Raw genomic sequence first — 72,089 nt, forward strand, 5'->3', positions numbered from 1 at the left:
CTCATATGATAGCTTTATTTTTTTTTTATAGCTAATGAGGAGATCTTCCGGAGGATGATGGGTTCCTGATCTGCACGTTTGTAGTTATTTGTGCGGAAAACACTACACTCGCCGCGCACAGCTACACACAACCTCTCACACACCATCGCGAGGGTGAGTGTCTGTGGGGGGGTGTGTGTGTATGTGTGACTATACAGCTTATTCACACTCAACAGTGTCAATATAATTTCACACTGTGGATGCATCGATGATGTGGATGTTTGTGTGTGTGGGGTGTGTGTGTGTGTTTGTGTGAGAGAGAGAGAGTACAGAGTGTATTCATACATTAATGATATTGGACTATGAGAAATAACTAATGAACACATTATCAGAATGTGAAGAAATATGCAGGTGCTCTGACAAAATTATGTTCACTGAATTCTCCGAACACACTTGTAAGATAAGAAAGTTTCCTAGATTGTTCACATAGTCGACTATGTGAAAACATTATTTACACTGTTAAAATGTGGACACCTCAACAGTGTGACTGTTCAGGGTGTTTACACGGTCGACTATGTGATTCACACGGCTGAAATGCTGAGAGTGATTTCACATTGTGATCACACTGTGATACATACTAGGGGACACTGTGTTCTTTCCAGTAAGGCTGGTGAGAAAGTAATTTGGTTATCTTACATCGCCACTTCTTCATATAGGCGTCCACATGAATGAGTTTAGTTAGGAATTGGAATGATTGCTGGAACCTCGTCTCATCACGATAGAAAGAGATCATTAGCGCCCCCTGTAAGACTTTGTGTGAAAGTCTCACTTCCTCTGTAATGAATAATGCGAGAAGAAAAAAATTCAAATGCCTTTACTTTCCATATCTTCTCTCTCTTCTTCTTCTTCTTCCTTCCTTTCATTGTTGTCTTTTTTCTCTTCCTTTCCTTCTCACTTCCTTTTTTCTCCCCCCCCCCCCCTCTCTCTCTCTCTCTCTCGTTTCAGTTCATGGTAAGTCTGGGTCCCGTACGTCTTACAGTTTGGATTAATCCAATCAACCTCAACTATATGAACATCCATCAAAACTTTTCATACAGGAAATTTGCGCAACGTCCTTTTGTAAACAATAAAATAGTTTAACCAAACATGCATTTCAGATATTGACGTGGGTGACTTTCAGGGTTGTGGTTGATCGCGCCAATCACAACTCTTTGTAAGAAGGGCCCCTGACCAATGGATAATGTTCTTACAATTGAGACAGTCGAAACCAACATGATCAATGAAAACACAATTTGCACACAATCTCATGTTTCGGGAATAGCATTAAATTCAAGTTTTCCAACGGTAATTTTAATTCATTTGTTGAGTTTGAAAATATAATTAGTTTAATCAAATAAAATTATATCTTATTAAGATTGTTGTATAAATAAAATGTTGTATTGAAGGGATCCCCGAGCTGCGGAGTAAATTTCACCAAGCAAAGCGTTGAAAAATTCATCAAAATCTTATTACAAATATAAAAGTCATTGACGTTTAAGTTAAACAGCATTTTGTGAAAACAGTAAGTGCACACCGTCATGAATATTCATCATAAGTGGGCTGATGATATCATGCCCACCCTCCCTCTTATTCATGAAGACATGCACATAACCATTTCACCGAAATAATGCGAAATTTTAGAATGTCATAACTTTGTTATTATTCCTCGTCCAATTTTGATATTTTTTCAATCTTTTGTTTATCTCATTTCTGATTTCATTATCACTAATACACGATCTAATGACACAGGGGCATCGTCATTTTAGATTGGTAGGGGGCGGGTCACGAAGAACACTTGTTTTACATAGAGTTATATATATAATCAAGCTTTCTTCTTTTTCAAATTTTTTCTTGAATTTCTTTTTCATTTTTTTTTATTGTTTATTAATTTTCTTTTATGTTATTTTTTTAATTGCGAACTGACAAATCAATGGCCGGGGAGCGAAATTATTTTTCCCATCGCTGTTCTAGACCAAAATATGAATATTCATGACTTGCGTCTTCGGAATAAGAGTACGCATTCGCTGAAGTCGTACGTTAGCGTTCACGTTGCCACGAATGAATCAGCACCCTCAAATTACCGGTACCCTTACATTAGTTTCATAGGCCTTATAGGCTTAGATCTATATCTAGATCCAATTCTTAAACACTTATCAAACTAACATTAATGACAAGACAAAATGCTAGGCTAGGGCTAGCTTAGGCTAGCGCATTAACTTTACCTCAAATCTGGAGCTGTCAATATATGCCTGCGGCTGACTTACATGTATGTCATGGTTAACTTCGAACTGGTTAATTCCGAACTTTACGTTTAATTAGGTTAGACCAATTAACTTTTTAAACTGGTTTAATAGGTAGTCCGTATACAGAACCAGTTATTCTAGATCTGAATAAATTTATCTTAGATCCAGTTTAGTCTCTAGATAGACTCTGATCTACGCTTTATCATCATGTAACGTATTCTAACGTCAGGCACAAATTAACGTCAGAGAGCAGAACATAGCCTAACAAAATAAACTGTCTAACGCACGCGGCTCTGCAATCGCAGAGTAAACTTTCGATCTTGATCCCCGTCTGGACTAACAATAGGTCGATCTGCATTTTCTTTACCAGTTATTAAGCTTTTAATTTCCTGTGCTCCAAATCGGTAATTGTGTTACTAGTTCTATATATTGACTAGACCTATTAAACAAAGGCGACCATGTATCATTGCCATGGTCTAACGTAAGTAAACGTAACGCTCGGAATTAACCAAAGCCGCAGGCATATAGACAGATCCAGATTAGAGATAAAGTTAATGCGCTAGCCTAGACTAGCCATAGCCTAGCATTTTTTCTTGTCATTAATGGCAGTTTGATAAGTGTTTAAGATTTAGATCTAGATATAGATCTAAGCGTATAAATAAGGCCTATGAAACTAATGTAAGGGTACCTGTAATTTGAGGGTGCTGATTCATTCGTGGCAACGTGAACGCTAACATACGACTACAGACCGAGTGAATTAATTTTGTAATGATGAAGTCCACGCGCATGCGTACTCTCATTCCAAAGACGCAAGTCATCAATATTCATATTTTGGTCCAGAACTGCGGTGGGAAAAATAATTTCGCGGCCGGGGAGGGGGCATGTGGGACATCCCCTGCCCTTCAATATTCCTGTATTGATCTTTATTATATTCATTCAGTTGAAGAATCCAGCCAGGGGCGGGGGCACGTCCGGTCAACCCCCCCCCCCCGGCTTCTCTTGAGAACCATATTTTTTTATTAAAGTTTTGGTGGAAAATTTGCATAACGCATGTGATGACTTAAATTCATTTTCTTCTCTTGTAAAAATTTTGCGTTACGTAAATGCCCATCATTGTGAAGTTAGGACCTCATTTCAATTTATTCATTTATTATTTATATTATCATTTCATTGTTTCAACATTTTTCGAGACCAAAAAAGCCCCCCCCCCCCCTTAGGAAATCATGGATCCGCCCTGTTTAAACTGCAGGTGTTTTACACATAAAAGATTTCCTTGTGCCGCAGTCGTAGTCGTTCCATTCCTGGCGGTCGACTTCGTTATTGCCTTCGTTACGAATAGCAGCGCAGTCCTCCCCTCTATCGTCGTTAGGTTCATTGTGTTGCCAATATTTGAACGCGGAATCAGTTCCATCGGTCCATTCCCAACTTTGTTCCTGAACTGTGTCATGGAACCCGATCCAATATCCCTGCATGGAAAGTATACACTGTTAAGACGCTGTTTAAAATACTGAACACTGTTTAAGCCCGTCACTCTAACGACTATTGTTTAATGTTTTGAATACGTTGTTTACAGACATTTTAAACAGTAGTTGAAATCTGAAACATCTTGTTAGCGTGACGGGCTTAAACCACAACGTGCTTAAAACTTGTACAGTAATACGTATAAATGGAATTGTGTGTATATGTGATGCATCACACCGAAATGAGAGACAACGCCAGTATGAGTTATTTGTATTTATAGTATCACGTCTCTTGGAGTTCCATACATGTCATATGTGTTGTGCACTTACGATGCTTTGTATTTTATGTTGAACGATGACTCGGTCACGATTAATCAAACTCATCCCAACCTATACTTGGATCGTCTGATGTTTCACCTTTTATGTTCTTGCGCAAGTTGGAATTCGTCAAATCCACTTTTATTAATGATCATTGTTTCCCGTTTCATTACCTTTAATATGATATATAACTCGACCCGTAAAAATAAATACAAGTGGATATATAGGCCTTTGAATGCGAGAAGAATTGGGCTCTTGGAAATCAAAATCAAGAGAAAAACGCTTTTGAAGTTTGACTTCCGTTTTGATTTTGTCACCGCTATGCTAACCGAAATGCCCTAGCAACCGCTTGCCAAAAAGGTGAAACGATTGACCAATGAATCGCTATACCTATTGCCTAATACACTGTAACAAAATATAATTTACTTTCGTATACTTATAATTAGATGACATACTTTTACAATTTTTTAAAGAGAAATTGCTTTTTTTGCTATCGATGAATTATTATCTTTTTAATAAATCATAAAGATAGTATATTGGATGATTTATTGAATCCATTTTTGTGGGTAGCTTCTGGTAATTTCGATCGACCAAAAATACATAATATCGATTTCGCTATGCCTACATTCGGTGCAAAGTGGTAGATATGGGCCTATATACCCATGTGAATGCGATGACGTTCTTTATTGTTGTCATGTGTGAAAGGTTCCTTGCCAAATATGACCAACTATTTTTGACAATTATTATTTCAATGCAAGTGTGGATCTAGAATCATAGGCCTAAGAAAATTACCTTTGTCCTCAAAATATAGCAAAAAAAAACCGTACCTGAAAAACAAAAACAAAATGTCATCGATCAGTTATACGGGGTGCGCAATCAATACATTTTACATGTTGCTTTATAAGATTATGACAATGTACTGGGTGTGCCCACACTGTTAGAAAATTTATCCTTATAATAAAAAAAGTTCCTGCAGCAGAGTCTCGAGAACACCTGTAATATTACCAGACTGTGTAATCTTACAGGAAATTGGTATTTGGTGTATGGAATCTTACAAATTTCCTTGAATAAAACACACTTTTCCCCTTTTTAAACAGACCTGTTCTGTTAAATTGCAGAAAAACTTGTTTTATGAATTTACAGAATGATTCTGTTATTGCTTTCTGCAAAATCTTCTCTTTTTTCTGTAACATCACGGGGATTTTTAACAGTGCAGACCCCCCCCCCCACCCTCGATCCTCGCCTGACTATTTTCCAGTGACGGCTGAACAGGAAAGTACTTATCCTAACAGAGCGCTAAGAGTAAGCCCAGTGACATCTTTTGGATTTTGAAGTCAAAACTATATTTCAATGTGTAAGTAATTCATTGTTGTAAGAAAAGGCATCGCTGCAACATATCGGTTATAACATGTTCTCCCTTAGCGCATTGTTAACACTATAAACGTTGGACGGTCGATGTATAAACTCTCTTTCCCAAAGCTAACATAGAGGGCCTCGTGACACTCAATCTCTAACTCAGTGCCAATCCCCTCATAGCCAGTGTGGACTAGACTATATACTCACCCTATCTCTGTCATCAGCATAACTAGAATCCTCAAAGCTTGTCCACACATTATAGATCTCCTGACTCTCAGCCATGCTGTGGATACTGACCAGATGCGCGTTGAGTACCCTACAGGCAACGTCTGCGTCGAACCAGGTCTTCTTCTCAGAGTTGTAGTAGTAGCACCAGTCATCCACCTTCAAGAATCGATCTGGACAGCACGTGGTAGTACCCTCGGACCGGTACGCCATGGCGGCGAGGAAACATAAAGCCAGCAAAAATCGCATTTTGTAGACTAGTCTTGCCGCTGTAGGGGTGAAAGATAAAAAGAATGAACAGTCGTTAATGCTACAGTAGAGATTTTTCGCTAATGCAAATACAAGGACGGATTCAGAAACACAGTAAATGTAATGAAGATGTCAGTCAATAGCAATGAACAGCCGGGAGGCCTTCTTTGTGGAAGATCATTGACGGACCAGCACAGCAGTGCTGCAAATACAAGGACGGATTCAGAAACACAGTAAATGTAATGAAGATGTCAGTCAATGAACAGCCGGGAGGCCTTCTCTGTGGAAGATCATTCTGTGCGGACCAGCACAGCAGTGCCATCCTGAGTTTTGGAGTTCGGAGCTGACGGAAAATTGCAAATATGACGAATCTGCTGTTTTGATTCACCAAATTTCGACAAAGATTTCTTGGTTGTGTGAAGAGCAATTGGCGATACATTTTCTACACTCGTGAAGATGTCGTGCTTAATGGAATCGGAAACTCCCTAGGGACACCAACCTATTCCTTTGAAAATCGACCGATAATATTCGGAATAACGCGATAGCTTTGATTGGTATGGGGGCTCGTGGCAGGATGAGTTGCAACCAAACGAAATTTTGAAAAAACACAACCAATTAAAAACAGGTATTAAAGACTTTTTTGTAATTGAATCGAGTTGAGCAATGAAACGCTTGTCTTTCTGCACACGGTACCTTGGACTCTGCTGTTTAGATGTGACTGAATAATTATTAGGGAGTTTTCGCATTCAACAACAAAGCAAATGTATTGAAAATATCCGTCAAATCACAATGAACAGCTGGCTGATCTTTGTCGAAAATTGTTGAACAGCAATTTCGTCAAAAGTTTCGTAAATTGCAATACGTCGTTTATCCAGAGTCCGGGACGAAACTGCTGTTTTGACACACCAATTTTCGACAAAGACTTCTTGGTTTTTCTTTCTCATGAATGACATTTGACAGAACATTGTGTATGTTCTTGAAAGCGTTTTGCTTAGCGGTGCAAATACTATCTATACATGTCAGTGTTGACGAGGTTGTCGATGTAAACAAAGTGGGAATATATTTGTAAAGCACATTTTCACTATTAAGTTTTTTAATTTTAGTCCGATTAATGTATTTAAACTGGACCTTGTCATTACCATGTCGCAAAATAATTCGAACACAATATTGCGATAACTATATCGCATACTGTACTACAGCTATAGAATGCGTTTCTAGTCCGTCTTTCTAACGGCAATTGAAACTTTGAAGACCCCGACAGGACGCAAAATTGAAATCGATAAAACATCATTAAATCATTTCAAACGCTCTCAAGCGTATAAGCAAATATTCTTAAGCATAATTATATGCCTACTAATCTGGGAAGTGGCGGATATGCACAAAGCTTCTATTGATAGTAGTTGTTAAGCTTTCGATTGGCTTATGATTTACCGATTTCACTTTTTGGTCGGGGTTTTGGTCTTTAAACCCAAGCCAAACAAGTCGTGAATATGTATATTTCCCAATAGCACCTTAATTGGCAACTGAATGAAAAAAAAAAATACTATGATTTGAACATTATATGACATATCGTCCTCTTTAGAAGCTAATTTCCAACTTACCAATATCCCTTGATGAGCGATTGGAATATCTTGTCAGTCTGCGATTAATCTTTTGACGAGTATAAATTTCTGGGAGTCGGGAGTGGATTAGCGTCATGTCAGTTGATTCATGGGAATCATTTCTGTCATTTCAGGTGAATAAATATTATTCAAAATTCAAATGGACTTATCTGGAATGTAATCAAGCACTTTATGATATAGCAAATAATAATATGATAATTGAAGCAGTCTTATCTTGTGCGCGTTAGACTGGGGGGCAAACGCACTCTGGGACCCGTCTAAAGCCCCTTTCACAATTGACGTACGACCATTTGCGACCTTTTGGTCGTGCGACAGGCTGCAACAGGCATCAATCGCCAGTCATCTCATAATATCGCACAGAGGCTTTCACAGTTGCAACAGCTGTCGTACAACAAAAACAACCAGTGAAACCCGTTGCACGAGTAAGTCGCTTATGATCCTATTGTGCTCGTGCGATCACATGCGAGTGTTGCACGAGGGATTGCGAGGGGAACGGTCGCACACAACGGTAGTGCAATGTTGTAAGCCGTTGCGATCGGTCTTGCAACAGTCTTATGGCCCATCATATTATTGCACCCAGTCGCAAGACAGGTCTCTGTACATGTAGGTCGCTAGCACATGTGCAAGTGTTGTACGACCTCCAGTCGAGTAAATGCGACTACTTAGTTGTGCCACCTCTCGCACCAAGTCGTGCAACGTTGAACAACACTCCCATGATGATCGCCCGACCGATGGTACGACCCCGGATACGAGCTGATGCGAGTGAATCGGTCGTATTTGATCGCATTCGGATTTTGAACATGTTCAAAGTTCAGATGTGACCAGTCACGACCACCTCGAGTTCGTGCGACCGTCTACAACGACTGCGAGTGCTCGCAAGTCACCAAGAGATCGATCGTGCAACAGCAGGAAAAAACTGTTGCAGGTGGTCGTAAACTGGTCGGATGTCAATTGTGAAAGGGGCTGTACGGTCGCATACATGCGAATGCGACGGTAGTGGAATGTTGTAAGCCGTAATTTTGATCGGTCTTGCAACAGTCTTATATTATCGCAACCAGTCGCAAGACTGGTCTCTGTAGGTATCTAGCGCATGTGCAAGTGTTGTACGACCTCCAGTCGACTAAATGCGACTATACGTAGTTGTGTCACCTCTCGCGCCAAGTCGTACAACGTTGAACAACACTCACACGATGATCGCCCGACCGATGGTACGACCTGATGCGAGTAAATCAATCGTATTTGATCGCGTTTGGATTTTGAACATGTTCAAATTCAGATGCGACCAGTCACGACCACCTCCGACCACCTCAAATTCGTGCGTTCGTCTACAACCACTGCGAGTGCTCGCAAGACACCAAGAGATCGATCGTGCAACAACAAGAAAAAACCGTTGCAGGCGGTCGTAAACAGGCCGTACGTCAATTGTGAAAGGGGCTTTAGACACTCTTATTATTACGAAATATTTTTATTGTTACGAAACCTAAATCATACTCTTTTATTATTACGTAACGTACGTCATTAATGGTCTATTACCCAAAAGCGCGCACTATACATTCATAACAGCATTTTGCGCACCTAGCAGTGGTTACCCTAGTCCCGCTGAGATCGCGCACGCTTTAATAAAAACAACTGTCATTCAAACTTGTCACAATTCACGAATCTTCCCTGAAGAAGGTAGATGTCTACCGAAAATTTGGAGAGTGAATAAAAGAACTTAATTGTTGGCACTTCAAAAACTGCATTACTCGTGAATTTGTTTCGCATTTCTGATGTCTTATATATATATATATATATATATATATATATATATATATATATATATATATATATATATATATAAGTAAAATAGAAATAGTCTGCTTTAGTCAAGCATTCAGCTTAGAGACTAGAAATTGCCGTCAAAATGTCCCATACGACTCGAATGGAATCGCCCAATCGATCTGTCAGATAGCGTTGAATCCATCTAAGCCATGCTGTATCACACAATAAATTATATTTCTTGGCAAAATGTTGAAATATTTTAATTTACATATGTCAGAACACAGAGGGAATAACGTGACACTACTGCCTTCGCCATTGTCACTAGTTTGCCTATCCAATTAACATGAATGCCATTTCTTGGCAGACTTATGAAAATTAAAAATCCCCAATACCATTTACTGAATGTATATCCGAATTTAATGCCAGTATTATATAATTTTTTGTTTCTAAACTTTATAAAATAATACGTCTTCGGTTCAGATTTTGTCTTCAAAGGTTTATTTCAGGATAATAAACAATAATTATCAGCACAGATATAGGTCTGTATAGATCTTCAAAGGAGTGTTTTGTATGTGTGCCATAATGGAATGGAATGAGACGACTGAGTCTACTTGCAAGGAATGGTTGGAAGAATGAAAAGATGAGAGAGGGGTTGAGAGAGAAAAAAATATAAAGACTATAGGCATATGTAAAAGAATGAAGGGGTTGAGAGTGAGTGAGTAAGAGAGAGAGAGAAAGAGTGAGAGAGAGAGAGGGAGAGGGGGGGGGGAGAGAAGAGAAAAGTAATGGGCGACATGATATATTATTAAGTACAAACTTTGGGGCCCCCCTCAGATTTAAAAGATATCATACATAACACACAAATCTGGATATCATGAGAAAATGTATTGATACTGAATTGGCTGTGACAGTTCTATTACATCACACAACCATCTTTCCAACTGGTTTTGACTGCACGTCTGTGGGCACCAGTCGGTTTTCATAACGTATGAAACTTTATGCCTACATTTATGCATAAAATATTGATTTATTTGAAGCAAATGTTGATTTTGACAACCTGATAGTATGTCAAAGGCTTGTATGACATTGCAACAAATAATATATGCACATTCGATTCTTGCAGAAGGTGTTTGAAGGTTTGAATTGTGGCATAAGCAGCGGGCATAAGCAATCTATGCTGCAGTGGTTTATACAGTACACCACAATTGCGCGATGAGCCCAAACTTTTGAGAGGACAAGATCTGGCGCATCACGCGAAAAAAAAAATTGCGATAGATTTTGACATAATGATATTTCACCCTTCTCTCATTCCTTTTTCAATTTTTTTTGTTGGGGGGGGGGGAGGAAGAGCCCCACATCTTTACGTCAGTGGTACACCATTATGTAAAGTCCTGGAAAGGACTGAGATAAAAGTGGATCAAGGTAGAAGAGTAATGAAGATTTGAGAAAGTGCATGGAGGTTAGAAAGTAAAGTATGAGTATAGTCTAAGAGAGGACTGTAATCCAGAAAGGATGGAAAGCTTGAGTAGTATAGGCAAGATGAGAGGCTTGAGTGGAAGACTGATTGACTCGTAGCAGTAAGAGAAGATTTAGAATATGGGCATGATGGGAGAATGCTGACTTGAGTTGGCCAGTGGAGTACGTTGTAGAGCAGGAGCAGGAGAGAAGACCCAACGTTTCAGGCAGGTTGACTGTCCGATTGACTGTCAGCAGATTGACATTATTGTTATGTCAGACAAGCCTCTGGCAAGCTTTCAGGTTATCAAAAATCATCTATTGTTTTAAATATATTCAAGTTTTAAGCATATCTTTTGTACAGTTTACAGCGTTGCATAACATTTTGAGGAAAATCACTCAATAGACGGATAGAAGCCATCCAGCCCTCTCCATTGGGACAAGGGATGCGAGCTAAATTTTACCTAATTTTTTCCGCCCTTCTGCTGTTTCATAAAGCTGTTCGTAAATTAGTAGTGACTTTAAGAACGACTGGTTTTCCTTTCTTGTGGTAAATGATATTCATTGGTGGTTATTAAGCTTGTAAGAAAAGATCACCTGTAGTTCTTAAAATCGCTTTATGAAACATCCGCCAGGTGTGTGTTTCATAAAGCTGTTCGACTTTACTATTAACAACTGATGGTCTTTTCTTGTGGTAAATTATGTATACCAAAATTTCCATTTGATGTTGATTTAGCGCTAAAGAAAGGATCACCAGTCGTCCGTAAGGTCGGTCATAACCCACAAACAGTTTTATGAAACACTTGCCTGATATAAACGGTTGTTGCAACTATTATACTTCGAATGCCTGTATTGTGTGATGGAAACAGAACTTAGCTTCAATTCCATTTTTTCTAATTTGAGAAGAGTTTTAATCAAACTTTTCACGTTTCTGCAGAACCTGTTGTAGTCACAATCATTGAAATTGCCCCATAAGGGTCATGACAAGGACCCCGTCTTACAGAGAATTACAAGTGATCATATCAACCTCAATTATATGGAAATCCATCGATGTCATAATTTTTTCAACAGACATTTTGCACAATGTCATGTGTTAATAAAGAAAAGCATACCAAATTTTCGAGAAAATTATGAATGTCTGAATATAAATCATTTCTAGAAAATATTGAACAAACATGCGTTTTCTGATGTTGACGTTGCTGGTATTCCATGGTTGTGGTTCATCGGTTCAATTTCAACTCATTGTAAAGCTCCTTTCACCATTGGTTGTGCGACTGCTACATCCGTTGCGATTGTGTGCAACATATATTGCAGGGGCCGCGGAACGGTTTTCAAAGTGGGGGGAGGGGTGGGCTGACCATGCAAAAATCACAATCATATGGTCATTTATACTTTTTTACACAGTTTTGGAAAAAAATGGGGGGGGGGGGTGGGCTGAAGTCCCCCTAGCCCCCCCCCCCCCCCCCGCTTCCGTGGCCCCTGTATTGGAATAAAAATGATCGCAAACGATCGCACGAGCAAAATTGTGAAAGCCCCTTAACTGAGACCGCGCACGCTGCACATTGCACAGAGAGATCATAATAAACAAGATAGCTGAATTAAGGAAATTAAGGCAAAGAGGAGAAAGATATGATTATCTATAGAATGTGAATGCGTTGAGCCAAGACAGATCTTTGTTGAGGCCACTTTCAAACGTGCGGCTTTTGACGATATGTCTCAGCTCAGCCCATTTCCGTTCCTCTGCCGATCTGTACCCTCCGCCGAAGATGCAGACTTTGATATCTTTGACAGAGTGATTAGGGAGGTTGAAGTGGTCGGCCACTGGAAAGTCCTTTTTGTTTTTGGTGATCAGATGTAGAATGATAAAGGTTACGAAATATTTTGTGTTGTTGTGACATAACAGTGGTTTGCGAGACAATATATATATATATATATACATTGTCAATGATAAAGTAATGGTGGGTGAAAAACTGATAACCAACGCAAAATGTTTATTATGATTTTAATGAAAGGTGAAAATGCTGTGTGTCGTATACGGGACTCAGAAATGTTCCTTACGACACGCAACATTTTTGTAACCTCTTATCACCAATTGACATTTTTTATTTAATTGTTTGTTTACTTATTTATTTATTTTATTTCCCGGCAAAGAAAAACAAGAATGTGTACAAGAGGAAGAAATTACCACCGACTAGTGCCTGAGGATGACTAAAATAAAAAATGGTTTCTGCTTTCTTTGTTGATATTTTACATGACTACCCATTTAATATTATCAGTCCAAAACAAATTGAAGTCCATCGTTTATTCAGACAGCAGATTGAAAAAATGTTGTGAAATTTACAGATTTTTCAAGCAAGGAATCGTTCAATTAATAGTAGTAACATCTTTTCCAAATCGAGATCGTCCACGCGTTCTCGCAAACCACTGTTATGTCACAACAACACAAAATATTTCGTAACCTTTATCATTCTACATCTGATTTAAGTGAAATTTTCTATGGCATGCAATTTTGAATTTTCTCAATATTTGCTCATCAACATTACCAATATCCCAATAATATGCGGTTATTTTGACCGCGTTGTTTCCTTGCAGTCATCCCGGAAGATCGCGTGAGGCAATTAGTTACTAAGACGAAATCGGAAATCGGCAAAAGTAAGGCTTCTTTTCGCTGCAGTCGTAATCATTCCAGAACTGCCTTTCCGCGTTGGACCCGTGGTTCCGAGGAGCGACGCAGTCCTCATTGCCATTGTTGTTCGGTTCGCCCGACTGCCAGAGTAGGTAGTTAACCTCCGTCCCGTCACTCCATTGATAGTAACCTTCGTATTGCAAGTCGTGTAACCCTATCCAATAGGACTAGAAGGGGTGAGAAAGAGAGTGGTATTTGTAATTCGCATCATTTATTTATTGTTTTTTAAGGATGGATAGAGCTTTTACGTTCTCTTTTGAGGCCACAGGAAACACTCTTTTTGTAGTTTCTGCATTTTATTCAACAATTAATAATCAATTAACATGTTCACATAATAGCAAACATATAATGAATACATGTTTAATGTGATTAGATATAAATGAAATTGACTAAGACTGATCATTAGATTATACATAAGCATGTGATATAGTAAGTTCAGTAAAATACAGGGGCCAGCTATTAGACTTATAATCACAAAGATGATTGAAGCAATAGCAGCCAGGAGAGGGTGCTACATGGAAACCATCATTTTGATAAAATAATGTCACAAAATTTAAAATATTGAAAATTAGAAGCTCGGTTAGGAAGAATATAAAATCATGTATGGTAAAAAAAAGTGCAAGGGCGTGCATATTGGTGAGTGCAGGTGAATGAAATTATTTATACTAATAGGAAACTTTTTCAACGAAGCTTTAAAAAAAAAAAGATGCAGACTGTTCAAAATGATGTGGCAATGCATTCCCAATATCTGCCATGGTGGCGTGTCGTCTTATAAGCGAGCAAGATCTTAGAAGTACTGGAAAGCACTCCAAATAGTGCACATAAAGTTCTACACTGTTTCTCTCTCTCTCTCTTCCTTGATCTTGTGCGTGTTGTACCTCGTCGTGTTGGTGTGGCCCCATTAATTGTTTTTTGTGTGATGGAATCATATTCCTGTAACTTCAAGGTCGTGTGTGTGGCAGCATACGATGAGCTCTATCCATTTCTTTTATATCGATGGTGAGTTTCATGAGACATGTTCATTATCATGAGAGGTTCTTCGTCGACCAATATTTGCTAGCACGGTCCACGAGTAAGAATTGGAGAAAAAAAATAACTAAACGATGAAATGCCATGCAAGCGCGGGGAAGATCACCACTTATCACTTAAACTATGTGATCCAGAGAAACCAGTTAGACCGAAGATCTGGCTCTCAAATGATTTATAAGGCCAATTTAGAAATAAAACAGCCTGGTAGAATTAAACAGCGTGGTATATAGTCACAAAGTGGCCAACAACATTATAGTCGCCATTATATACTACTCGGAATGGGTGGTGACATTTAGAAAGGGATACCCACAAAGTCGCCATCATCAGATATAAGGATTGAGTGGGAACCTTAAGAATGATATACTCACAAAGTCACCATCATCTGCTTTACCCTCGTCAAGAAGACTCTGCCACAGACCATAGATTTCGTTGCTCTCGTCAGCTCCGTGGATGCTTACGAGTTCAGCACCGAGAGCTTTACATGCCAAGTTCGCTTGATTCCAATCTTTCTTGGCGGAGTTGTAGTGGTAGCACCAGTCGCCTTTTCGCATGAAGAAATTCGGGCAGCATGACCCCTCGCATAATGGCACCAATATGGTAAGGAGAAGCAGGCTGGCGGTGAAGACTAAAGCCATCGTAAATCTTCAGTAAAAAAAAAAAAAAAACGAAAAGGAAAAAAACGAACAGTTAAGGATAAGAGAGGAAGAATAAGAAAAGATAACAAATTGTATTTGATTAGACTTAAAATATTTTGTAATCTAGCTTGCTCAAGATACTAAAACAAAATAAAACATTCAGAAGAATTCTGGCTTAGATTATGAATGAGTATAATGAACTTTGCTAAAATGTGAAAATGTATGACAAACTGTTTAGTTTTGACGTTTTGGAAATAAGGGTTTAGAGGTCAGGGTTGAGGGTTGTCATGGAACCTACCTTCTTGGAAATGTCTTTACACCAATTAAAAAACAAATATTTAAGAGTGGACGTTTCCATAGAACATCTTTAAATTCATGGTGATACTATTATCATGGTATTATTATTAGAAGTAATAGTAGTGGTAGTAGTAGTTGCAGTAGTAGTAGTAGTATTAGTAGTAGTAGTAGTAGTAGTAGTAGTAGTAGTAGTAGTAGTAGTAGTAGTAGTAGTAGTAGTAATAGTAGCAGTAGTAGTAGCAGCAGTAGTAGTAGTAGTAGTAGTAGTAGTAGTAGTAGTAGTAGTAATAATAGTAGCAGTAGTAGTAGTAGTAATAGTAGTAGTAGTAATAGTAGTAGTAGTAGTATTAGTAGTAGTAGTAGTAGTAGTATTAGTAGTAGTAGTAGTAGTAGTAGTAGACGTAGTAGTAGTAATATTATTAATGGTAATGATAATAATGATAACAACATTAATGACAGTTAAAATAGCCGAATGATTACCCCAATCGTCATTCTTATTATCAAAATCATTCCCATGACAGTATTTTCTCTAGAAATTTAAAAAATAGTGATTCGAGCTCACCTTTTAACGCTCTGATGAAGAGTAGTGCTAGTAGAAGAATGCAATTTCACAAGACAAATGAAAGAACAGTATTTTCTGATGTATCCATCACAATCAGCTTTTAAGAAAATGCTCTATTCTGCAGCTGAATCAACAAACACGCTGAAACCATTATCATTGATATGATTATTATTAATAAACGTATCAGCTTATTATCTGTTGATAACAAAACTCTGTTCTATCGGCAGTAAACTGCTTATTGCATGGTCTAAGCCAAACGCGTTTTTTATGGTTGCATCTCATAAGATTTAAGGTACTTCTTCTGCCATGTATACATATTTACTGCTCTGTTTTCTTCATTTGTCAAACCTTTCGGTCATACTAGCTTTGATCGTGTCAGGACACCCCCCCCCCCTAAAAAAAGACATAGGCAACATTAACTGTATAAGTGAAAAGGTAAAACTTTTCTTCTTTTTATTATTATCATCATTAGCATTATCATTGTTATTGTTATTATTATCATTTCTATTATTAAGTATATATGTACATATCTATCTGGTTATTTTTTAAATATAGTTTAAAACGCAATATGTTCGATTGCCATAATGAAAGAAGTACAGGTATGTACATGGTACATTTATGTGGTCTTTTTTTTTAGAAGAGAACCCTGTAATGAATACATTAAATGATATCCGCCGAGAGGGGGCGGTATTGAAAAATGACTGTCCTTGCTTGCTGATAAATTATGGCGCCCTCATGACACCATATCGCAGAATAGCCGTCCGACTTACTGAGCGCGTGAAAAAAATCACCGTTTTTTAATGTTTATTGTCTAAATTAACACAAATATGGAACGACCAACAGACCCGTGTATTTTGCTCTGCATCGTATTAAAGAAAATAAAATGCCGCATAATTCAGACAATGATTGATCGAAATGAACACTACATAGATTAATCCATAGCTAAGGGAGGTTTTTAAGATAGAACAAATGAATGTATCCTTCATGGTGAAATGTCAGGCAGATCATTGTGGAATGCGATTCGTTAGGGATAATCCCTGGGGTGTATGGTTAAATAAGCGTCATGGAATCCCTATGTAATGCTTCTATCATCTATAAACATAGTGTGATCAGGGGCCAGTGGCGTAACAGGCGGGGGGGCAGGGGGGGCAAGTTGCCCCCCCTGGCGGATTTCACCGGGAAAATAAAAGAAAAACGGGAAAAAGAAAAAAAGGAGGGAGAAAGAAAGGGAAAGGGGAAGGAAAGGGGAAGGAAAGGGGAAAAGGAAAGGAGGAAAGGGAAAAGAAAACGAAGAAAAAACTTTTTTTAATGGGAAAGGAAGGAAAGCGGGAAAATGTACGAAAGAAGAACATTTGAGAAAGAACAAATCATTGAGAAATAGGCCTATATAATGCAATAGCACGGTGGGAAATAAATTTAAAGATGGCAAAATGGCAAACAATAGCGGGAAACGAAGGTAGAATGTAATTATTCAAAAGCTAAATTGGAAAACAAAGAAAAGGGACAAGAAAAAAAAACAATAACACAACCGGGCTGCCAATGATTGAAATTAAAGAGCGGGAAGAAAGATGGACTGCATACAACATTGTGCTATAAGCTTGCTATTAAATGTTATGCAAATTAGCTACCGGGGCTTTGCCCCAGACCCCACGCAGTAGGGGGCTCTTCATCTATAACCTTCAAATGGCTCTATAACGCCCCCGTTCAATCACGTTCAATCACTGGCATACAGGAGGGGGGGGGGTCGTGGTTCCACACCCAAGAGGAAATGAAAAAAATTATAGGATACAACGTATAATTCAGATTCAGATTCAGATTCATTTATTTCACACCTCTTTAAAATACAAAAATACATAAATACAAATAAAAATCTTATACGACAGAACAGATATTGACAAGTATAAAGTATAAGTAGTCATAAACAGATAGTAAAACACAGTAAATATAAACAATGATTTCCGCTGTACGGCGGATGTGGGGGAAAGACAGAAAGCCATTGGCCTATCGAGGTCTATCCCCCTGATTACCGTACAACAGGAAAAACAAAACAAACACAATGCAAGAAAGGGGATAACAGAGGAATTAAAATCCTAACTAACGGGGGAGAGGGGGGGGGTGGCAGGCAAAGGAGGGGACACAAGTGTTAATTACTTAATATTGTATAATATTGTATTGTAATAAGTCATTATGGCGTATATACACATAAATATACTGATACAGATGTATATATAACATTTAGAATTTCACTTAATTATTCTATATTTTATGATAAATATGAATTAAAAGAAGAAAAAAAAAATAATAATAATAATAATAATAATAATAATATTTGCACAAACATGCTGTATGACATAAGAGGCAGATTAAGCTATAGTACAGTATGTAAGAGAGCATGTTTGTATTTTCTCTTGAATATGTTTAATGATTGACTATCTTTTAAATGATTTGGAAGGCTGTTCCAAATCTGGGGCCCTTGATAGCATATACTTGCTCTGGAAACATCATATTTAAGAAGTGGAATATATAGGTCTGTAGAATTTCTGCAGTTATATTTATTTACGTTATAGTTATAGAGGAAATATTCATTAATTGAGAGAGGAAGTAGATTATGTATAATAGAATACATAAAGACTGCAACGTGAAACTTATAAAGGTCATTCAAAGGGATGATTTGTAGTTTTTTGAATAATGGTTCGGAGTGAGCATAATAATTTGAGTTTGTTATAATACGGATAGACTGTTTTTGAAGTTGAAATAATCTTTGGAAAAGGTATCTATGACATTGTCCCCATACAGTTATACCATAAGAAAGATGCGAGAAAATCATCGAATAATATAAATTTACAAGGACCCTCAGTGGGAGGAGGTCCCTTACTCTGTATAATGCTCCAGTAAATCTTGATATTTTCCCTGAAATATAGCCGACATGATCTTTCCAAGTTAATTGTGAGTCTATCCATATGCCAAGAAATTTCACAGTATTTTCTCGTTTTATTTCGATGTTATTTATCATTAATTGCATATCACAGTTGATGGATCTGCCTTTCGTGTGGAATATAACATATGAAGTTTTTTTAGCATTGATTTGTAATTTGTTACATAAAAACCATTGCTCATAGATTCTCAACTCATTTTGTAAGTTATTTTTTATCAATTCAATATTATTGCCTGACAGGAAGAAACTAGTGTCATCAGCAAATTGTATCACTGATGTATTAGTACTAATATTTTGAAGGTCGTTGATGTATATTAGGAATAACACTGGCCCTAGAATTGAACCCTGAGGGATCCCGGTAGTAATAATTTTCGGTGAAGATTTAATATTTCTAATTGCAACATATTGTTTTCGGTTTGATAAATAACTTTTAAACCAGTTAAGAACTAACCCTCTAATGCCATAAAAATATAATTTGTCAAATAGAATACGATGGTCCATGCAATCGAAAGCCTTCGACAGATCAAGGAATATCCCAACTGTTATCTTCCTCTGTTCAAAAGATTTCACTAATTTGTCAACAAGCTCAATGAAAGCTAAATTTGTATCATAGCCTTGTCTGAATCCATATTGTTTTGGAGATAAAATATCAGCTTTTCTTAAATACGACATTAATTTTTCACAAGCAATTTTTTCAAATATTTTGCTAAATACACTCAATACCGAAATGGGGCGATAATTATTCAAAATATCCGTGTCACCACTTTTATAAACGGGAGTAACTCTTGCAGTTTTAAGGCTATCAGGGAAGACACCCGATTCTAACGATTTTTTTATAATAACATGCAGGGGGCGAATAATAAAATGGATAGTTGACTTTATAAGTTTAGTAGTAAAGCCGTCGTATCCGTGACTCTTCTTTAACTGTAGTTTTAATACAATCTTTAGAATATCATTTTCTGTAATATCAGTGAAAAACATTGAGTTTACATAGTTACCTTTAAGGTATTGCGTGTGGTCATGTATACAATCGGTATTTTCAGCAATTTTATTGTGTATGGTACTGCCAATAGAAGTGAAAAACATATTAAAGGATTCAGCAATTGTATGAGCATCACTGGTATAATTTCCGTCACAGTTTATGTTCTTAATATTCTGACATTTTGGCTTTCTGTTTAGTATTTCATTGATGACTTTCCAAGTGGCTCTAGGATTATTTTTCAAATGCTGGAATTTTTCATCAAAGTATTTACGTTTTGCATATCTTATTTCACTGTTAACCTTATTTCTATGTGCTTTATAATTCATATGGTTAGTAACGGTAGGATTTATAACATATTTTTTAAAAAGTAAATGCTTCTTTTTGCACATTTTTTTCAATGATTTCGAAAGCCAAGGTTTATCTCTCTTAAAGTATTGTTTCTTTTTTACTTTTATAGGGAAACTATCATCATGGAGTTTTGAATACATGTGTATAAACATTTCAAATTGCTTATTTACATCTTTTTCATTTTCTAGAAATGACCAGTTAGTGGCTTGCAGTTTGTTACAGAATAGATATACATTTGCATCAGTGTACTCTCGGGTTTCATGTTCTTGTACACAATCTAAACTATTATTAGAATTATTTCCGGGTATAATAATAAAAGGAGATAGGTGGTCACTGATATCTACAGTGAGTATACCCGACTTAATAACCTTTTCGGTTGGAATGAAAACAATGAAATGTGTTATTTGCTGAATAAAATGGAAAAATCTATCACATAATTAGAATTTAATTTCAGTAGGCAATTTTTTCCAGCTCGCTTTGCACGCTGGCGACTTTTTACAAAATTTTCCCACATTGCTATGTTTTGCCCCCTCAAAATATTTGGTTCATTATGCAACTGGGTTTAATAAATGTGTTGTGTAAAAGCTATATTCTGTATATGCCCGCGATTTGATTAAAATTGCGGAAATCTGCGAGGTTTAAATGGCTTTGATATCAAGAAGTTCCGGGGGCTCCGCCCCGGACCCCAAACGCGTATGGAAGGGTTGGGCCATGGCCCCAAAAAGTTCTACAGACAAGAACAACAAAAAAGGAGGAAAGAAAAGCAAAGGAAAATTGTAGGATATGATTTTAATTACTGAAAACAATGTCAAAAAATAGCTCAAAGTTAGATTCTCATGAAAAGTTGATTTTTTTCTCGCTCGCTTCGCTCGCTCGGGACTTATATATAAAGCAGCTTTTTAGCACATGTGCTATACTGCGCCCCTCGTTGTTTTTTTGTTTTGTTTTGTTTTTTACTCTTCACGCTACTGCCGCAAAGAATCCTGTTCACAGTGGCGTACAGACCACCGTGACAAAAAAGGAATCTAAAGAGAGAAGAATTAAATATATTATTCTTTGGATATTATGTCAAAATCTATCACAAAATTTGATTTTTGTATCAAAAAGGTGAAAAATTTTGCTCGCTCGCTTCGCTCGCTCGCAACCTTTTTTAAAGATATATTCTGGCCTTCTCAAAATAGTCGCCTCATTACACCATTACGCCTGTTCATACCATGATATGACCGGGAAATTTTTGGCTCTTGCCCCCCCTGGCCACCGACCCCTGTTACGCCGCTGTCAGGGGCGCATTTCATGAAAGACTTGTCGGACATTTTATCCGACAAAGTCCCATTTTATCGGACAGTTACCATAGTAACACTGCTTCTCAACCAATCAAAATGAGGGAAAGATGTCAGATCTGACAACTTGTCGGACGAAAATGTTGATGAAACGCCCCCCCCCCCTCCCTGATCTAAATAGTGTTTGCATTGATGAAAGCATGTTCCTATAGTTCGAGCATTATACACACGAATTAAATCCGTATGGTTTCGTGACCTAAGTTTGCATATGTATGTAAATTGTCTGCCTAATATTCCATGTTACCCGATTTACCCCTGTGCCTATGTATCCTAGGTACAGCTTCCATTATGTTCTTTAAAGTTACATTCCCTTGTCTGAAGCCACGTGAGTCAGTATCATTGCAGAAAACGCTCTTTATCCCCCTCCCGGGGGGTACCTAGTAAAAATGTATAATACGTATATGTGTCGCTGTTGAGACCCCGATTTACAGCCTAAATTTCCATTCTAGAGCATCACTATTTCAGAAAGCCATAGATATTCATATTTTTTCCAGTTTCGGAGACCCTTAATTCTTGATTTCTCGTTTCAATGCAGGGGCGGATCCAGCTTTCGCCAATAGGGGGGGGGGGGGGGGCGAACAAATATTTGACCCATTTTGTCCCCCGATCGGCCGCTCAACAAAGTTGATTTTCAAAATTGGATGTAAAATAAGAAAGTTGTTAGTTTCTAAAGCCCCCTATTTTCGACTTTGGCGCGGCACATAGGTACCATGTTACAATTTGAGTATTTACTTGTTGTTTAGTTAGCTTTTGCTTGCAAGGCCGTACGCTTCGTCAGACCTTCGTCGTAGGTGGCGCTGTTGCTGGAGCAGCACTGTTGATCAACATGATAAAGTCGTACTTTGCATCCTCTGGCAAAAGGCGCTATATAAACCCAGCTACTGCAGAACACCTGTCAGACTGGACTTGCCGATGTGACCAAAGCTTTACCACTGCATATAAAAGTATTTTGGAAAAATGGACCAGAACTCAGAGGAATTGGCCCCAGTGGCCAAGGAACTGAAGGAGAAAGAACTCCAAGAAGGCGAGATTGAGAATGAAACAGGAAGGAAAGATCGCGGGACCTGGACCAGCCAATTGGACTTTCTTCTGACCTTGATAGGAGCATCTGTGGGACTTGGAAATGTTTGGCGATTCCCTTATTTGTGTTACAAGAACGGAGGAGGTAAATATGTCTCGTAGCTGAGGCGTTCAGATGGGGGAGGGCTTAGGGAGCTCTTGCCCCCCCCCCCCCAAAAAAAAAAAAAAGAGAGAGAGAGAAACGGGTGTGTAATATAACATCATATTTTGAATATTATGTCAAAATCTATCTCAAAATTGGATTCTATTTTACCTGTCAGTTACGCTCGCTCGCAACTTTTTATTCATTTTACGCGATACGACATATTAAGCACCCTAATTTTGGGGCTCATTACGTCTCTTAAGTTGATTAATAACATTTGTCTTTCTTTGAAAACTTTAAAAGTATAATGATGACCACTACTTCATGATTTTTTATCATTTTGGTAACTTTCAGCTTTGTTTGAATAAGATCAATATCAAGCTATATTAGAATATTTTGTATTTTTTTAAATACATTTTATGAATAAATTCGATACTGTATTATCATGTTTTACCTCAAGTGTACATTTTTTTTTTGTGTGTTTGTTTTACACAATTTATACATTATAGTTTTTTACAGTATTATTACCATAATAATAGCAATTAACATCATCGTAACATTCATAATCACTATTGTCATTATTATCATCATTACTACTATTTGTACTATCGTATGCTGACTATTATTTGAGAGAAATTAAGTACTAATGTATGTATTTATATCAAAATTGAAGGTTCATAAAATTCACTCATATTATGTATATGATGTGTCACGACTAAAATTAACCTCCCCTTTAATATTAATAATAGTAATAATAATAAATAAATGAATTAATAATATAACAAATTGAATAAGATAAAAAAAAAATAAGAAATGAAATGAAATACATAAATAATGAAAATAAATAAGGACTAGGACAATCAGAAGGATTTTTATTTTGAGACTGAAGGAAATTTGGATTCGTCTTAACTTTGCAGTTTATTTTACTATACCACATATTTATTACATAATGAGGTATGCACTGATGTGTTTCATATAAAGATATGCCAGTTCTGCTGTATCAATGTATTTAACAAATTTAAAGAGTATGAATCTTGGGTTGTCATTTTTGTTTCAAGTAATCCGATTTTCCGCTTGAAAATCCTTCTCCTGCGTGTGTGTGTGTGTATTTGAGTTTTGTCAGACGTGTTCCAATCAGATATGATTAATTACGTCTGGGACCGACCTTTAACGTCACCATCCGAAAGACGTGACCGGGTAACTTCCCCACAGCTTAATTGGATTACAGGCGCACGCCACAACGCCCATTTTTTTTAAAACAAACCTGCTAATTGTGGCTGGCGTAATACGTTGGTGGTGGATTATTTCTTTGCGTGTTTGTGTGTGTATGAGGAACGATGTTTTCAGTACACTTAATATATGATTCCTGCTAAAACAGTAAACAAATTCAATGTAAACACATCAAAATAGTAAACAAAACAATGTAAACAAAACTAAATTATACGAGTTTTATCAATGCAGAATGAATTAGTGCAGAATCAAATCAAATGATATCCACAAAGGGGTATCGTCTCAGACTTGCGATAGTCTATTCAAGTCCACTAACAGCGTCGCATCGTTACTATATATTTTTTGTCCTTCTAGGAGCGTTCCTGATTCCTTATTTCATCTGTTTGATTCTCGGTGGGATTCCGCAGTTGATTCTTGAGGTCGGTCTTGGGCAATGGACCAATCAGGCTGCCGTCACTTCCTGGGACATCTGCCCGATCTTCAAAGGTAAGCCAGTGGATTTCTTAAAGGGAGAGCGAACTAGCAATAATGTATAGCACCACCTCAAGTCCTCGTATCTGGCCAGGATCCTGGCCCATAATGCAATATTCTAAGCAGTGAAGTCTTGTAAAATAGGCCTACTTGAATGACCACACTGCCTGATCTTCAAAGGTTAGTGAATGGATTACTTAAAGGGGAAGTTCACCCCGACAAAAAGTATATTGTAAAAATAGCAGAAAAAATAATAAAAAATATATTGCCAAATGTCTGAGAAAAAAAAATCCATTAAAGAATATAAACGTTATTAGAATCAAAATTATTTGATCTGTGCCATCATAATGCGAGCAGCATTCTCACATAGCGAAACCCTTGCACCGTTTATCTTTTTTTAAACAATGCTGTATACACCCATCGTACAGTAGTTGTACAAACAGTTTTTAAAAAAGTGTTTAAAATCTTGAACAACAAAGTTTAATTTATATTATTTAATTCTCTATGAAATAATTAAGCATGGTTGTTTTAAACAACTACTGTACGATTCATATAGTAAACGGCGTTGTAAAAAAAAGAATAAAAGGCATTTATTTTTGTGATGGAGCAAGATACCGTACTGTTAGAAAATTTGTACTTGAAAAAAAAAATTCCTGCAGCAGAGTCTCGAAAACACATGTAATCTAACTGCATTGTGTAATCTTACATGCGTTTGTGTAAAATTACAGAAAATTGTTTTTTTGGTGTATGTTACCTTGTAAATTTATTGTACTAAAACATATTTCCCTTTTTTTTAACAGACTTGTTCTGTAAAATTGTAGAAAATATTTCCTGTTATAACAATTTAGAGAATGATTTGGTTATTATTTTCTTTCTGTTAAAACTTTTTTTTTTCTTCTGTAAAATCTTCAGTTTTTTTCTAACAGTTTATTTTGTTTTAAAAATGGAAAAGATCTTTAAACGTTTGAAAGCGATAGGAAACACAATACGAAAGCCATATATTATCGTTTGAATGTCGAGATCGCTAATGCTATGGAAATCGCCTCATTTGGCAATGCGACCAAGATGTATGATGTCAAGCGTAAACAACTCACCCCTTTTAATACTAGAAATATACCATCAAATATCTCTATCATGGTCATTCTTATGATACAAACTCTTTGTCCATGATATATTTGTGAAACCGTTATCACGTCAATCACAACAGCACATGTCTCCCCATGAAAGGAATACTTGGGTCCCGCTTCATTAAGACTAATTGTTTATAGTTAGAATGCATACATTTCTGTATCAAGATTACTACCAGCCAATCAAATCAATTGATTTCAGTAGCTTTTAACTATCATAGAAAATGTGTTATAATACAAAGTTTTAAGAAGTGGGCCCTTGGGTCCCAATTCATAAACACTTGTTTTAATGTAGGTGCGTCGTGGTCTAGTGGTTCTGACTCTCGCCATTTAAATAGAGGGTCTTGGGTTCGAATCCTAGCCATGGTGTGTTTTCCTTCGGCAAGAAATTTATCCACACTGTGCTGCATTCGACCCAGGTGAGATAAATGGGTACCGGCAGGAAGTAATTCCTCAAAAAGCTGTGAGCACAAGAATCGGTAGACTAGCTAAGCCGGGGTAATATAGAAGCATTCTGAGCACCTAGCAAGGTGGATACCTGCAATATACAAATCGTACATATTATTTTTCTTTAATAACGAATGCATAAATTTATATAACAAAATTATTATCAGCCAATCAAATTGATTTCAGTAGTTTTAAACTATTATTACAAATTATATGGTAACAAGTTTTAGGAAATGGGTCCTTGGATCCCGTTTCAGAAACACTTGTTACAATAACAAATTGACATTTTCTACAACAAATTCACTATCAGCCAATCAGATTGGATTATTTCAGTAGCTTTTAACTGTTATTGCATCTTTGTTTATTGTAACAATTTTTATGAAATGGGTCCTTAATCTCTGCGGAAACACTTGTGATAATATGAGTAAAATACGTACAGATGCAACGGGGAGGAGCTACATGTATATTACACCACTTAACTTGGTTTTTTTATGATGAACATTGTATATTGGAGGATGTCTCTCATTCTATATATAGCAAGATCTCAACAATTAAATGCTCATAGTTGTCGCGAAACTTTGGGACTTAACATGACTTCCATTGATTTGGGATTATTTTTTTTTGTAAATGTGTTTTATTATTTCTCTATTGGTCTCAATAGCTTCATCCCCCTGAGCCGTAGACGATAATTACGTCTGATATTGATCAGAAATGTTGAACAAAATGTGGGCTTCACGGCTTTAAAAATCTACAACAAGACTTTAATCTAAGCAGGCTTTTGTGTAGGCAAAATAACAAAGGATATTAAGTTGTAAGAAATCGTAAAGATATGCAGCGGATCATATTGATCCACAAGTTCGCACAAAAGAAAATTACGAGTTGTTTTTAACCCTTTGACGGGACTTTATCCAGAACGGAATGCTGTGTAACAAAAATAACACAGAAGTCTCCGAGTAACATATTTATGCATAAATGCAGGTAGAACATACGATATTGATTTGCAAGCTCGAACCAAATATAAATTACTAGAAGTTGATAAAGTGGTATAAGACTATAGGTGTCATCCGAAACGGAATGAAAGTTTAAAGGTTTACAAACTGTAAAGAAATGAAGCAGATGATAGTAATCAGAAAAGGCAAAAGCAAAATGAGTAGAATTCTGAAACTGTATTTCAGAACTCACTTTATGGTATTTGAAGAAAAAAAAATCAAAATTCTACAACTTGTAACGAACTATAAAGAAACTGCCAGTAGTAGTGTATTAATTAAATAAGCAATTCCTTGGAACTTTTTTTGTCAGACAGATTTTCAACTGACTTACTGTCACCAGTACGTTCGCGTGGATCTGTGCATGTAGTATTATTTAAGATAAATACTAGACCTCCATGCATTGACGTTATTAGAGCATGGAGCTCCATGATAAGTGCATGGGAACCTTGCCATGCAATAACTACCAATGTAACTTTGCTTAAAGGCCCATACAAACATGATTCCATAAAGAGATACAATGCCTAGATAGTAAAGTATCCACATCATGATATATTACGATAATACACAGCACTGAAGGCTTTCGTAAGAATTAAACGAACGTTTACGGGGTACATTCGGAACACTTCTTACACACCTGACATGCCTGAGGCAAACTGGTCAATATAACTAGTTATTAGTACCAGTCATTGGCAACTTTTCCTTTGAGCTAAAAATCTGGTCACGCGATGTATTTCAACCAATCATTTGGTGATATGGATCTAAACAATACAACAAAAACTAAAAAAAAACAGTTAACAGATTATTGTCATTGAAAGAAGGCTAAACCAGGGGGGTGTTTCACACAGATTTAAGTGTGACTTAAAGTCGCACTTAAATGCCAATAATTGCGTGCGGTATGAAAGGCTTAACCGCATTGGTCAGATCGTGCCATGAAAACGCGCACTACTGCATATCAATCAATAAGATCGCGCGATGCATATCTTGTACGCGTCGGCACTTTAAGACGACCGCACACCTTACGATTGGTCTGCGACCCGATTTCAGAATAAAATGTAGTAGAATTTGATGCTAATATTGAGACTTGGAATATCTTACTGTGTAATGTTCTAAATCATCGTAAGAATTCTTATGTTCAAATCCGTGACTATGCTATCATCCTTATTAGAATAAAAGTGAATTTGATATCTTGTCGTAATGTCATAGCAATCGTACGATTGGCTACGATTTGAAACTAATTTGGCATTTACTCCAAAATAAAGACTTGCAATCTTTAAAAAAAGTTTTTATTAGTATTCTTTCAATTAATTTTAACCTCAAATAAAATGAAATGTTCCATTCACATTTTCAGAAAATGAGCAAAATGCGATTTGTTCCAAAATCAGATCGCGAACAGTCGTAAGGTGTGCGGTGGCCTTAAGTCATACGTATGTCTTTGTGAAACATCCCCCGGATCTATTTTGTCTTCTTTCTTTTTTTAGGTCTCGGCCCTGCTGGGATGTTTATCCAGTTCTTCTTCGACATCTACTACATTGTCATCATGGCGTGGGCCTGCTATTACATGTTCATGTCGTTCACATCCAAGCTACCATACTCCCACTGCGACAACGAGTGGAATACTCCTTGCTGCTTTGCAACGGGCGATATCGGCGTTGACAAGGCGAATGACACCACTGTGATGACGACGGCCGCAATGTCATACGACCCGACCGGGGCACAGTCCACCAACGTCACCGAGCATTGCAATGAAACAGTTTCATCGACTGTTGAATTCTGGGAGTAAGTTACCAACTTCCGGTTCTCTAGTCGCGACAGTCCCATGAATAAACCTGACTCCAAACCGACCGATGGTATGTCATTGGTACAAATTAATAAGATTTGTTAGTCTGACATAGCCAATGTGACTCTACACACTAAGAAATAAAGGTTCAAAATTGAACCCCAAAGGTTGATGCAAAATCAGCACCCTATGGGTTCAAAAATTGAACCCCTGATTGGGGTTCATTTTTGCACCCTGCGGGTTCAAAACTGCACCCCTAGGGGTTCAATTTGAAATTTAGGGGAGCAGTTTTGAACCCGCAGGGTGCAAAAATGAACCCCAACCAGGGGTTCAATTTTTTAACCCCAATCAGGGGTTCAATTTTGAACCTTTATTTTTTTAGTGTGTATACCCCTTCTAAACGTAGTAACTGTAAAATATTGTTTTATCATTTTTTTTTCATTCATAAAACACTTAAAGGGATGGTCCGGGCTGAAAATATTTATATCTTAAGACATAGAGTAGAATTCACTGAGCAAAATGCCAAAAAAATCATCAAAATCGGATAACAAATAATAAAGTTATTGAAGTTTAAAGTTTAGCAATATTTTGTGAAAACAGTCATCATGAATATTCATTAGGTGGGCTGCTGATGTCACATCTCCACTTTCCGTTTTCTTATGTTATTACATAAACTCATCATTTTTTCATTATTTCATACTTGTGTGAATAATATGTCTCCCTTATAATGAAATAAGTTGCAGCAATAAATATCTAACGCACTGAATCAGTTGTCAATCCAATTTTTCTAGTTCTTGGAGGAAAAAAATTTAATAAACCTAATTTCATATAACAAAATACAAAAGAACAAGTGGAGATGTGATTCATGACGACTGTTTTCACAACATATTGCTAAACTTTAAAATTCAATAACTCTGTTATTTTTTATCCGATTTTGATGAAATTTTCGGAATTTTGCTCAGTGAATTCTACTCTATTTATTAATTTATACATACCCTCAGCCCGGACCATCGCTTTAAAACACGAACCATTTTGATAAATTTGTTTTATCCTTTATCTATATAGTCGTAAGATTCTCCAGATACATTTATCAGATGGCATCCATGACCTCGGTGGCATCAACTGGCAGCTCTTACTCTGCATGTTCCTCGCCTGGTTTATATGCTATCTATGCATTTGCAAAGGTGTCAAGACATCGGGAAAGGTAAAATGGCTTTGTGTGTGCTTTGTGCGATGTTAGTGAGTTTTCGGAACGCTATGCAGACTCTTTCTGGAACAGAGATAATCTATTGTCAAAAGCCGTTCATGAAAAATTAGTCTTTGTCGAATTTCTGTGAATCAAAACAACAGTGCCGTCAGTGACTCTGGACAAACGAAATTTTTCGTTAGCTCAGAATCTTTTAGACGATCAGCTCTCCCGGTTCACCAATTTTCGACAAAGACCTCTCAGCTGTTCATTGTGATTTGACGGGCATCTTCAATGAATTTACTATGTTCTAGAATCGGTCTCCATTGTAGTTGCAAAAACTTCCTAATGACACCGATGAACCCAACACCAGAGTCCCGTTTCATAAAGACCTTTATAATAACATAATTTGCTATCAGCCAATCAGATTGAAAGATTTCAGTAGCTTTTAACGGTTATTGCATTTTTTTATTATAACAGTTTTTTTAAACGGACTGCAGGCAGACCAAATCTATTTTATATTTCTAAGGACTTTCTGTTGGTCGGTTCGAGTCGGCTTTGTTGGTGTGACTTTAACGAAAAACAGAACTCAAATTATTTCATATGATGAGGTCATTTCAGATTCCTTCAATGTTTCATTTGGAGTTCCTCAAGGATCGATCCTCGGTCCTTTGATTTTTCATTTTGTTTATTAATTATCTCCCAGGATGTTCTAAAAACTTGAATTTCATTTTTTTTTACTGATGACAACAATACCGATGACACCAACAAAATGAACTCGCCAACACTTCTCTTCATCTCCTTGTTTTCTCAAGTGCATAGAGACTTATTTGTTATGCGCTATAAAAAAGCTGACCGTTATTATTATTATTAGATCTTAAATTCAACAGACAATAGTTTATCGTTGTCACCTGGTTCGAATTATGAATTATGAAAAGAATATAGATGTTTCAATGCCAATAAACGTACAATTGAAAAATCAAATATTATTTCTTACTTCGAAACATACAAAATGATAACTCTTTGCAAAACTTGATAAATTGTATTTTACTAATGATATTAATAGGTGGTCTACTTCACAGCGCCATTCCCGTATATCCTTCTGACTATCCTGTTGGTTAGGGCTGTCACCCTACCCAATGCTCTGGAGGGCATTATATATTATCTTAAGCCAGACATCACAAGACTTAGCGACAGCCAGGTAAGGTTCCACTCCCCCCCCCCCCCTCTCTCTCTCTTCTCTGCACCTACACTCCTACATTAAGATGGTATCAGGGGCTGCGGAATGGGGGTGCGGGGGCTCCTTGTTCCAAAACCGTGTAGAGAAACGTAAAATGACCATCTGATTATGATTTCCCTTTTTGCATGATCAGCCCGCCCCCTCCCCAGACTTTCAAAACCGTTTTACGACCCATGGTATCATTGAATATAATTGTGAATTGTTTTACGGTGTTGCCACAAAGTCAAGCTAAGCTTCAACGTGGCAACGCCTGCAACCTTCTAAAATCGTCATGTTGTAGAAAATGCAACCTTGTTCATATTTATTCATGGTTAAATACTTTGTTGTACTAAGTATTTTCTTTGTTATTATGTATATGAAAGGTTGATGGAACAATACATGAGTGAATGAATGTAAATGCAATTAACGCATAGGGCTTACAAAACGTCAATGACAAATAAACGAATTCGGAGTTTCATGATAGTGTTAATGAATGAAACCACGATGGTTATTAAACAAATATATCAGGCTTTGAGAAAGAATAGTGAATATACAAACTCTGCTTTTTGGAAACATGTAAGGAATAAACTGATTGTGTTGATTTATTAACTTATTCAATGGAAAAATTCATAGCTATTCGAAATAACAAAAATATTGTCCACGAACGCAGGTGGCGATACATGACCCAGTGCATGGTTATCCACATATATTATGTTACTGTTATGTAATTTCTTATAATGTATCATTTGTATTATTTCAACTGTATTGAGTTGAATGTAGCTTGAGGTGACCAATATAATATCATTCAAATTAGAAAGAAATAATAGAAAATGCAAACTATTCAGGAATATTGATTTTTCTCTGAATCAAGTCCCAGACAACCTCGCTCAAAACGAGCTTGATTGACTGGCAGAGTTTCTTTGTAATCTGTACAGCTATTTCAAAGGATTTGGTTCGAGCTAAAGAATGTCCCATCTTGAGTAGAGGGGTAGTAAAAAAATATCCCCAGTAATTATCGATCAACACTCTTTAGCTCACCTGCATGTTATCAGAGAAGATTACTTCTTGTTGATAAAAAAACGGCGCCTATTCATCAATCATCTTGACTATTGATCTGATATTACATCGAATGGGGACGTTTTAGAAATGGAGACATCACACTCTTTAACTATAGACACACGGTTTGCAGGGCCATGTGAACGTTTAATTTTAACTTGGAGATGTAAATTTGACAAGGGGTTCATTACTAAAATCGTTATGAAGGTATTTTGGTCCCAAGAAATTCGACAAGCAAAAAAAAAAAAGGGGGGGGGTTCACTAAAAAAATTGGATGTATGTTATTATTTTCCCTAGAAATTTGACAAGCAAAAAAACTTTGAAATTTATAAATTTTGACAAGCAAAAAAAAAAGAAGTTTCACTTCCAAGTATAGGTCATTTTGCTTACAATTGTTATTTTTAATACCTTTCAGAATTCTAAGGGGTGCTGCCTCTGGAGAATAATACACACAGTACCCCCAAGGAAAATCTTGTGGGTGCTTCAGCACCCCCGCTTTCCATATATTTTTCTGATTGTGCACGTGGGGAACGCTAAAAGACTTAACCGCCCTTTCACACGGTAAATAAAATCGTAATTTGAATGATGATTCCAGTGAAAAATAAGGCTAATGACGAAACCAAACTAGATTGTGATTAGAATCACGCACGACTACAATCATCATTACAATGATGATTCAAGATTCACGAGTGAAAAGGCCCTTAGACCAGCATGTATCGTGAATGAAATGCATTGTAATGTAGAAGCAATCAAGAATATTGATTCTATAACTGCACTCATCATGCTCATAGTCTAGACCCAAACTGCCCCGTTGAAATATGTGAAACTGGGCGTTGTGGCGTGCGCCTGTAATCCAAGCTGTGGGGAAGTTACAAATTGATGCAGAGGTTCGAGGTTCGAGCCCTGGTCACGTCTTTCGGATGGTGACGTTAAAGGTCGGTCCCAGACGTAAATAATCATATCTGATTGATACACGTCTGACAAAACTCAAATACACACACACACATGTGGGGCCTATAAGCTGGCCAAGTACTGGCTCACTTGCTTTGTAATATTTTCATCCTGGCTCGTTCAATGGGGGATTTGCTCAAAGATTGGCTTTGAAAAGGGGTACTACTAACTAAGGGCCTTTTCACACGAGAATCTTGAATCACTCATTGTAATAATGATTGGAATTCGTCTTTAGAATCACCGGACCTTTCACACGAAAATTCGTACCGTAATTTGGTAAAACTTACTGGAATTCACCTCCCGAGTAGAATTTGAATTCGTGATTGTGATTAGCGTTAGTGTTTCTAGTTTGGTTTCACACGTGCTAAAAATTCGTCTTTAGCCTTATTTCTCACTGGAATCATCTTGAAATTACGATTTTTTTTTATTGTGTGAAAGGGCGCTCAAAAGAACCCCGATAACTATCGATCAATGTTCCTTGCTTCAAAATGCTTTTGATAGCCCTGGATATCAACTTATTGTCCCTCTTGTAAAGCAGAAGCGAGACATGTCTTTGGTTACCCCCACAAAATGCACAACACCAAACGTATGAAAGTAAAACAGTTATATGATAAATCAAATACAAATATGTTTTATTCCATAACTTTGTGATTTTACATGAAAAAAATATTTCGATTTCGTACAAAATCGAAATAAGATATCAACATTTGTATATTATGAAAACTCTTCCCAGGCATGAAATAAATAGGCCTACATTTTTAGGATAAATAGGCTGCTTATACAATTAAAATGTGTAATGAAACGTTTCGAGTTTAGAGTTTTTTTCTGAAATACACACATATAATATTTTATTTTTGTTACATGTAACATGCATGTAAATGACAAACGCATTGTATTTTTTTGTATTTACATGTATTTGTTTGGTATGGGATGTGACACAAATTGCTTTCATATTTTTATTGTTTGGTCGCGGTGTTCTCATTGAAAGTCTAGAATTTTCATTTGAAATCTACATAGTACATTAATATATTTTTTTTTAAGCACTTAAATGACACTCACATTCTCATTTTTATATTTACTTTGTGAGGTATAAATGGTCTCTGACATAGGCATTCTTATCATATTTTCTTTGTGACGGCGCTTTAGTGTTGAATATCTGATCTCTTTATCTGGAATTTATATACATAGAACATTGATATAATTATTATGTGAATTTAAGTAATGTAAGTAACAATGTTATTCTCATTTATTTATTATATTTACTCTGTAAGGTATGGATGGATGCTGCGACACAAATCTTCTTTTCATATTCCCTTGGACACGGAGTTCTTATTGCTCTGGGTAGCTACAACAGACACAAACATAACTTCATTAGGTAGGTAACCAGCAACCGCTGGGGCGACACGACATTTTCTCCGGCGACGATTGCACGGAGCTTTATTTCCTCTAAGATATATATGTTAAGGTTTAGGGTTGCAATAGAGTTTTATGGTAGGTTAAGGGTATAGTGTTAAATCCAGGGTTGAAGTTGGTCATTCTATCAATGTGTGGAAATTACATCGGAGAAATTGTCGCCGGAGCAAATGTCATGGCACCCTCGGTGAAGGACTGCTGGAAGGAGCACAGTGTCACACAGTGTCACACAGTGTGAGCGTCTGTCTCACAACCGGGAGGTTGGGGGGTTCAAACCCTGGCCGCGTCAGACCAAAAGACGTTAAAAGATGGGAGTTGCTGCTACCCTGTTTGGCGTTCGACGATTAAAGGGATAGAGCCTCGTCGATCTGGCGCTGCACAGCGGCTGCCGGGCCAACGATCAATTGGGCAAAGCAAATTTTCGGAGTATTTCATTTCATGTCTATTTCGAACAATAAATTATGGATTTATCATTATCATTTATCATTTATCACAGTGTGTTCACAGTGTGGACGATGTGAAAATATTATTCACACTGTAAACATTGCTCAAATTCAACAGTGTGGAGATATTTTCACACTGTGGAAACCTCGGCAGTGTGACTGCTCACAGTGTGTTCACATGGTCGACTGCGTGAAAATATTATTCCGAATGTTATCATTGCTCAAATTCAACAGTGTGGAGATATTTTCACACTGTGAACACCTCGCCAGTGTGACTGCTCACAGTGTGTTCACATGGTCGACTGCGTGAAAATATTATTCCGAATGTTAACATTGCTCAAATTCAACAGTGTGGAGATATTTTCACACTGTGGAATCCTCGACAGTGCGACTGCTCACAGTGTGTTCACATGGTCGACTGCGTGAAAATATTATTCAGAATGTTAACATTGCTCAAATTCAACAGTGTGGAGATATTTTCACATTGTGAACACCTCGGCAACGTGACTGCTCACAGTTTGTTCACATGGTCGACTGCGTGAAAATATTATTCCGAATGTTAACATTGCTCAAATTCAACAGTGTGGAAATCACACTGTGGAAACCTCGACAGTGTGACTGCTCACAGTGTGTTCACATGGTCGACTGCGTGAAAATATTATTCCGAATGTTAACATTGCTCAAATTCAACAGTGTGGAGATATTTTCACACTGTGGAAACCTCGACAGTGTGACTGCTCACAGTGTGTTCACATGGTCGACTGCGTGAAAATATTATTCCGAATGTTATCATTGCTCAAATTCAACAGTGTGGAGATATTTTCACATTGTGAACACCTCGCCAGTGTGACTGCTCACAGTGTGTTCACATGGTCGACTGCGTGAAAATATTATTCCGAATGTTAACATTGCTCAAATTCAACAGTGTGGAGATATTTTCACACTGTGGAATCCTCGACAGTGCGACTGCTCACAGTGTGTTCACATGGTCGACTGCGTGAAAATATTATTCAGAATGTTAACATTGCTCAAATTCAACAGTGTGGAGATATTTTCACATTGTGAACACCTCGGCAACGTGACTGCTTACAATTTGTTCACATGGTCGACTGCGTGAAAATATTATTCCGAATGTTAACATTGCTCAAATTCAACAGTGTGGAGATCAAACTGTGGATACCTCGACAGTGTGACTGTGAACATCGTTTCACAATGTCAATAATTTCTATATGTGATTTATCCTCATTCTGTAAAATGCTCAAATTTAACAGTGTGAAGATGAATTCACATTGTATTCCTCACTGTGAACACACTGTGACACACACTGTGGAACACACTGTGGAAGACAGTGTTCTTTCAATTACGGTTGATACCAACAGTCAATGAATTTTTCACAAACTATTTGTTATAAACTACTAAAATGCCTACTTTTGATTGGCCAAGAACAAAAAAATTATAATAGACAATGCTGCCAGTAGAGTGAAATTGCAGGGGTTTCCTCCAGCTTGCGGCCTATATCATGTACATATACAGTATATTATATTAAAAGGAACTTAAAGGCAAAATGTGATTCATTCACTTAAATGATGATTATTTAGCAGCGCTTGAAACGCTCGCTCGTAATTATATAGATTAGAGATAGAGAAACAGATTTGACAAGTTCGCAAATATTGAAATGCTTTTTTTTTTGTTCCTTTCTTCGATTAGTATTGATGAAATATTTAATCCCCATTATTCTGTGCATGCTGTCAAGCTAGTGAACTATGACATGATTTTGATAAATAATAACAATTATACTTGCTTATATAGCCTTTAAACTTACTGTATCGGAAGTCTGTGAGTGCTCTACACTAATGCAACCTAATTACCATTTGCTTACGGGGAGAGTAGCTGTTGCGCGCACAAAAACATCAAAATGTAAGCCATGTTTTTTGTTTATATTGCCGTTAACCACGTTATGATTTATCTTTTAACACTGTTTAATCTTTTTTTTTCCTTTCTTTTTTTTTTGTCTTTCAGGGACTCCTTGATATTCACTGCTGCTAATTCTGGAACCAGCCTCTATGCTGGGTTTGTCATTTTTGCAGTACTCGGATTCATGGCCGGCCAGCAGGGTGTCAATGTATCAGTGGTAGCAAAGTCAGGTCAGTGTTTCATAAAGCAGTTCGTAGGTTTAGAAAGACTTTAAGAAGGACTGGTGATCCTTTCTTGTGGTAAATGGTAGAATAAATTGGCGACGGCTTAACGCGTAAGAAAGGATCACCAGCAGTAGCGTACCTAGAATTTTCCACAGGGGGGGGGGGTGTTACACCCACAAATGTAATAATCGCCCACAAATGTAATAACGCCCACAAACAGGTTAAAAGACAAGTCTACCCCAACCATTAGTTAATTTGAATAAAAAGAGAAAAATCCAACAAGCATAACACTAACAATTTTATCAAAATCGGATGTAAAATAAGAAAGTTATGACATTTTAAAGTTTTGCTTAATTTCACAAAACAGTTATATGTACATCCTGGGCGGTATGCAAATGAGGACACTGATGACATCATCCACTCACTATTTATCTTGTATTTCATTATATGAAATATGAAATATTCTAATTTTCTCCTCATCGTCAAGTGAAACAAAGATTAATTCCTCCCTGAACATGTGGAATTTGCATTGTTTTAATACTATATGGTTCAGTCAAGTTGGTCCTTATTGTCAAATCTGTAAAAAAATGAAATATTGTATAATTTAAACAATAAAAAAACAAAACAAATAGTGAGTGATGGACATCATCGACTGTCTCATTTGCATGGCACTGAGATGTGCATATAACTGTTTTGTGAAAAATAAGCGAAACTTTAAAATGTCATAACTTTCTTATTTTACATCCGATTTTGATGAAATTTTTAACGTGTTTGCTCGTTGGATTTTTCTCTATTTATTCAAATCATCATTTTCTGGGGTAGACTTGACCTTTAAGAAAGACTTTAAGAAGGACTGGTGATCCTTTCTTGTAGTAAATGGTAGAATAAATTGGCGACGGCTTAACGCCTAAGAAAGGATCACCAGCAGTAGCGTACCTATAATTTTTCACAGGGGGGGGGGGCATAATCGTCCGCCAAAAAATTTGACAAGCAAAAAAAAAAAAAAAGGATCTTCTTCAACTTCAAAGGAGGGCACTGGTTGCTCGTCACGGATCAGTTATGACTCGTCAGGGAGGCAGGGATAGGTAGGTCCCTTGCATGGGTTGTGACTCGTCAGGGGGGCAGTCTGCCCCCACCCCCCCCCCTAGGTACGCTAGTGATCACCAGTCGTTCTTATTCACAACCAAAAAAAAATCAAGAGAAAAAGAAATAGAGAACTGTGAAATGTTATTATATTAATGCCTGAATATCAGGTCACAATTTATCACAAAATTTGATTTTTTAATAATAATATCAATTTTTTGGTGTGCTCGCTTCGTTCACGAGCAACCTTTTACAAATTTTTCCTGATAAGCCATATCTGCCCCCTCAATTATTTTGGCTCATTACGCCACTAGGATCCCATATTGATACTTACACAAAGCCATCGTTTGACTTAAAGTCAATTGAAGTCTGCTAAAGACTCAGTCGATGTGACAAGGGGTGGATCCAGGATTTTGACAATTTGACAAGCCCCCCCCCCAAAAAAAAAAAAAATAATAATAATAATAATAATAATAAATAAATTAGTATTCGTTTAAAAATGGGGGCGGCACACTTCTCTTGTAACGGTATTTTTTAATTACTAATATTAATTGTGCATCCAAAAGGGGATCCAACAGGGCATTTGACTTATAATTGCAGAGTGTAATATTTACATAGAGATATATCTTTATGAATGTCTATGACGAGGCTACACTAAACATACTTAATAGACTTAACATTTTAATATCAAAATTGGGTAATATTAACATATTTGTTTATTAAAAAACAAGTTGGAATATCATGATTGGGTCACGAATGTGACATGCAATATTGCAAATTAATGGAAGAGCTTTCGGCCATAGGTTTACGCAATATGTCTTAACTTTATGTGCTGCACTCAACCCAGGTAAGGTAAATGGGTGTTCTCTAGAATTTGTATTGCCTAGCTTAGCAGGGGTAATAACAGCACCTTGATCATTTAACAAGGTGGCTTTGTTAAAGGACAAGTCCACCCCCAACAAAAAGTTGATTTGAATAAAAGAGAAAAATCTAACAAGCATAACACTGAAAATTTCATCAAAATCGGATGTAAATAAGAAAGTTATGACATTTTAAAGTTTCGCTTAATTTCACAAAAAAGTTATGTGCACATCCTGGCTGGTATGCAAATAAGGATACTATGACGTCATCCACTCACTATTTCTTTTGTATTTTATTATCTGAAATATGAAATATTCTTATTTTCTCCTCATTGTCAAGTGATACAACGATTAATTCCTCCCTGAACATGTGGAATTAGCATTGTTTAATACTATATGGCTCAGTCAAGTTAGTCCTTATTGTCAAATCTATAAAAAATGAAATTTTGTATAATTCAAACAATAAAGAACAAAAGAAATAGTGAGTGATGGACATCATCGACTGACTCACCTAGTTGTGCCTATCACCATTTTGTGAAAATTAGCGAAACCTTAAAATGTCATAACTTTTTTTATTTTACATCGAATTTTGACGAAATTTTCAGCATTATGCTACTTTGATTTGTATCTATTTATTCAAGTCAGCATTTTCCTGGGGTGAACTTGACCTTTAAAAAACATCTACATTGACATTATTATTACCATTGTTGTTGTTATAACTGTTATTATTTTTATTGTTGTTGTTGTTGCTGCTGCTTTTGTTATTTCATAGCAATGGAGTGCAGTGAACAAATATGTATTGCAATTCGCTTGAGTTGAAACTTTATGTAGTGTACTAGACATTCCTAGTTTCTTGTGGGTTATTAATGATAATAATGAGACATCACAAAAAAAGAAAGACAGAAATAAATATATAATTGATTATATAAAAAGACTGACCTTATGGATGCCAAAAAAAAACCATTAGCACTAATTTTACAAAGAAGTTTTAACGCAGCAGTTATTTTTTTTTTGAATATTTTTCTTATTAAAATTATCACTTGTTTCAAAGAAACATTGCCCTATTAAATATATGTTTGTTAAGATTGATGAACCGACATTTTGTAACTAGAATATAATTTAGAAACTAAATAAACGCGTCGTATTTCAGTCAAACGTAAGAGATGAAGTCTGTTTTTAAAATTCTGACATAAATTCTGGCGGACCAGAATTAAAGTTTTACATGGTCCAATATTTTACTTATACACTCTATCCCTGGATTGCCACGAAGATCCATGATTTATAGATAACATCATTCTTGGTTCAAATATTACACATTACCATTCAATTCATAGCTTTGAAGTGAAAACAAATTGGAGAAAATAAAGAATATTCTTACACCGCTCGAGGAAACCTAAAAATGTTGCTTCATAAATTCAGATTACCCATGGTATTTCAACATCAGCAAACAAACTCTCTTTATGAATTAATGATCAATAATTCCACCCTCTCTCCACCTCTTCCTTCGCGCGATCTCTCTCTCTCTTTCACTCTTAGATAAGTTAAAAATTATTATTTTATTATTATCATCGTTAATATCATTATTATCATCATTTGTTATCATTATTATTGTTACTATTATTATTTATTTATATTATTATTCATTATTATCATTGCTTGTTACTATTCATCATTATTATTATTATTATTTACTATCATCATTATTATAGTTGCTGTTGCTAATATTATTATTATTATATTCATTATTATTATTATAACTGATATATTATTGTTTTTGTTATTCAATATCAATACATTCAGTGAAAAAATGTATGTATTTCAATTTGCTTGATTTGAAACTTTATTTAGTATACTAGACATGCCTAGTAACTTGTTGGTTATTTTTCATAATGAGACAACACAAAAAATAAAGACAGAAATAAGTATATAATCGATTATATAATCACCAACAGATCTAGATGCTAAAATACCTAATCACCAATTTCACAGAGTAGTTTTAAAGCATCGTTTTCTTCTTTTAATATCGTTTTTAATAGAAATATTACTTGTTTGAAAGAATATTGCCCGATTGAATATATATTTCAGTAAAGATCAATGGACCTAATTTTTTTTAACTAGAATATAATATAGAAATTAAATAAACGTATCGCATTTCGATGTAAACAGTTCAGCGGCTTTAGGTTGTATTATAAAAGCACTTTTGGCAGACCAGAAACAAAAGTTCACATGTTCCAATGTTGTACACTTATGTCCCCTCCGATCCCCTGGAATGATACGAGAATCCATGAGTTAAAGATAACATTAATCCTTGGTTCAAACACTACAAAATACCATTCAATTCATAGCTATGATGTGAACACCAACTGGAGAAAATAAGAAACATTGGTACTCCGTTCCAGGAAACCTGAAAATTGCTTCAGATCTCACCCACATTGTTTCAAAATCGCCTAAATAAACTCTGTTTACGAATAATGATTCATATTTCCACCCTCTCCCCCTCTCTTATACAAGTTAAAGATCATTATTATTATTATTTTATTATCATTATTATTAGTAGGAGTAGTATTATAATTGTTATGATTTTCATTATTATTATTATTATTATTATCTATTACATTATTATTTTTATTTATTCATGTCATTATTCATTATTACTATTACTTGATACTATTTATTATTATCGTCATTTATTATTATTAAAATAATTATTTGTTATTATTAGTATTATTATTGCTATTTTTATTGCTGCTGTTGTTGTTGCTGTTGTTATTTCATAGCAATGCATTGCAGTGAAGCTATGTATTGCAATTCGCTTGAGTTGAAGCAGTATGTAGTGTATGAGACATGCCTTGTTTCTGTGATTTATTTATCATAACAATGAGACAACACACAAAATAAAGACAGAAATATGTATATAATCGATTATGTAATTTTCGACACCCTTATAATAATAATATTGTACTTATATAGCGCATAATATTCGTGATCTCTATGCGCTTAACAAATGAATTATTTATTACATAAGAAATCAAGCGAATGGATATTAAAATACCTAAGCACTAATTTCAGAAAGTAGTTTTAAAGTATCATCTTCTTTTCTTTAAATATCTTTTTTAAACAGAAAAATCACTTGTTTTAAAGAAATATTGCCATATTAAATAAATTATTGTAAAGATTGATGGACCGACATTTTGTAACTAAAATATAGTTTAGAAACTAATACATATATAATATTTCGGTTTCGACCAGGTGATTATAAATTTTGACATAAATTTTGGCGGACCAGTTTAAAGGTTTACATTGTATAATGTTGTACTCTAACATTCTATCTATCCCTGGAATGCCACGAAGATCCATGATTTAGATATAACATCATTCTTGATTCCACTAGCGTACCTACGGGGGGGGGGGGGGGGCAGGGGGGCAGTCTGCCCCCCCTGATGAGTCCCAACCCATGCAAAGTACGTATCCCTGCCCCCCTGACGAGCTTGAAAGACCTTTTTTGCTCCACCTGACGAGCTTGAAGACCTTTTTTTTTCTGGTACGAAATCCTATATTTGTGATTGAAGACCTTTTTTTTTTTTTTTTTTTTTTTTTTTGCTTGTCAAATTTTTTGGCGGACGGTTTTGCCCCCCCCCCCCTGTGGAAAATCCTAGGTACGCCACTGCTTGATTCAAATATTACACATTACCATTCAATTAATAGCTTTGATGTGAAAACAAATTGGAAAAAATGAATATTCCTACACCGCTCGGGAAACATAAAAATTTTGCTTTATAAATTCAGATTACCCATGGTATTTCAACATCACCAAACAAACTCTCTTTACGAATTAATGATCAATAATTGCACCATCTCCCCACCTCTTCCTTCGCGCTCTCTCTCTCTCTCTCTCTCTCACTCTTAGATTAGTAAAAATTATTATTATCATCATTAAGGTCATTATTATTATTATTTCTTATCATTATTATTGTTACTATTAGTATTTATTCATATTATTATTTATTATTACTATTACTGATTACTATTCATTAATATTAGTATTTACTATTATCATTATTGTAGTTTTTGTTGCTGTTATTATTATTATTATTATCTTCATTATTATGATTACAACTGATATTATTATTGCTTTTGTTATTTAATATCAATACATTCAGTGAAAAAAAATATATGTATTTCAATTTGCTTGAGTTGAAACTTGATGTAGTGTACTAGACATGCCTAGTGACTTGTGGGTTATTCATCATAATGAGACAACACACAAAATAAAAACAGAAATAAGTATATAATCGATTATGTAATTTTAGAAATTCTTATGGATAATGAAATACCTATGCACTAATTTCACAAGGTATTTTTAAAGCATCGTCTTCTTTGTATATATATTTTTTTTTTTCATAGAAATGTTACTTGTTACATAGAAATATCACCCAAATTAATATATTTTAGTAAAAACCATTAGACCAACAAATTTTAACTAGAATATAATTTGGAAAATAAAAAGTAAACTTGCATTTCGATGAAGATTGATAATTCTTGTGTTAAAAAATTGAAATAAAATTTTGGCGGACCAGAAACAAATGTTTATTTACATGGTCCAACGTTGTACTTTGACATTTAAATCTACTACGGAGCCCCTAAGTTGACATGTCATTATATTACTTTCGTAAGTCGTTCCCTCGACTTATTAACTCGTTACCACGACTTATAACTCGTTCCCTCGACTTACTAACTCGTTCCCTCGACTTACTAACTCGTTCCCACGACTTACTAACTCGTTCCCTCGACTTGAATGCGCAGCAGACCGGCAGGAAGTTGGTTGGATATTCAGGTTCGATATTCAAACGCCTGTGAAGCTGGACCAATATTCGATATTCGATATTCAAAAATTAGGGGTTTTGAAAGCTAACTAGGGGGTTTAACAGGTGCAGCAAGTCTCGGGCAACCATAAAAACACTGGCTTGCCCAAATACGAGGACATTTAGGGGACAAACGTCAGTGAATAAAAGGGCATGACATTTTTTTTTTCGAGGGGCCCCCAGGGATTTCCCGACGGCCTAGCCGGGGTAATGACGTATCCTAACTTGTAGAACTTTACTTGGGCAATCAGATAAACACTAGCATGACCCGGCGCATGCACATTTAGGGGGCAACTCGGTAAAGCATCTCATGAGCAGATCTTATTCATCTATTATACTCAGTCCTAATTCCTCCACCACTAAAATAGTTCCGAAAGAGTGATACATGTATTTTTCTTTTATTCGCACAAAATATGTTCAGTGGTTGCCCATTCTTTGTTTCTAGAATCAGTCTAATCATTATACATACTCTTTTTTGTAATCAGCTTACAACAAAAAATGAGAATGGGTTGGGTCGAATGAATATTTTCAGCCGTCTGTTGTATAGATCGTAATTTCTTGGAAAAAAAAGATGGGGGCGTATAACGATAGAAAACGTATTGTCAAAACATAAAATATGAGTATAAAGCTCCTATAATCTTCGAATGATTCTCAGGAGACTTTTTTTTTTGCATGTGTAGCCTTCAATTCAATTAATCAACAACGAGTTATACCCCTACAAAATAAACGTTTCATAAACTAAAATGTCTCTTTTAGACGATATCGCGTGACTAATTTCAAAGCTATTGATTGATTGATTGATTGATCGGCTAAATTTCCAAAGCGACTATAACATAATAAGAATTTAATTTCAAAATCATTTTTAAAGGCCAAAATTTTCTGGCTCGCTTCGCTCGCTGGCGACTTTTACAAATTTTTCCACATTTGCTATGTTGTGCTGCCTCAACATATTTCGTTTATTATCCGCAACTGCGTTGAACTTAATATAATATGCGGTGTATTTACCCGCAATTTGAAAAAAAAATGGCCATCTGCAATGTTTAAAAATATCACGAGGTTCCGGGGGCTCCGCCCCAGACCAGTGGTGGCACCAAAGGAGGAGGCCCCAGTGAGTTTCCCCCCTAAAAATTTTGGGGAAAAAATGTAAAGTGATTTCTCGAAAACTGTTTTTTGTTCTTTAAATTTTGAAAATGTTCTCATCCATTCACCGTAAACATTTAGCTCCCAACAATTTTGGTCACTAACATAAATCTTTGAGGTCATTATATAATATTCAAAATGTCGCTCGTGCTACGCGCTCGCAGTTACTAATAATGGAGATAAGTAAATTATTTGTTCACATTGGGCTTAAAATCCAATGTTATTAGAGTTTTCATTATTCGTTTTAGCGAGATACATATCCTACATATTCATAATTTTCATAAATGAAATATTTTCAGCGAATTAGATAGCCATTCAGTTCATGATTACAAAAAGTGCTTAGAACGTCCAGGTATCATCCCCGGATTTCAAAACTTTTCGCAATATAAATACCCTATATTATTATTATTATAGCACTGATCCCCCCAAAAAAGTTATACAACCGAGAACAAAAAAGAAATGATAAAAGGAAAGAAAGATGAAAGATATGATGTCATTTTTTGCATACCATTTTTTTTTCTCGCTCGCTCGAGACTTATTATTAAGCAAATTTTTGCTGCATGTGCCATGGTGTGCCCCCTCTTTTTGTTCTTATCACGCATTGAGCTTCGCCCTAATGCTCGGGGCACAATCATAAAACATCCTGTTCATACAATGATATGACCCCTCCGTTCTCCCTTCTCTTTCTCTCCCGTCCCCCTCCTTTTCTTTCCTATCTCTCCCTTTCGCTTCTCTCTCTTCTATTTTGTATTCTCTCTTTCCTTGTTTTTTTTTACTCTACCCACTGGCGGCACCAAGAGATAGGGGAAAAGTCAGGATTTTCCTTTAATTTTGTTAATTTGAGCCCCCTAAATGTTCATGCGCCGGGTCAAGCTAGTGTTTATCTCGTTGCCCGAGTCGAGTTCTACAAGTTAGGATACGTGGTTACCCCGGCTAGGCCGTCGGGATATCCCTGGGGGCCCCTCGGAAAAAAAAAAAAAAAAAAATGTCATGCCCTTTTATTCACTGACGTTTGTCCCCTAAATGTCCTCGTACTTGGGCAAGCCAGTGTTTTTATGGTTGTCCGAGACTTGCTGCACCTGTTTAACCCCCTAGTTAGCTTTCAAAACCCCTAATTTCTGAATATCGAATATCGAATATTGGTCCAGCTTCACAGGCGTTTGAATATCAAACCTAAATATCCAACCAACTTCCTGCCGGTCTGCTGCGCATTCAAGTTGAGGAAACGAGTTAGTAAGTCGTGGGAACGAGTAACAAACTTACAAGTCGAGGGAACGAGTTAGTAAGTCGTGGGAACGAGTTAGTAGGTCGTGGGAACGAGTTACAAACTTACAAGTCGAGGGAACGAGTTAGTAAATCGTGGGAACGAGTTATAAGTCGAGGGAACGAGTTATCAGTCGAGGGAACGAGTTATAAGTCGTGGTAACGAGTTAGTAAGTCGTGGTTACGAGTTAGTAAGTCGAGGGAACGACTTACGAAAAAAAATAATGACATGTCACCTTAGGGGCTCCGTAAGGCTCCGTACTTTGATGTGAAAACAAATGGAAGAAAATGAGGAACATTGGTACTCCGTTTCAGGAAACCTAACAATTGCTTCAGATCACCCACATTGTTTCAACATCGCTTAAACAAACTCTGTTACGAATAATGATCCATATTTGCCCCCCCCCCCCTCTCTCTCTCTCTCTCTCTCTCTCTCTTCCTCTCCCCCCTCTCTTAAAAGTAAAAAATCAATATTGTTATCATATTACTATTATTATAAACATTATCATTAATATTATTATTATCATCATTATTATTAATACATACTTATTATCATTATTATCATCATTAATATCATTTTTATTATTATTTCTTATCATTATTATTGTTACTATTATTATATCTTTATATTATTATTCATTATTACTATTGCTTATTACTATTTATTATCATTATTTACTATTATCATCATTATAGTTGTTGTGGCTGTTATTATTATCTTCATCATTATTATTACAACTGATATTATTGTTTTTTTTATAGCAATATTGCCCGAAATTGTATTTCAGTAAAGATCAATACTCCAAAATTATTTAAGTAGAATATAATTCAGAAACTAAATAAACCTATTGTATTTCGGTGTGTGTTGCTGTTGCTATTTTGGGTTTTATTTTGAAAAAAAAAAAATTTGCGGGCCAGAAACAAAGTTTTACATGGTCCAATGTTGGACTCTTATATCCCCTTTCCTGGATTGTCAGTAGGATCCATGTACTAAAGATAATAAAAATGAGACAGTACACAAAATAAAGACAGAAATAAGTATATAATCGATTATATACTCATCGACAAACCTTATGGATGCTAAAATACCTAAGCATTAATTTTACAAAGTAGTTTTAACGCATCATCTTTTTTTCTTTAAACATTTTTTTTAACGAAAATTTTATTTGCTTCAAAGAAATATAGCCATATTAAATAGATTATTGTAAAAATTGATGGACCGACATTTTGTAACTAGGATATAACTTAGAAACTAAATAAGCGTATTGTATTTGGGTTTCAGCAAGTAAATGACTTTTAAAGTCTGTAAACATAAAGTTTGGCGGACCAGAATTAAAGTTTTACATGATCCAATATTGTATTCTTATATCCTATCCCCTGGATTGCTACGAAGATCCATGATTTACCGATGACATCATCCTTGGTTCAACTGTTACACATTACCATTCAATTCATAGCTTTGATGTGAAAATAAATTGGAGAAAATAAAGAATATTCCTACACCGTTCGGGGAACCCTAAAAATGTTGCTTCATAAATTCAGATTACCCATGGTATTTCAACATCAGCAAACAAACTCTCTTTACGAATTAATGATCAATAATTGCACCCTCTCTCTCCCCCTCTTCCTTCGCGTGCTCTCTCTCTCTCTCTCACTCACACTTAGATTAGTTAAAAATTATTATTATCATCAATATCATTATTATTATAATTTCTTATCATTATTATTGTTACTATTATTATCTATTCATATCATTTTTCATTATTACTATTACTGATTACTATTCATTATTATTATTAATATTTACTATTATCATTATTGTAGTTGTTGCTGTTATTATTATTATTTTCATTACTATTATTACAACTGATATTAGTATTGTTTTGTTACTTTATAGCAATACATTAAGTGAAAAAATATATGTATTTCAATTTGCTGGAGTAAAACTTTACGTAGTGTACTAGACATGCCTAGTGACCTGGGTTTTTTTATCGTAATGAGACAGGTAAAAAAAATAAAGACAGAAATAAGTATATAATTTTAATTGATTGATTGGCCGATATGGCCTTTTATATGATAAAACAATATTTACAAATATTATACAGAGGCAAAGGGATAAAAAAGCAAAATACAATTTTAGAGATAACAATTACAACAAATGAAAGCACAACATACATGTACCGGATGCAGGGGACCAGCGAAGGCCGAAGGCCTATCAAGGCTAGTCCCCGAACATAGCAATAAATAAAGTATAAACCAATACAAAAAAAGGGCAAAAAACAATCGATTATATAAAAACCAACAGAACATATGGCAGCTGAATACCTAAACACCAATTTCACAAAGTGATTTCAAACAATCGTCTTCTTTGATTTTAATATCTTTTTTGAAACTTCTTTTTCAATAAAAATTTTACTTGTTCTAAAGAAATATCACCCGAATAAATACATTTCAGCAAAGATCAATTGACCCAAAAAAATTTAACTAGAATATAATTTATAAACAAAATAAATATAATGTATTTCGGTACCAACAGAATTGAATTAGAAAACATTTATTAAACAATTTTGGCGGACCAGAAGTAATGTTTTACAAGGTCCAATATCTTACTCTTACATCTTATCCCCTGGATTACCTCGAAGATCTATGATGATGTAAAGATAACATCATTCTTGATTCAAATATTACACATTTAGCATTCAATTCATAGCTTTGATGTTAAAAGAAACTGGAGAAAATAGAGAATATTCCTACACCGTTCGGGGAAACCTAAATATTGCTTCATAAATTCAGGTTGTTCATGGTATTTCAACATCACCAAACAAACTCTCTTTACGAATTAATGATCAATAATTGCACCCTCTCTCCACCTCTTCCTTCGCGCGCGCTCTCTCTCCCCCCCCCCCCTCTCTCTCTCTGTCTCTCACTCTTAGGTTAGTTTAAAATTATTATCATCATTAATATCGTTATTATTATTCCTTATCATCATTATTGTTTCTATTATTTATTTATTTATATTATTATTCATTATTTCTATTACTATTCATTATTATTAGTATTTATTATCATCATTGTAGTTTTTGTTGCTGTAAATATTATCATTATCTTCATAATCATTATTACAACTGATATTAGTATTGTTTTTGTTATTTCATAGCAATAAATTCAGTGAAAAAATATATATGCAGTTCAATTTGCTTGAGTTGAAACTTGATGTAGTGTACTAGACATGCCTAGTGACTTGTAGGTTATTTAACATGATGAGACAAGACACAAACTAAAGACAGAAATAAGTATATAATCGATTAAGTATACACTAACAAACATTATGGATGCTAAAATACCTAAGCGCAAACTTCACAAAGTAATTTTAAAGCATCGTCTTCCTTTACTTTAATATCTTTGAAATAAAATTAAATAAAATGTTATATGTTTCAAAGAAATATCGACCGAATAAACATATATTTTAGTAAAAATCAATACACCAAAATATCTTAACTAGAATAGATTTTAAAAAGTAAATTAACTAATTGTATTTCGGTTTCTCATCGCTACTTTTGAATTTACTTTTTTTGTTGAAACAATTTTGGCGGACCAGAAATAATGTTTCATAAGGTCCAATTTTATATTCTTGAATTCTATCCCCTGGCTGGATTACCATGAAGATCCACTATTTAGAGATAACATCAATTTTGTTCAAATACTACATATTAACAACCATAGCTTTGATGTGAAAACAAATTGTAGATAATAAAGAATATCCCTACACCGCTCGGGAAAACCTAAAAATGTTGCTTCAGAAATTCAGATTACCAATGGTATTCCAACATCACCAAACCCTCTTTACGAATTAATGACCAATAATTGCAACGGGGAGCTCCCCCTCTTCCTTCGCATGCGCGCTCTCTCTCTCTCTCACTCTTAGATTAGTTCAAAACTGTTATTATCATTATTAATATCATTATTATTATTATTATTTATTTTCATTATTATTGTTACTATTATTTATTTATCTATATTATTATTCATTATCACTATTACTTAATACTATAGGCGTTGTGGCGTGCGCCTGTAATCCAAGCTTTGTGCGGAAGTAACAAAGTGATGCAGAGCTTCGAGCCCTGGTCACGTCTTTCGGATGGTGACGTTAAAGGTCCGTCCCAGACGTAAATAATCATATCTAATTGACACACGTCTGACAAAACTTAAATACACACACTATTCATTATTATTTACTATTATCATTATTACAGATCTTGCTGTTATTATTATCTTCATTACCATTATTACAACTGATATTAGCATGGTTATTGCTATTTTGTAGCAATACATTCAGTGAGAAAATATATGTAATTCAATTTGCTTAAGTTGAAACGTCATGTAGTGTACTAGACATGCCTAGTGACTTGTAAGTTATTTACTATAATGAGACAACACAAAAAATAAAAACAGAAATAAGTATATAATCGATTATGTATACAATAACAAACATTATGGATGCTAAAACACCTAAGCACAAATTCCACAAAGTAATTTTAAAGCATCGTCTTCCTTTACCTTAATATCTTTTTAAAAAATTAATAAAAATGTCGTATGTTTTAAAGAAATATCGACCGAATAAACATTTATTTTAGAAAAATCAATTCACCAAAATATTTAACTAGAATAAATTTTAGAAATTAAATAAACTGATTGAATGTCGCGTTATCACTATGATACATTTTTACCTTTTTTAAAAACAATTTTAGCGGACCAGAAATAATGTTTCACATGGTCCAACATTATATTCTTACATCCTACCCCTGGATAGCCATGAAGATCCACTATGAAGAGATAACATCATTCTTGCTTCAAATACTACATATAACCATGCCTAGTGAATCATGAGATATTTATCATAAGGAGACCAAAAAAATAATAAAGACAGAAATTATATAATCGATCATATAAAACCTAACAGACCAAGAGGACACTAAAATACCTAAGCACCAATTTTACAAAGTAATTTTAAAGCATCGTCTTCCATTTTAAAATATTTTTTAAATATTTTTTAATAGCAATTATACTTGTTATGTTTTCAGAAATGTCACCCAAATAAATATATTTTAGTAAAAATCTTTAGACCAAATTTTTTTAACTAGAATATATCTTAGAAAGTAAAATTATTATTGTATTTTTGTATTTAACGTTGTTATCAATTTATAATATATATCTTATTACAATTTTGGCGGATCAGAAACAATGTTTCACTTGGTCCATTACTTCACTCCTACAGCTTATCCCCTTGATTGCCACGAAGATCCAAGTTCTAGAGATAACATCATTCTTGGTTCAAATATTACACATTGCCATTTAACTCATTGCTCTGATGTAAAAGCAAATTGGAGAAAATAAAGAGTATTCCGTCACCTTTCGGGGAAACTCAAAAATTGCTTCAGAAGTTCAGATAATCCATGGTATTTCAACAACACCAAACAAACTCTCTTTACGAATTAATGATCAATAATTCTCTTCCTTCGCGCTGTCTCTCTCACGCTTAGATTAGTTGAAATTATTACCAATATTATCATCATTAATATCATTATTATTTCTTATCATTATTATTGTTAGTATTATCATTTATTTATGATATTTATTATAACAATTACTTATTATTACAACTAGGCGTTGTGGCGTGCGCCTGTAATCCAAGCTATGTGGGGAAGTTACGAAGTGATGCAGAGGTTCGAGCCCTGGTCACGTCTTCCGTATGGTGACATTAAAGGTCGGTCCCAGACGTAAATAATCATATCTGATTGATACACGTCTGACAAAACACATAATACACACACACACACAAACTATTCATTTTATTGTTTACTATTATCATTACTATAGATGTTACTGTTATAATTATTATCTTCATTACTATTATTATAACTTGTATTAGTATTGTATTTATTATTTTCTAGCAATACATTCAGTGAGAAAATATATGTATTCCAATTTGCTTGAGTTGAAACTTCGTGTAGTGTACTAGACATGCCTAGTGACTTGTGGGTTATTTATCATAATGAGGACAACAACAAAATAAAGACAGAAATAAATATATAATCGATTATATAAACAGCAACGGACGCTATGGATGCTAAATACCTAGGCACCAATTTCACAAAGTAATTTTAGAGCATCGTCTTCTTCTATTTTAATATTTGTTTTAAATATTTTTTTTTCGATTGGAAAGGTTACTTGTTTCAAAGAAGAACTGCCCGAATAAATATATCTTAGTAAAGATCAATAGACAAAAAATTATAACTAGAATATAATTTAAAAGCTTAAAAGTATAGTATTTTGGTACACTTATTGCTTAATTTATGCTCTAACTTATTTATAAACACAATTTTGGCGGACCAGAGATGTTATACATGGTCCAATATTTATATTCTTACATCTCATCCCCTAGCTTTTAACTAGAATATAAATTTGAAATAAAATAAACCTATCGTATTTCGGTACATAGGCGCCTACATTAGTTGCTGGGCGTTGTGGCGTGCGCCTGTAATCCAAGCTATGTGGGGAAGTTACAAATTGATGCAGAGGTTCGAGCCCTGGTCACGTCTTTCGGATGGTGACGTTAAAGGTCGGTCCCAGACGTAAATAATCATTTCTGATTGATACACGTCTGACAAAAAACTCAAATACACACGCTTTTACTTTCAAAACAGTTTTGGCGGACCAGAATTACTGTTTTACATGGTCCATTGTTTTACTCTTAATTCTATCCCCTGGATTGCCATGAACAACCATGATTTAGAAACATCATCCTTACTTCATATATTACATATTACCGTTCAATTCATTGCTTTGATGTGAAAACAAATTGTAGAAAATAAAGAATATTCCTACACCTATCGGGGAAACCAAAATTTTGCTTCATAAATTCAGGTTGTTCATGGTATTTCAACATCACCAAACAAACTCTCTTTACGAATTAATGATCAATAATTGCACACTCTCTCCACCTCTTCATTCGCGCGCGCTCTCTCTCTCTCTCTCTCTCCCCCCTCTCTCTCTGTCTCTCACTCTTAGGTTAGTTTAAAATTATTATTATCATCATTAATATCGTTATTATTATTTCTTATCATCATTATTGTTTCTATTATTTATTTATTTATATTATTTATTTATTTATACTATTTATTTATTTATATTATTATTCATTATTACTATTACTATTCATTATTATTAGTATTTATTATTATCATTGTTGTAGTTTTTGTTGCTGTAAATATTATTATCTTCTTAATCATTATTACAACTGATGTCATTATTGTTGTTGTTATTTCATAGCAATATATTCAGTGAAAAAATATATATGTATTTCAATTTGCTTGAGTTGAAACGTTATATAGTGTACTAGACATGCCTAGTGACTTGTAGGTTATTTACCATAATGAGACAACACAAAATAAAGACAGAAATAAGTATATAATCGATTATGTATACACTAACAAACATTATGGATGCTAAAATACCTAAGCACAAATATCACAAAGTAACTTTAAAGCATTGTTTTCCTTTACCTTAATATCTTTAAAAAGATTGAATGAAAATGTCGTATGTTTCAAAGAAATATTGACCGAATGAACAGTTATTTAAGTAAAGAACAATACACCAAAATCTTTTAACTAGAATAGATTTTAGAAACTAAATAAACTCATTGTATTTCGTTTTTATATCGCTATGATACTTTTTCACTTTTTTAAAAACAATTTTGGCGGGCCAGAAATAATATTTCACATGGTCCAATATTATATTCTTACATTCTATCCCCTGGATAGCCATGCAAATCCACTATTTAGAGATAACATCAATTTTGCTACAAATACCACATATTAGCATTTAGTTCATACAGTTGTGCTCAGAAGTATTCATACCCCTTGGAAAATCAGTTTTTTGCATTAAAAAAAAAATAAGAGTAGAAATGGAGTCAGTTACAAATCAGTCAAATACATTTAGGTATCATGTACAAAAGCATGCCATTTTTATTTTCACCTCATTTGCATATCGAAAAGCTCCATCTTCATTTCATCAGACAGGTCTCCTTTACAAAGATACCATTGATGTTCATGAGGTAAAGGCTGGTGAAACGAAGTCTTTGGTTCATGCCAACTCAGAATTGTTAATCTCTACAGACCACCATACTCCGAGAATCACCGCATCCCAATTTCTACGTTCTTATCTGAATTCAGCGAGTTTATTCAACCACACCTGATGTCAAACATTCCTATAATTTTGACTGGGGACTATAACATTCATGTTGATGTTATTGATAATTATGACTCAAGATTGTTTCGAGATTTGTTAGAATCTCTTGGATGTGTTTAACATGTTAAAGTAGCTACTCGTGTATCAGGTCATACCATAGATTTGATCATTACTCGACAGTCTGATGACATTGTTTTAGAGCCACCTTGGTCGGACTCCTTGGTGTCTGATCACATGTCCATTTTCTGTACCCTTAATGTTTGTAGAACTCCTTTGCCAGTGAATAAGGTGTCATATAGGAAGCTATCCAATGTTAGATTAGATGCACTTAATAATGACCTTGCCTCATCTGAACTTTGTTTAAATCCACCTGATTCTCTTGATGACCTAACCTCATCATATGATTTTACTTTAATACGGTCTATCCTTGATAAACATGCCCCTATGTGCTTAAAGAGTGTTAATAGTCGTCCTAGAGTTCCATGGTTTACCGATGGTATAAGGATGGGAAAGAAGAAGAGAAGAAAGGCTGAAAGGAAATGAAGAAAATCAAAATCTGTCTCTGACCTTAATGCTTTTAAGACAGCTAGAAATAGGACATTATACGTAATGAATAAGGCTCGTTCTAAGTATTACACTGACTGTATCACTGATAATAGCTCAAACCAAAAGAAACTCTTTGGCATAACAAAGTCTTTACTAAACATGAAAAAGAGTGATCTTGTCATACCTCCTAGTGTTGACAACTATGATTTTGTTACTGGACTAGGAAACTTTTTTGAACAAAAAGTAGTAAAAATTCACTGTGAAATTGAATCATTGTTACATGAAGAGCAGGTCGGTGTTGATGGTTCGCAGGGATGCTTTTCTGCTTCTAACCAGCACGTACTCTCGAGCTTCAAGTTACTATCACTAAGTGATGTTAGGAAAATTGTTATGAACCTCAGTAAAAAATCATGTTCCCTCGATCCAATGCCAACAAATGAAGATTGGTTGTTGAATGTCTAGATACCTTACTACCTGTGCTTACAAAAATCATAAATCTGTCATTACATGATGCCAAGTGTTATTCGGGTTGGAAGCTAGCGTTAGTTAGGCCTGTGCCAAAGAAACCTAATTCAGAAGTAAACTTCAATAACTTCAGGCCAATAAGTAACCTTCAATATGTGTCAAGTTGGTTGAAGGGGCAGTTACTGCCCAAATTCAGGAACACCTCGATCGTAACAACCTCTTCCCCTTAACACAGTCAGCTTACAGGAAGTTTCACAGTACAGAAACAGCCCTACTAAAAGTTAAGAAGGATTTACTAATGGCTATGAACCAACAGAAAGTTACCTTTTTAGTACTCTTAGACCTTAGTGCTGCGTTCGACACTATTGACCATAGTATACTTGCTGAAATATAAGAAATTGATTTTGGGATAACAGACTCTGCTTTGTCTTGGTTGCAGTCTTACCTTTCCGATAGGCAGCAACAAATATCAATTGGTGACATTACCTCAAAGAAATTTGACGTTAGATGGGGTATTCCCCAAGGGTCCAGGCTCGGACCTCTCCTTTTTTCCCTCTATTCTAGTAGACTTTTTCGGTTATCAAAGCACACTCTGAAAAAATATCTTGTCACTGTTATGCAGATGACACTCAATTATACATTTCCTTCAGCCCAGTCAGGGAACAAGAACAGTCCTGTGTTTTTGGCTCTTGAACACTGCCTACAGGAACTTCGTAGATGAATGTTGAGCAGTAAGTTGAAACTCAATGATAGCAAAACTGAGTTTCTTATCATTGAAACACCTAGACAAGTGTCTAAACTAAATATAGATTGCATAACAGTTGGAAATACTGTAGTCAAGCAGACCAGGGTTGCTAAAACCGTTGGTGTCTGGTTTGACTCGCAGCTAAACATGGAAACCCACATATCCAAAACATGCAAAACTGCCTTCTATCATCTCTACAACTTACGTCATATCCGGAAATATCTAAACAGCACATCTATCAATACACTGGTCCATGCATTTGTAACAAGCAAATTGGATTATTGTTACAGACTACTTTTTGGCTTACCAGATTCTCAGATAAACAAATTACAGCGTGTTCAAAATGCATGTGCCAGACTCATTTGTAATTCCCCCAAATTTTCCCATGTAAGGCCCCTACTCCAAGATCTACATTGGCTTCCAGTACGTCAGAGAATCAAATTCAAAATAATGCTCCTAACATATAAAATACTACATCACATGGCCCCCACCTATCTCAGTGAACTCCTTAAATTAAAACCACCCACCCAGTCTTACAGGCTTCGTAGTTCCCATGACACAATGCTCCTCAGTCTCCCACCATGTAAAACAAAGATTACACTAGGTGACCGTGCCTTTATCAGTGCTGCACCCAAACTCTGGAATCGTCTCCCTTCCTCAATAAGAAATGCATCCTCTGTCAACTTATTTAAAACTAAACTGAAATCCCACCTCTTTCAAGAGAGTGTTTGATAAGTCACTTTTTTGTTATGTATTTTGTAGAAATAATTAATCTTTACTTATTTTTCTTCGATTAATTTAGCGAGCTTAAATTTACTTCTAAATTTTTTGCGTATCCTGTTAATACTTGTTTTTCTGCATGCTTATCTGCTATGTATTGTAATGCGCAGTTGAGTATATCCAAGTAGAAATTGTGCAATATAAATTTACAATTATTATTAGTATTATCAGACCAAAGAACAGACCTCCAAAACGTTTCATCCTTTCCCAGATGTCTTCTGGCAAAGTCCAAACGTGATCATGTGTGGTTGGGTTTTAGGAGAGGAGTCTTCCGTGGCCGTCGTCCATTCAATCCTGCCTTATTCAAGGTCCTCTGGATGGTTTGCCTCGAGACCTTGGTCCCTTGGCCATTGAGATCTTTCAGCATCTCCTTTGTGGTGATTCTGGGGTTGACAGCAGCAGCTCGAACTAAACATCTCGCTTGCCTTGCAGAGACTTTGGGCTTCCGTCCAGGTCTTTTAAGGTTCTCCACTTTGTTAAAAGTCTTGAGCTTCCTGATGATGCTCTGGACAGTAGCCACATGAACCTCAAAACGCTTGGATATTGCCTTGTAGCCCAAACCATCTTTGTGAGCATTCACTATTTGTGATCTCAGATCGTCACTAAGTTCCTTTCGCTTGACCATGATGAAGTTTAAGCCGATTCCGATGAATTGACAAATATCTTGCCACTGATTCTCAATTTATAGAACCACTAAAGTTTCTGGAATTCAAAGACTTTGATTTTCTCAACAAAATTTCATTTCAAAAAGGCAAAACGCCCCCCTCCCCCAATCTTTAATTGAATTGATTTTTAATCAATTTCATCAACATGGCAACTAACATCTGGACAAACCTCAGAAAATTGAAGATTTCTGAGATCTAAGGAACTTCCTCTTTCTGGATACCATGCAACATGGCTTAAATTCTTTTGTATTCATGTCTGGCATTATAGGGTCCAGCTTGAAACCATATGGGGGTAGTAAAATATTTGAACTATGAAATATATGGTGTCTTATAATTGAGAAAGACAGGGGTATGAATACTTTTGAACATTAGAAAATTCAGAAAAGTCATCTTCTCTATTATTATGCAAATGAGATGAAAATAAAATCAGCATGCTTTTGTAGATAATGTCTATTAGTATATAACTACTATGCAAGTTATCCAAGTTCTGCTTTCATTTTTATGAAAAGTGCAAAAAACACATATTTTCCTAGGGGTATGAATACTTCTGACCACAACTGTAGCTTTGATGTGAAAACAAGTTGAAGAAAATAAAGAATATCCCTACACCGTTCGGGGAAACCTAAAAATGTTGCTTCAGAAATTCAGATTACTAATGGTATTTCAACATCACCAAACAAACTCTATTTACGAATTAATTATCAATAATTGCACCCTCTCTCCCCCCTCTTCCTTCGCGCGCGCGCTCTCTCTCTCTCTCACTCTTAGATTAGTTAAAAAGTATTATTATTATCAATAATATCAATATTATTATCATTTCTTATCATTACTATTGTTACTTATTTTTATTTATTTATATTATTTTTTATTATAACTATTACTGATTGCTATTCATAATTATAAGTTTTTACTATTATCATTATTGTAGTTTTAGTGGCTATTATTATTATTATAATTATCTTCATTATTATTTTTACAACTGATTTTATTATTGTTTTTGTTATTGTATAGCAATACATTCAGTGAGGAAATATATGTATTTCATTATGCTTGAGTTTATAAAGAAAGAAATGAGTATATAATCGATCATAAAATCACCAATAGACCTTATGGATGCTAAAATACCTAAGCACCAATTTCACTAAGTAGTTTTAAAGCATCGTCTTTTCTATTTAAATGTCTCTTTTTTACTATAATTTTTAATGGAACTTTTACTTGTTCCAAAGAAATACGGTCCGAATAAATATATTTTAGTAAAGATAAATACACCAAAAAAAAATAACTAGAATAGAATTTAGAAATTGAATAAACCAATTGTATTTCAGAACGTAGCGTTGGCTATATATTAGTGTTTGTTCTTGAAAAGAAAAATTGACGGACCAAGAATGTTTTACATGATCCAATATTTTACTCTTAAATTCTATCCTCTGGATTGCCACAAAGATTGATTATTTAGTGATAACATCATTCTTGATTCAAATACTACATATTACCATTCAATTTATTGCTTTCATGTGAAAACAAATTGGAGAAAATAAAGAATATCCCTACACCGTTCGGGGAAACCTGAAAATGTTGCTCCATAAATTCAGATTACCCATGGTATTTCAACATCACCAAACGAACTTTCTTTACGAATTAATGATCAATAATTGCACCCTCTCTCCCCCTCTTCCTTCGCGCGATCCCTCTCTCTCTCACTCTTAGATTAATTAAAAATTATTATTGTCATCATTTATATCATTATTATTATTTCTTATCATTATTATTGTTACTATTAGTATTTATTCATATTATTATTTATTATTACTATTACTGATTACTATTCATTAATATTAGTATTTACTATTATCATTATTGTAGTTTTTGTTGCTTTTATTACTATTATTATTATCTTCATTATTATGATTACAACTGATATTATCATTGCTTTTGTTATTTTATAGCAATACATTCAGTGAAAAAAAAATATATGTATTTCAATTTGCTTGAGTTGAAACTTTATGTAGTGTACTAGACATGCCTAGTCACTTGTGGGTTATTCATCATAATGAGACAACACACAAAATAAAGACAGAAATAAGTATATAATCGATTATGTAATTTTCAAAACTCTTATGGATAATAAAATACCTATGCACTAATTTCACCAAGTATTTTTAAAGCATCGTCTTTTTTCTATATATATTTTTTTTTTTAATAGAAATGTTACTTGTTCCATAGAAATATCACCCCAATTAATATATTTTAGTAAAAACCATTAGACCAACAAATTTTAACTAGAATATAATTTGAAAAAAAAATAATCATATAGTATTTCGATGGTAATAATGTTAGTTTTCTATATTTAAATTAGACTTATAATTTTGGCGGACCAGAAAGATTTACTTCCATGGTCCAATGTTGTACTCTTACATTCTATCATTGTGCGGAGCCCGTATGGTGACATGTCATTATTTCAAATTACAAGTCGTTCCCTCGACTTACTTGCCACATTTCGCAATAACGATTGGTGTATTTTTAGACTTATCTAAAGCATTCGATTGTATAGACCATAATATTTTAATTGATAAGCTATCATCATACGGGTTTAGAGGGACAGTATTGAAGTGGTTAATCAGTTACTTAAGAAATCGAAAACAATGTGTATGCATCAACAAAATTCATTCAGACTTTCAGGACATTAGAGTAGGGGTACCCCAGGGGTCTAACCTAGGCCCTCTTCTTTTTATATTGTACATCAATGACCTGCAACATGTAAGTAATATTTTAACTACTACCTTATTTGCAGACGATACAAGTTTATTTTTATCTGGTAAGGATCCCATTCAATTAAATAATATTTTAAATTCTGAAATGGAAAAAGTTCACATGTGGTTCCAAGCCAACAGACTACAAATTAACACTAAGAAGACATCTTTTATGATTTTTAAGCCTAAAAATAAGAAAATTGAAGAAAACTCAATAAAATTATATATAAATGATTTTGAAATTCAGAAAGTGCAATATACGAAATTCCTAGGTGTCACAATTGACGATAGCATGAGTTGGAAACAACATGTAAATAATATTTCTATGAAGATTTCTCAAACCATTGGTGTACTTAATAGAATCAAAGGTGACTTACCATTGCATATTCGTGTTCAATTATACAATACAATGATACTCACGCATCTCAGCTATTGCAATATCGTATGGGGGGACTGTGCAAATTATTTAAAGCTACAATTATTTCGCTTACAAAAACGGGCAATAAGAATAATAACAAATTCCCCATATTTAGCTCACTCTCATCAATTATTCCGTAAATTAAAGATTCTAAAAATTTATGATATACATACCCTTCACACTGCAATTTTTATGTTTTCATACTACAAGAATCAGTTGCCTGACACATTTAACAGTTATTTTAAAACAAATCGCAGTGTAAACAAATATAATACGAGAAATTCTGATAATTTATACATTCCTTTTTACCGCTTTTCTTTCTCAAGAACCGTCATAAGTTATAGTGGACCACTCATATGGAACAGTTTGCCCCCTGAAATAAAAGAAAGTCCTTCGCTAAATTCATTTAAAGTAAGATTTAAGTCTTACCTTCTAAATATGTATACTTCACCATGTTCTCAGTGAATAAGCTTGCTTGCTTTTATGTGTATGTTTTTTAAACATATTTTTTTGTAATGTAGTTGTTATTTTTTTTCTTCAAAATTTTCATTAGTTTGTTGATTTCGTTTATTTTGAAATGTGTGTTTCTTGCAATCTAATCAATTGATTGCAGGATGGTCTTTTTTCGGGAATGAATGTTAATCAGGGAGTAGCCTAGATAGGTCTATTTGGCTTTTGCTATCCCCCCACATCGCATTCATTACCCTATGTATTTTGTTATTTTTGTTAATTTGTCATTTTACTATATTCATTACTCCTTTACTCCTTTACTATGGAATCATTTTGATTGATCTCGATATATTGTATCTTGTATGTTTTTTACAGATGTGAAATAAATGAATTTGAATTTGAATCCCCACGGACGCTAATATGAGGGTCCCCTAACACAAAAGTTGACGCTTAATCATTCACTTGATTTTTAAGATTGATTCTACATTATAGTCAATGCAATCAAACGTAGAAAACTGCTCTACAATCAATGCTAAGATTTGTGTTTGGTTACAGGGGGGTTACAGGCCCCACAGATCTGCTTTTCGTGTGCAAAATTCTTTCCCGCGACACCCGCGCGCCATACATGCATGTATTACGACTGATGGCTGGAGATATTCGAAATGCAGGACCTAAAATAGAATATGACATGGATAAGAAAGTGGTTTTTCAAACAAGTCGAGTACATATTGAGCGAGGAAAAACTTACTAAATTAAGGCTTAGATATAGATCATTACAGTCCATCGAATCGATATTGCATTTAATGTGGATTATTGGTGGATGACTGGCAATTGATTCCATGGGTCAGATCACCTCTCCAGCCGAACCCATTTCGCATATGTACACAGCGTATGCAATACGTTTGAAAATGCGGGTTTCTTTTGTTCACTCCTTCTACACAAACGATACGCCTCTAGCACACGATGTAAAGGGTATTATGTTTTACTTTCCTCAGAAATGGGGGGTTAGATTCAAATTTCGGGGGGACCACTTCCATTGATGAGTGGATATCAGGCACGACCATGGGGTTTCGAAAAGTACCCTGAACAAGGGAAGCAAGTCTTTTCCAGATTATGAAAATGCATTTTTTAACAATTATTTGGCTTGTGAAACCCTACAAGTATTGGAAGTATGTCCCTTTTTTCAGTATTTTAATCATCGTTTTTGACACCTTTATAACGTTACATAGGCCTATACGTAACGTACTTACCTGACTCTTTCCCTTTTTACGCGTTGTTGCGCCTGGTATCCACTCTTCAATGAAAGTGGGCCCCCTGGGCGGCCTCTCGAGCTCTGGGAGGAACCAAATGTGGATTTAGAAAGTCGTCCTAAATCGGATATATCGCTGTTACCATAGTAGCAACCAGAATTTTGCACACGAAACGCAAATTGAATGTTTCCGTTCAAGATGCGAAACGAAAAAAAAATCTCATGTCACACAATTTGCATTGCAGGACAGAGTTTTAAGACCATGACGACGGGCCCAAAAGTCTCTTCCAAATTCAACTAACGTCGTAAATAAGCGTTCGCGTTCTTCCAACGAAAGGTCTGGACTAACTCGTTACCACGACTTATAGCTCGTTCCCTCGACTTACTAACTCGTTCCCACGACTTACTAACTCGTTCCCTTGACTTGAATGCGCAGCAGCCCGGCAGGAAGTTGGTTGGATATTCAGGTTCGATATTCAAACGCCTGTGAAGCTGGACCAATATTCGATATTCGATATTAAAAAAATAGGGGTTTTGAAAGCTAACTAGGGGGTTTAACAGGTGCAGCAAGTATCGGGCAACCATAAAAACACTGGCTTGCCCAAATACGAGGACATTTAGGGGACAAACGTCAGTGAATAAAAGGGCATGACATTTTTATTTTGTGATTTTTTTTCGAGGGGTCCCCAGGGATATCCCGACGGCCTAGCCGGGGTAATAACGTATCCTAACTTGTAGAACTTTACTTGGGCAATCAGATAAACACTCGCATGACCCGGCGCATGCACATTTAGGGGGCAACTCGGTAAAGCATATCATGAGCAGATCTTATTCATCTATTATACTCAGTCCTAATTCCTCCACCACTAAAATAGTTCCGAAAGAGTGATACATGTATTTTTCTTTCATTCGCACAAAATATGTTCAGTGGTTGCCCATTCTTTGTTTCTAGAATCAGTCTAATCATTATACATACTCTTTTTTGTAATCAGCTTACAAAAGAAAATTAGAATGGGTTGGGTTGAATGAATATCTTCAGCCGTCTGTTGTATAGATCGTAATTTCTTGGAAAAAAGATGGGGGCGTATAACGATAGAAAACGTATTGTCAAAACATACAATTTGAGTATAAAGCTCCTATAATCTTCGAATGATTCTTAGGAGACATTTTCTTTTGCATGTGTAGCCTTCAATTCAATTAATCAACAAGGAGTTATACCCCTACAAAATAAACGTTTCATGAACTAAAATGTCTCTTTTAGACGATATCGCGTGACTAATTTCAAAGCTATTGATTGATTGATTGATTGATCGGCTAAATTTCCAAAGCGACTATAACATAATAAGAATTTAATTTCAAAATCATTTTTAAAGGCCAAAATTTTCTGGCTCGCTTCGCTCGCTGGCGACTTTTACAAATTTTTCCACATTTGCTATGTTGTGCTGCCTCAACATATTTCGTTTATTATCCGCAACTGCGTTGAACTTAATATAATATGTGGTGTATTCACCCGCAATTTGATTTTAAAAAATGGCCATCTGCAATGTTTAAAAACATCACGTGGTTCCGGGGGCTCCGCCCCAGACCAGTGGCGGCACCAAAGGAGGAGGCCCCAGTGAGTTCCCCCCCCTGAAATTTTGGGGAAAAAAAATGTAAAGTAATTTCTCGAAAAATATTTTTTGTTCTTTAAATTTTGAAAATTTCCTCATCCATTCACCGTTAGCATTAAGCTCCCAACAATTTTGGTCACTAACAAATCTTTGAGGTCATTATATAATATTCAAAATGTCGCTCGCGCTACGTGCTCGCAGTTACTAATAATGGAGATAAGTAAATTATTTGTTCACATGGGGCTTAATAATCCAATGTTATTAGAGTTTTCATTATTCGTTTTAGCGAGATACATATCCTGCGTATTCATAATTTTCATTAATGAAATATTTTCAGCGAATTAGATAGCAATTCAGTTCATGATTACAAAAAGTGCTTAGAACGTCCAGGTATCATCCCCGGATATCAAAACTTTTCGGCTCGCGCTTCGCGCTCGCATTATTCATTTGGTGAGATATCATCTTCATGGACCAATTAATGCAAACAGCTAGTCCTTGACAGGTCCCTTTTCAAGTCAGTATAGGGACTATACATTTGAAATAAAATTAGCTCGCGCTTCTCACTCTGTTTTAAAAAAATTGTGTGTCACCCCCCCCCCCCCGGCCCCAAAATGTTATTTTGCCTCCTCATAGGTTAAAAACTATGGTGCCGTCTTTGCCACGGACCCGATCCGCATAGCACTGATCCCCCCAAAAAAATTATACAACCGAGAACAAATTAAAAAGAAATGATAAAAGGAAAGAAAGATGAAAGATATGATGTCATTTTTTGCATACCATTTTTTTTCTCGCTCGCTCGAGACTTATTATTAAGCAAATTTTTGCTGCATGCGCCATGGTGTGCCCCTCTTTTTGTTCTTATCACGCATTGAGCTTCGCCCTAATGCTCGGGGCACAATCATAAAACATCCTGTTCATACAATGATATGACCCCTCCGTACTCCCTTCTCTTTCTCTCCCGTTCCCACTCCTTTTCTTTCCTATCTCTCCATTTCGCTTCTCTCTCTTCTATTTTGTATTCTCTCTTTCCTTTTTTTGTTTTACTATACCCACTGGCGGCACCAAGGGATGGGGGAAAAGTCAGGACCGTGGTTCCCCATGCTTGAAATAGCCCTTTATTCCTTTAATTTTGTTAATTTGAGCCCCCTAAATGTTCATGCGCCGGGTCAAGCTAGTGTTTATCTGGTTGCCCGAGTCGAGTTCTACAAGTTAGGATACGTGGTTACCCCGGCTAGGCCGTCGGGATATCCCTGGGGGCCCCTCGAAAAAAAATCAAAAAGTAAAAATGTCATGTCCTTTTATTCACTGACGTTTGTCCCCTAAATGTCCTCGTACTTGGGCAAGCCAGTGTTTTTATGGTTGTCCGAGACTTGCAGCTGCACCTGTTTATCCCCCTAGTTAGCTTTCAAAACCCCTAATTTTTTAATATCGAATATCGAATGTTGGTCCAGCTTCACAGGCGTTTGAATATCGAACCTGAATATCCAACCAACTTCCTGCTGGTCTGCTGCGCATTCAAGTCGAGGGAACGAGTTAGTAAGTCGTGGGAACGAGTTACAAACTTACAAGTCGAGGGAACGAGTTAGTAAATCGTGGGAACGAGTTATAAGTCGTGGGAACGAGTTAGTAAGTCGAGGGAACGAGTTAATAAGTCGAGGGAACGAGTTAATAAGTCGAGGGAACGAGTTAATAAGTCGAGGGAACGAGTTATAAGTCGAGGGAACGAGTTATAAGTCGTGGTAATGAGTTAGTAAGTCGAGGGAACGACTTACGAAAACAAAAATGACATGTCACCTTAAAGGCTCTGTACTTTGATGTGAAAATGAGGAACATTGGTACTCCGTTCCAGGAAATGTGAAAATTGCTTTAGATCACCCACATTGTTTCAACATCGCTTAAACAAACTCTGTTACGAATAATGATCCATATTTGCCCCCCCCCCTCTCTCTCTCTCTCTCACTCTCTCTTCCTCTCCCCCTGTCTTAAAAGTAAAAAATCAATATTGTTATCATATTACTATTATTATAAACATTATTATAATATTATTATTATTATTATCATTATTATTAATATCATACTTATTATCATTATTATCATCATTAATATCATTCTTATTATTATTTCTTATCATTATTCGTGTTACTATTATTATAAATTTATATTATTATTCATTATTACTATTACTTATTACTATTCATTATCATTAGTATTTACTATTATCATTATTATAGTTGTTGTTGCTGTTATTATTATTATCTTCATTATTATGATTATAACTGATATTATTATTGTTTTTGTTATTTTATAGCAATATATCCAGTGAAAAAAATATATGTATTTCAATTTGCTTGAGTTGAAACTTTATGTAGTGTACAATGCATGCCTAGTGACCTGGGGTTATTTACCACAATGAGACAGGTAACAAAATAAAGACAGAAGTACATAATCGATTATGTAATTTTCGACCCTCTTATGGATAATGATATACCGAGGCACTAATTTCACAAAGTAGTTTTGAAGCATCGTTTCCTTTTACTTAATATATTTTATCATGAAAATATGACTTGTTTCAAAGAAATATTGCCCGATTAAATATATTTTAGTAAAGATCAATAGACAAAAATTTTTAACTAGAATATAATTTAGAAACTAAATAAAACTATCGCATTTCGATAAACAAAGAGTTGCGGAATTTGGTTATATGTTGAAAATAATTTTGGCGGACCAGAAATAAAGTTGTACATGGTCTAATATTGTACACTTACATTCTAACCCCTAAATTGGCACGAAGATCCATGGTTTAGAGATAACATCATTCTTGATTCCAGCAGGACCGTTTTTTCTTCTTTACGTTCTACTTGTAAATGCTCCATCAATTATATGTACATGTATATTTTTCTGTAACCCTGCCAGTAGGCCTACTCGTAATTACATGTAGCATCACTTCTAATAACCGCTTCCTTACACACACTCAACTTATCATTTCTCGTGTTTTGCAATCATTATTGTTCATTGAAATTATTACGGTTAATCGAAATTAGTATTGCAACTTAGAATCATTATTATTGTAAACTTGAATTATCACTGGATATTTGAATTATTATGGTTAAATTGATATAAGATTATTATTGTAATTGAGATTGATTCATGTCTATGTGCAATTTATATGTTTTTATTTGTAAACTCAACGGCAATTCAGCCTTCGTGGCTGCTACATTGAATAAATACATCTTGAATCTTGATTCAAATATTATATTTACCGTTCAATTCATAGCTTTGATGTGAAAACAAATTTGAGAAAATAAAGAATATTGGTACTCCGTTCCAGGAAACCTGAAAATTGCTTCAGATCTCACCCACATCGTTTCAACATCGCCTAAATAAACTCTGTTTACGAATAATGATCCATATTTTCACCCTCTTTCTCTCTTATACAAGTTAAAGATTATTATTATTATTATTATTATTATTATTATTATTATTATTATTATTATTATTATTATTGTTATTATTATTATTATTATTTATTGTTGTTGTTGTTGTTGTTGTTGTTGTTGTTGTTGTTGTTGTTATTATTAGGTAAGGTAAATAGGGTATTCTCTGGTATCGATATAGCCTAGCATGGCAGGGTTACCTTGAGCATTTAACAAGTTGCTTTGTTCAAAAACATCTACATTGATATTCTTATTACTATTATTATTATTATAACTGTTGTTATTATTATTAGATTTTTATTACTATTATTATTATTAATATTATTATATTGTTGTTGTTGCTATTTCATAGCAATGCATTGCAGCGAACAAATATGTATTGCAATTCGCTTGAGTTGAAAGTACTAGACATGCCAGAATGGAAAAGTTTTACATGGTCCAATGTTGGACTCTTATATCCCCTTTCCTGGATTGTCAGAATGATCGTGTATTTGAGTTTTGTCAGACGTGTATCAATCAGATATGATTATTTACGTCTGGGACCGACCTTTAACGTCACCATCCGAAAGACGTGACCAGGGCTCGAACCTCTGCATCAATTTGTAACTTCCCCGCATAGCTTGGATTACAGGCGCACGCCACAACGCCCAGTTCCATGAACTAAAGATGATAATAATGAGACAGTACACAAAATAAATAAAGTTAGTAAGTCGAGGGAACAAGTTATAAGTCGAGGGAACGAATTATAAGTCGTGGTAACGAGTTAGTAAGTCGAGGGAACGACTTACAAAAAAATAAAGACAGAAATAACTATATAATCGATCATCGACAAACCTTATGAATGCTTAAATATCTAAGCACTAATTTTACAAAGTAGTTGTAACGCATCATCTTCTTTTCTTTAAATATTATTTTAAACAAAAATATCACTTGTTTCAAAGAAATGTAGCCCTATCAAATGTATTATTGTAAAGATTGATGGACCGACATTTTGTAACTAGAATATAATTTAGAAACTAATATTTATATTGTATATCGGTTTCTAGGGCGGCGATATTTTTTTAATATTTTGACGTAAATTTTGGCGGACCAGTTTCAAAGGTTTACATGGTCCAATGATGTTGTACTCTTACATCCCCTCCGATCCCCTGGAATGACACGAGGACCTATGAGCTAAGGGATGGTCCAGGCTGAGAGTATTTATAGCTTAATACATACAGTAGAATTCACTGAGCAAAATGCCGAAAATTTCATCGAAATCGGATAACAAGTAACAAAGTTAATGAATTTTAAAGTTTAGCAGTATTTTGTGAAAACAGTCGTCATGAATATTCATTAGGTGGGCTGATGATGTCACATCCCCACTTGTTCTTTTGTATTTTATTATATGAAATTAGGTTTATTCAATTTTTTTCCTCCAAGAACTTGAAAAATTGGATTGACAACTTATTTAGTACATTAGATATTTATTGCTGCAACTTATTTCATTATAAGGTAGACATATTATTCACACAAGTATGAATTAATGAAAAAAATATGATTTTATGTAATAACATAAGAAAACGGAAAGTGGAGATGTGACATCATCAGCCCACCTAATGAATATTCATGACGACTGTTTTCGCAAAATATTGCCAAACTTTAAACTTCAATAACTTTATTATTTGTTATCCGATTTTGATGAAACTTTCGGCATTTTGCTCAGTGAATTCTACTCTATGTATTAAAATAAAAATATTTTCAGCCCGGACCATCCCTTTAAAGATAACATCATTCTTGGTTCAAACACTACAAATACCGTTCAATTCATAGCTTTGATGTGAAAACAAATTGAAGAAAATAAGAAACATTGGTACTCCGTTCCAGGAAACCTGAAAATTGTTCATATCACCCACATTGATTCAACATCTCTCTTTCTGTTATATTAATTAACAATCTTTATAATATTGTTTTTTATTATTATTTATTGTTATGATTATTATTTAATAATAATAATAATAGTTGGATGTATAAAGCGCTTTTTGCCTGGGGATACAAAGCGCTGCTATTATTAACCCGGCTTTAGCTCGAGCTACCATCACCGGCGCTCAGTGCATGCAAGGAATTACTCCTGCCGGGTGCCCATTCACCTCACATGGGTCGAGTGCAGCATTTGTGGATAAATTTCTTGCTGAAGCCATGGCTGGGATTCGAACCCACGACCCGCGAGAGTCAGAACCACTAGACCACGACGCACCCACCCTTTACCATCATTATTCAAATGCATTGCTCTGAATTTGCTTGAGATAAAACGTCAGTTCCTCGAGTATAGACGCACCTAGTAACCTATTTTATTGTTACTCATTATGACACACGATAGAAAACAATGACAACAAATAAATATGTAATCGTTTATGTATTTTCGATGAGCTATCATATGGAGACACGAATTCATAAAAAGTTAAGGAAGGCTTTTTCCCCCCTAATACTTACATATTTAATGAAAATATTTCATTTAATACACATTGCCTTATATAAAAGAGTAAAATAAAGTTTGATAGACCGACATGATTCAACTAGAATATATTTTACAAATTAAAGATATCAGTACATTTATGCCTTCTAAATATCAAAATACAATATTTGTCTAAGAAATAATTTCGACAGGACAGAAACAGAGGCTTTTTTTCCTATTGACCTTTTCTTGTTACAATAATCTGGTTACCTGGGGTCCGTTGCAGAAAGAGTTGCGTTTAAACGCAAGTAAAAAAAATCAATCGCAAGTCCCAAATTCGCGCTGTTGATTGGTTGAAAATCAAGTTGCGCATGATTTTTAGAGTTGCGATTGATTGCAACTCTTTCTGCAACGGGCCCCAGAATGAGTACGAATACCTTCCTTACCATGAATCAACCATCCTTGGTTCAAATACCACATGTTACCATTCTCTTCATAGCTCAGGGGCCCGTTTCAGAAAAAGTTGCAATCAATCGTAACTCTAAAAATCAATCGCAACTTGATTTTCAACCAACAACAGTGCGCATTTGGGAGTTGCGATTGATTTTTTTGACTTGCGTTTAAACGCAATTCTTTCTGCAACGGGCCCCTGATGTGAAAACAAAGTGAAGGAAAGGAAGAATATTACTATACCGTTCAAGGAAACCTGAAAATAGTTCAGATCATATCACCCACGGTGTTTCAACATCACCAAAACAAATTATGTTTACGAATAATGATCCATATTTGCACCCTTTACCCCCCCCCCTTTCTCTTTCTCTATCTCTCTCTCTCTCCCCCTCTCTCTCTCTCTTCCACCTCAGTATTATTATCATTATTGTTGCTGTTGTTATTATTATTGTTGTTGTTGTAATCATCACTATTATATTACTATTATTATTATTATTATCACTATTACCATTGTTATCATTTGTTAAGTGTGTTGCTTTCCATCATATGGTATGCTTTGTGGTATTTCAATACGGTTGTCAGATTTTATACTAAATTCCCTCTTATTCAGGTTTAAGAATGTATATAATGTAAAAATATCTTCCTCGCTTGTACTTGAAATTCTGTTATTACAGGACCGGGACTGGCATTTATTGCGTACCCTGAGGCTATAACCCAGATGCCCGTGTCACCTCTTTGGGCTGTCCTTTTCTTTCTATGTCTTATAGTCCTGGGCTTAGACACTCAGGTAAGGATACTCTTTCCTGGGGGGGGGGGCGTTTCACAAAGATGTAAGTATGACTAGAGTCGCACTGTTTATTGTTTGTTTGTTTGTTTATTTATTTTCCGATTATTAAAAAAAACATAATACATAATTATATATAACATAAATAAATAACCTAAATGGCATCAATGGAAATAAACAAAATGAATTGCAAATATGTTGAATGGATAAAATTTATAGAATATTCGAAAGGATTGCCCATTTCAGAGTTATTTAAATGAATTACTCTGTTCTTCCATAGGGTCCATAAAAATATTAAAATAGTTTACATTGCAATACAAAGGAAATTTGATATTGAAAAAAAAAATGGGGAAAGAAAAAAAGAATATAGCATACGTATAACTGAATGCATCAATTAACATTACCCACTTAAATGCCTAGTTGCGTACAATATTAAAGGCATGACCGCATTGGTCAGATAATGCGAAGAGGACGTGCACTAACTGCGTATTGATCAATAAGATTGCGCGTTGGATATCATTTACTCGTCGGCATTTAGTTATACTTAAATTTATGTGAAACACCCCATACATGCCATACTTAAATCTTTATAAAACCCCACAAAGTCCACCCCCTCCCCCCCCAAAAAAAAAAAAATATATGACATTTTATAGTTTCGTTTAATTTCACAAAATAGTTATTAGCACACTTTGGTCGGTATGCAAAATTAGGGGACTGATGATGT

General features: G+C 35.2%; 5 protein-coding genes across 6 annotated transcripts in view; 2 read left to right on the top strand and 3 right to left on the bottom strand.

Moving 5' to 3' along the window:
• Positions 1–3,429: 3,429 nt before the first annotated feature.
• LOC129263130 (C-type lectin lectoxin-Thr1-like) lies at positions 3,430–7,527 on the bottom strand. Its single transcript, XM_054901051.2, has 3 exons — positions 7,471–7,527; positions 5,603–5,889; positions 3,430–3,727 (listed from the first exon to the last, which is right to left on the bottom strand). Exons 2-3 carry the CDS (start codon positions 5,867–5,869, stop codon positions 3,500–3,502), a joined length of 495 nt encoding a protein of 164 aa, XP_054757026.2. The 5' UTR covers positions 5,870–5,889; positions 7,471–7,527; the 3' UTR covers positions 3,430–3,499.
• A 4,717-nt stretch (positions 7,528–12,244) lies between these two features.
• LOC129262824 (C-type lectin lectoxin-Thr1-like) lies at positions 12,245–15,973 on the bottom strand. The gene is made up of 3 exons (XM_064100577.1): positions 15,917–15,973; positions 14,791–15,064; positions 12,245–13,560 (listed from the first exon to the last, which is right to left on the bottom strand). The coding sequence occupies exons 2-3, from the start codon at positions 15,055–15,057 to the stop codon at positions 13,333–13,335; spliced, it is 495 nt and encodes a 164-aa protein (XP_063956647.1). The 5' UTR covers positions 15,058–15,064; positions 15,917–15,973; the 3' UTR covers positions 12,245–13,332.
• A 6,347-nt stretch (positions 15,974–22,320) lies between these two features.
• Positions 22,321–38,315, top strand: LOC129263127 (sodium- and chloride-dependent betaine transporter-like). Of its 2 annotated transcripts, XM_064101196.1 has the most exons (8): positions 22,321–22,686; positions 24,268–24,399; positions 28,426–28,723; positions 29,790–29,928; positions 30,977–31,111; positions 34,408–34,511; positions 37,012–37,163; positions 37,351–38,315. In XM_064101196.1, exons 1-8 carry the CDS (start codon positions 22,479–22,481, stop codon positions 37,353–37,355), a joined length of 1,173 nt encoding a protein of 390 aa, XP_063957266.1. In that variant the 5' UTR covers positions 22,321–22,478; the 3' UTR covers positions 37,356–38,315. The 2 variants fall into 2 exon arrangements, with proteins under 2 accessions (XP_063957266.1, XP_054757024.2); XM_054901049.2 differs by lacking the exon at positions 37,351–38,315 and having other exon boundaries at positions 37,012–37,195.
• Positions 38,316–57,359: 19,044 nt separating this feature from the next.
• LOC129263126 (uncharacterized) lies at positions 57,360–57,746 on the bottom strand. The gene has a single exon (XM_054901048.2). The coding sequence runs from the start codon at positions 57,744–57,746 to the stop codon at positions 57,360–57,362; it is 387 nt and encodes a 128-aa protein (XP_054757023.2).
• Positions 57,747–71,254: 13,508 nt separating this feature from the next.
• Positions 71,255–72,089, top strand: part of LOC129262821 (sodium- and chloride-dependent taurine transporter-like) — a 15,424-nt gene continuing 14,589 nt past the window's right edge. The window contains exon 1 of the mRNA XM_064101197.1: positions 71,255–71,368. Coding sequence (XP_063957267.1) covers positions 71,300–71,368 — 69 coding nt within the window. The 5' untranslated portion in view covers positions 71,255–71,299. The remainder of the gene's footprint in view (positions 71,369–72,089) is intronic.

Source organism: Lytechinus pictus, chromosome 6 (genome assembly GCF_037042905.1).
Source record: "Lytechinus pictus isolate F3 Inbred chromosome 6, Lp3.0, whole genome shotgun sequence".
NCBI classification, from domain to species: domain Eukaryota; kingdom Metazoa; phylum Echinodermata; class Echinoidea; order Temnopleuroida; family Toxopneustidae; genus Lytechinus; species Lytechinus pictus.

Excerpts from the sequence above, each read along its gene's own strand:
- LOC129262824 (XM_064100577.1), bottom strand. The coding sequence starts at position 15,057 with ATGGCTTTAGTCTTCACCGCCAGCCTGCTTCTCCTTACCATATTGGTG. Across the intron at positions 13,561-14,790 it reads AAGCAGATGATGGTGACTTT|TCCTATTGGATAGGGTTACA; the intron begins GTGAGTATATCA and ends CACCCCTTCTAG.
- LOC129263126 (XM_054901048.2), bottom strand. The coding sequence starts at position 57,746 with ATGGTCAAGCGAAAGGAACTTAGTGACGATCTGAGATCACAAATAGTG.
- LOC129263130 (XM_054901051.2), bottom strand. The coding sequence starts at position 5,869 with ATGCGATTTTTGCTGGCTTTATGTTTCCTCGCCGCCATGGCGTACCGG. Across the intron at positions 3,728-5,602 it reads ATGCTGATGACAGAGATAGG|GGATATTGGATCGGGTTCCA; the intron begins GTGAGTATATAG and ends CTTTCCATGCAG.
- LOC129263127 (XM_054901049.2), top strand. The coding sequence starts at position 22,479 with ATGGACCAGAACTCAGAGGAATTGGCCCCAGTGGCCAAGGAACTGAAG. Across the intron at positions 28,724-29,789 it reads TCGACTGTTGAATTCTGGGA|TCGTAAGATTCTCCAGATAC; the intron begins GTAAGTTACCAA and ends TTATCTATATAG. Across the intron at positions 31,112-34,407 it reads CAAGACTTAGCGACAGCCAG|GTATGGATGGATGCTGCGAC; the intron begins GTAAGGTTCCAC and ends TTACTCTGTAAG.